This window comes from Capra hircus, chromosome 6, assembly GCF_001704415.2.
Source record: "Capra hircus breed San Clemente chromosome 6, ASM170441v1, whole genome shotgun sequence".
NCBI lineage: Eukaryota > Metazoa > Chordata > Mammalia > Artiodactyla > Bovidae > Capra > Capra hircus.
Window position 1 is genome coordinate 114739602 of NC_030813.1, and position 69671 is coordinate 114809272.

The following is a 69671-nucleotide window of genomic DNA, read 5'->3' on the forward strand; positions in this document are numbered from 1 at the left end:
TCACAGCCAAGCCTCAGTTGTTTATTGATAAATTCCCAGGAGCCCATCGTGAGCAGCATTTTACCTACACAAGAATCGGTCCCTGTCCACCCATCTGTCCAGGAGTCCCCGTTCCTGCACAGGCGCCCAGCACAGGGGGAGAACACAGAGGGTGCCCCCGGATGAAGTGGGTGTTCCACTTGGCTGGAAAGCGGCGTGGGCAGAGGCCTGGAGGTTTGCCCTGCGGCCGAAATCTCCCCAGGTGCTTTGGAGGGAATAGAAGTGGGCGGGCAGGCTGACTTTCGCCATGGCACGAGGCCCCTCATTGCCAGTAAAGGAGGTGTGGGCTTTTTCTTTCTAACTGTAGTGAAATAGATACAGCATAAAACCTGCCTTTCAGATCACTTTTAGGTGCAGTTCAGAGGCATTGAAGACATTCACAACGCACACCGCCAGCAGCGTCCACCTCCAGACAGAAGTGTCACTGCAGGGAGCCTGGCCATGCTGGGAGGTAGGAAACGGGGCTGGAGAGGCCCAGGAAGTGAGAGGAGGACCCTGAGCTGCACCCCGGGTCGGCCCAGGGCCCCACCCCGCGCTCCAGAGCATCAGGCCCAGAGTAGGGAGGGAGAAGTGGTGTGGGGAGGGGGCATGCCTTGGGGCTGAGGTCACTCGGGCCGGCTGGGCCGGCGAAGCGGGAGCCCACGTGCTGCGTCTGCACAAACTCAGGGCGGGCTGGGGGTGGCCAGAGCCGGCCGAGGGCGGGGTGGGCACCGAGGCCTCTTGGGGGCAGGGAACCGCGGGCCTCGGGGCTGAAGCTCCCGACCTATCCGCAAGGAAATTATAGGGAAGAGCCTGGCGGAGTTTGCGAGGAACACATCCACTCTGGGGCTTGGGTTAAAGAGGCATCATACTGGCAGCTCAAAGCACCACAGAAGTGCAAAGCCCAGTGCTGAGCACCCTGGGCCAGCCCAGGGGGGAACCATGCTCTCTCAGCTACTTCGCCCCTCCCCTCCACAAAACGGCCCTTGCCACCCTCAAGGACACATCAGCCCACCCTCCCGCCCCCTGGCATCCCAGCTTGGAATCTTTGCGCGAGCCCTCCTCTCCATCTCCGCCTTCCCCTGCACGTCCCCTGCCCACACTCTGGCCACAGAAAGCCAACTTCAGGCTCCCTGGGAGACTGACTTCAGAGAGGGGTAAGGTCCTGGTGGTCTCCAGGGGGTCAGGCACTCAGAACTGTTGCAGAGGCCATGTAAGCAAGCCACAGGGATGGGCAAAGGGCGCTGAGACCTTGGCCTCCCATAGCAGATGACTGAAGCTGGGCCCCTGCTGCTTGCCAAACACAGAAATTAACTCAGAATGGATCGCAGACCCAAACAGAAGAGCTAAGTCTACAGAACTCCTAGAAGAAAATACAGGAATAAGTGTTCGTGACCTTGGGTTAGACAAAGGCACCTTGGACAGGTCACCCAGAACACAAGAAACCAAAGGGAAACAGACAAACTGGACCCCGTCCAAGCTGAACCTCCGGGGTTCCCTGGGGGCCTGGTGGTCAGGACTTTGTGCTCTTACTGACAAGGGCCTGGATTAGCCCCTCGTTCGGGAACTAAGATTCCCCAAGCTGTACAGCTTAAAAAAAAATATTTGAAACTTTCGTGCTTCAATTCAAGTGTTAGGCGTCCAGTTGTGTCCAGCCCTTTGCAGTTCCCAGGGACTGTAGCCGGGCTCCTCTGTCCATGGAGTTCTCCCGGCAAGAATACTGCAGTGGGTAGCCGTGCCCTTCTCCAGGGAAGATATTCCCAACCCAGGGGCTGAACCCAGGTCTCTCATGTTGCAGGCAGATTCTTTACCACCTGAGCCACCAGGGAAGCCTTCAAAAGCTACCAGTAAAAAGACAGCCTATGTAATGGGAAAAATATTTACAAATCATATATTTGATAAAAGGGATTTTATCCAGAATGTATAAAGAACTCTTACAACTCAGCAAAAAAAAAAAAAGTAACCCAATTTAAAGATGGACAAAGGATCCGAATAGACATTTCTCCAAGGGAAATATTCAAAACGCCAGTAAACATGAAAAGATGCTCAACATTAGGGGAGTGCAAATCCAAACCACAGTGGAATACCACCTCATACAGAGTAGGATAACTACACGAACTTTTTAAAAGACAGAAAATAACAAGGATGGGCAAGAATGTGGAGACATCAGAGCCTCACTGCTGGCGGGGACATAAAATGGTACAGTCTCTTGGGAAAGCAGGCTGGCGGTCCCTCAAATGGTTAAGCAGAGTTAGCATCCTTCCCTGGTGGCTCAGCTGGTAAAGACTCTGCCTGCAATGTGGGAGACCTGGGTTCTGCCTCTGGGTCAGGAAGATCCCCTGGAGAAGGAAATGGCAACCCACTCCAGTATTCTTGCCTGGAGGATTCCATGGACAGAGAAGCCTGGCAGGCTACAGTCCATGGGGTCGCAAAGAGTCGGACACGACCTGAGCAACTAACACTTTCTTTACCGTATGACCCAGCAATTCCACTCCCAGGTACGTATCCAAGAGAATTGTAAAGTTATCTCCACATAAACATATATGAATGTTCATAGTATTTTTCCATAAGAACCAAAAATCTGAGCACATCCCAAACACCCACTAGTGGATAACAATGGATTATAAATGGACATACAGTAGGTGGCATATCCATGAATGGAATAGTACCTAGCCATGGAAAGAAGTGAAACACTGTTACATAATGACAACGTGATGAACCCTGAAAACCTTACGCCAAGTGGAAGAAGCCACTCACAACAGGACCATGTGTTGTGTGATTCCATTTGTGAAATGTCCAGACCAGGCAAATCCAGAGACAGAAGCTAGATCAGCGGTCGTCAGGGGCCCTGGTGAGGGGAAAATGGGGAGTGACAGCTGCCAGGTGCAGGGTCTATTTTTCGGGTGGGAAATGTTCTAAAGTTAATCGTAGTGACAGTTGTTTCTGTTGTTCAGTCGCTCAGTCGAGTCTGACTCTTTTTTGTGACCCCATGGACTACGGTACGCTTCCCTGTCCTTCACCATCTCCCGGACTTTGCTCAAACTCCTGTCCATTGAGTCGGTGATGCCATCCAACCATCTCATCCTCTGTCGTCCCCTTCTCCTCCCACCTTCAGTCTTTCCCACCATCAGGGTCTTTTCCAATGAATTGGCTCTTCGCATTAGGTAGCCAAAGTATTGGAGCTTCAGCTTCAGCATCAGTCCTTCCAATGAATATTCAGGACTGATTTCCTTTAGGATGGACTGGTTGGATCTCCTTGCAGTCCAAGGGACTCTCAAGAGTCTTCTCTAATAACACAGTTTAAAAGCATCAATTCTTCAGAGCTCAGCTGTCTTTATGATGAGCTCAGCTCTCACATACATACACAACTACTGAAGAAACCATAGCTTTGACTAGACGGACCTTTGTTGGCAAAGTGATGTCTCTGCTTTTCAATATGCTGTCTAGTGATGGCTGTACATAGTGAATATGCTAAAAAAAAAAAAACCCACTGAACTGTACTTCATAAAAGGGTGAACTGTATGGCATATGAATCACATCCCAACAAAGTTGTTATATATTTTTTCAAACTAAGGTTAGGGGAAATTCCCTGTCAGTCCAGTGGTTAAGTCTCTGAGCTTCCCCTGCAGGGGGGCATGGATTCAATCTCTGATCGGGGAACTAAGATCCCACAGCTAAAAAATAAATAAATAAAACCAAGGGGGATGGTTAGAAACTGAGATTTCAGAGGTGAGCAGTTTCTGGTGATATGAGATCCAGGATGTGGCGTGGGGGCCGAGGAAGGGCGGAAGAGGAAGTCCCTGCGGTGAGGGGTCCTGGGAAGGGGCCACAGGATGAGCGTCCACTCAGTCACTGGGTGGGATGGGGACTGACATTCGGGTTTGGGGAGGGAGGGGTGAGCTAAGGACGTGGCAGAACCTACAACTTGAGCTAGGAGCCGCCTGCACCCTGGAGCCCGCTCTGGCCAACACTGTGCTCCCTCCCACCCCCTTCAGGGATGCCCCCAGCCAGCCAACATTCCTGGTCCAAGGAGTGCCGGCGTACTTGCCAGGCTGGCTGGCAGGATGGGGGTCCACCTGGGAGAGCCTCCCCAGATGTCCAGCGTGGCCAGGCTCTGGGCTCCAGCTCACAGGCGGTGCCCTGGGAGGGACTGCCCAGGGGCAGAGAACCCACAGGGGCTGCGGAGTTGGACAGACCCAAGTTCAAATCCTAGCCTTGGGTAAGGGTCGGTGATTTATCAGCCTCAGATCCTCGCCCACGCAAAGGGAACCTCGTCGTGGGGACGTAAAATAGACAGCTTCCGGCACGTGGCAGGCAGTCCGTTCAGTGGCGTAACCCCCAAGTGGCTGAGTTCTTATGAATCTATGTTTATCGTCAGGGTTGGCTGGGCACAGCCCCTGAACAGCAAGCTGAGCTGTAGGTAACACAGGAAGCTCAATCAAGCTGACTTCAGCGTTACTTGGCTCAATCATCTGACAGCTGAGAATCAACAGCTTCAGGCGTGGCACGATCCAGGCTCAAGACCAGCTTGCTTTCTCTCCTCTGCTCAATCCAGGCTGAAGACCAGCTTGCTTTCTTTCCTCTGCTCATTTCCACTCCTCAAGCGGCTCCATTCCAAGGCAGACTTTTCCCTCAAGACCATCAGATGGCGATTGGTCACTCTTCACGGCTCCCACACGGAGGAAAAGAGTCTGTGTAGAAAGAAATGTTTCTTCCTGACAGTGCCAGTGGATGATTGATCCGTCGTGCTGATTGGCTCTCATTGGCTAAAGGACTCGCCCCTGAACCAATCACCATGGAAGGGGGGCAGGATATGCTGATAAGCTCAGCCAATCAGGGCTCACCCCTGAAGGCACTGGGGTTCAGACCCACGTGAGGTTCAGGATGGTCAGGAAACCAGGCTCCACCTGATGGATTAATGATAGGCAGTTCCAGAAAGGCACCAGGGTCTGCCTCCAGAGCTTGTACTGTCACCAGGTGGGCTGAGAGGCAGAGGGGAGCCCAGCCTGGCTCAAGAGAGGTGGGTGTGAGGGTCTCCCGGGCCCAGGAACAAAGCAGGGCAGGCTGCCCTGGCAGGTGTGCAGGAGGGGTTCCCATCCCTGCCGGGGGTGCAGGTCATCAGGAGGTTGCCCGCAGGCCCGGACCACCTCACCTTGGCTACTGTGTGACCTCAGTCTCCAACTGGCCACCCCACAAACCAGGGCCCAGCCGTGAAACCCGTGGGCCAGCACCCTGTCTTCCGTGCCCTGGCTGTGTGGCCCTGCAGGAGTCACTTACCCTTCTCTGAGCCTGTAACACGGGGATGGCAGGAGCCTCTCTGCAGGGCCCCTGTGAGGGGTAAACCTGGGCGTGGAGCATGGTGGGGAAGGGCGAGAATATGGACCGTTGAGGGGGCGGGGGCCTGGGCAGCACCTGGACCCCATTTAGCAGCTTGAAAGCTTGGAGGGGAGCCCCCGGAGGGCCAGAGGCGGCCTCCTCACCCTCAGCTCTGCAGCCCTTCCTCTCTGGCTCGTCCTCGGTGCAGCAGGCCGCCAGGAATGTGTGGAAACAGCTCAGGGGTCCCGAAGGGCAGCGTGGCCCAGGGGCTGGGGGAAAGCGGCTCGAGATCCCCACCCAGCCAGCCGGCCTGACATCCTAGGGGGCCAGTGTGAGTCTCTGGGCATCTGCTCGGCCACAGCTCTGGGGAGGATGGAGGAGGGTCTCAGGCTCCTCAGAGAGTGGCCAGAGGCCAAGCAGCCTCCAGGACAGCTGCACCGTCAGCTGGGGTGGGAGGGGGGTGAGCCGGCAGTCCAGGGAGGGGCTGCCTTGCTGGACAGGATGGACAATATGTACCTTCCCAGGCGTGGGGAGGCAGTCTCGTCTAGGGGAAGTTTCACGTCCAACTCCTATCAGCTTTGGGGTGGGGCGGACAGGGTCATTTCCAAGAAAGTCTTGGGCTGCAGACAGTCAAAGCTGAAAGCTGTTGTCTTAAAAGAAGGGAAAAGGACAAAGCCCTGCTGGCCGGGTGGCCCTGATTTCATCATTTCATTCAGCTGGGGCCCCTTACAGACGTCTGTCCGCTCCTTCCTACCAGCTCTGCTTACCCAGTCCTCAGTGTCCACTGGTTCTGAACCAGCTCTTGTGGGAGAGGCACGTTGCCTGGGTTCCCATCGCGACCTATAGCTCCCTCGCTTGCTCTGTGACCTCGGACAATTACTGACCCTCTCGGTTCCCTCTTCATCTGTGAAATGAGCACATCAGCCGGAGCACGTGGTCAGGGTCAGATACAGGTGTTTGGGCTTCTGCGTAGTACAAGCTCAGTCCGTGTGACCTTCTGTTATCAATTAGCCTGGTGTCTCTGCAACTCACCTCCCCTTCCTGAGCCTTGGTTTTCCCTTCTGTAAAATGGACGTGGAACAGAAAAGTGGGGTAAGAGCATGAGCTTTGGGGTCAGACCCACCTGTGTTCTAACCCTGGGTCCATCATCACCTAATGCCTTTGGGGCCTTGGAAAACCACAAGCCCTCCCGGCTTGGTTTTCTCCTCCCATTTGGTGGGTATAAATAGTGCCCACCTTGTTGTATCCTCCCTGGAGCTTAAAAAAAAAAAAGCTCACAAGAAAGGGCCGACCTGGCCCAGCCTGCAGGGCTCTGGAGTGGCTGTCTCCCGGGGCTGGGGCCTGGCCCCGGGGTGCAGGGGGGTGCCTCCCCTCCTCCAGGCCGTTGTCCCCCAGCCCCCCAGCTGCTCCCCTGACTCGCTCCCTCTGCTCCTCTGAGTCAGCCACCCACTTACTCAGTCCTCACTGCCTATATTTGTTTTCTATGCTCACCACAAACCTAGTGGCTGGAAACCATACATGTTTATTTTCTCCTGGTCTCTGCGGGTCAAGACCCTGGCACGTTTCAGCCGGTCCTCACTCAGCGGCCCACACCCCCGGCTGCAGGCTCAGCAGGGGGAACATCTTCAGGCCCTTCAGGTTGCTGGTAGAATTCCTTTCCTTGTGGGTAGGGCTGAGATTCCCACTATCTTGCAGGCTATTGGCTGGGGACCACGTAGCTCCTTGAGGTCACCCCAGATCCTTGCCTTGTGACCCCCTCCACGGGTCCCTCACACTTCCAATCCTTCTACACTTGTGTGTCTGACTTCAGAAAGTGCCCAGGGCCTTTTAAGATTAGGCCAGGCCCACCCATATTCAAAGAGAGTGGGAAGGGTGTGTACGCCGGGGGCAGGAGTGTTGGGGAGCATCTTACAGCTCTACCTCCTGCCTCTGATGGTCCTTAGGAACCCCAGGAAGGTTTCCTTTTCATTCTCCAGATAGATAGAAAACTGAGGCCCAGGGTCACACGGGAACTAAAAAGAGGAGAAAGAACATGAGGTCCAGCCTCTGATGTTTGCAGTCTTCTTCTGGAGATGAGGAATCAGCATTTTCTCCCCAGCCTCCTGGGGTCCAGCAAAGCCCACAGGTGGGAGTTGCAGGAGCAGCACTTAGCTCAATCAGAGAAAGAGCATTCTAACAACAGAAAAGACTGCCTTGATGGGTAGTGAGCTCCCCATCACCAGGGGTGTGCAAGCAGAGTGTACAAGCCTGTGAAGGGTCAGTCACAGGGCAGCTTCTTTCAGCTCAGTCTCTGAGGCATACTTTCCTGCCATCTGGGACAGTCATCTGGTTGGGAAATGCTGAGCCCAGCAGGAGGTGATCAGAGCTGGACTGCCAGTAGCCCCCAACTCTGCTGCCTTCATGACTGAGTCGGGGATGGAGGTGAGAACCACTGTAAGACACACTGAGATTTTTGCTAGGACTGTGAGGGAAAAGGACCCTCAGAGTATGTGGGTCTGGTTCTGCTGACAGCTGTCCTGCAACCCCCCAGGCCAGTGCTGCGGGGAGCACAGCCTAGATGGGCCACAGGACACTAGAAGCTCCTGGATCAAGCCACACCTGATGCCAACCTGTGGGGAAGGTGCACAATATGCCCTCTTCAGCTGAAGCCAGTTGTAGTCAGGCTTTCTTTCATTTTTTTTGCATACAACTTGGGGCCAAAGCATCAGCTTGCCCCCGGGACCCTGACACACCCTGCTCTGGCCCACCCAGGCCCTCAGGTAACCCCACGCCACGCTGCTGCTTCCCCTCCTCCGGGGGTCCTTGCTGCCCTAGAGAGAAGGTCTGTCTTCCTGAGCCCCGCTGCCCCCCTTCGCAGCTCTGAACCTCTCCTGGGGCCCCCTGTCTTCTTGCTTTGCCTGGCAAGCCCCTCCTGTCTTCAGAGCCTGCTTTGAAGAGGGAAGGCCCTCTTTCTCCGGGGGCCCCAGAGTGGCCCCTGTCCAGTCCCTGGGCTTCTCTCTGCCCCAGCATCTCCTGGATGTGCAGTCACAGTGTGGTCACCCCGAGACAGCGCAGGGGACTGGCCGTGGGCATGAACTCTGGAGCCAGACAGCCTGAGTCCACAGCTGGCTTTGTCTGGGGCAGGCTGTGTGCCTTTGGGCACGTTACTCCACCTTTCTGGGCCTTAGCTGCCTCACTTGCAGGGATATTTCTTTTTTTTTTGAAAGTCACTCAGTCCTGTCTGACTCTTTGCAACCGAATGGCCTATACAGTCCGTGGAATTCTCCAGGCCAGAATACTGGAGTGGGTAGCCTTTCCCTTCTCTAGGGGATCTTCCCAACCCAGGGATCGAACCCAGGTCTCCTGCATTGCAGGCGGATTCCTTACCAGCTGAGCCACCAGGGAAGCTCAAGAACACTGGAGTGGGTAGCTTATCCCTTCTCCAGGGGATCTTCCCAACCCAGGAATCAAACCGGGGTCTCCTGTATTGCAGGCGGATTCTTTACCAACTGAGCTATCAGGGATCCCAGGAAGCAGGGATCATACTATCCCCTATTTCCCTGAGCAGTCCTGAGTGCTGGCTGGTGCCTGTCCGTGTTCCTCCCCTGAGGCCAGGGGCCAGGGTGGGCACAGGGCTGGGGAGAGAAGTCTCTCTCTCTGAAGGACTCACTTCCTCTAAGTGTGGGGAGGGCCCAGGGGGTGGGGGCTGAAGACAGAGCGGGTCCCACCCACCCCGACCCTCCTCCCCACCCCAACCCTGTGCAGGGGCCCACCCTCTGAGTCACTCACTAATGAGTCTTACTGCAGGCCGAGGTGTGGCTGGGATGGCCTTCAGGTCCCCAAAGTTACATGAGTCATGACCTCATCCAGAGTGAAGCCGTAGACAAAGCTGAGGTCAAAGGGCAGAGGCTGCCCAGAGCCTGGGGACCCAGGCCCCGCTGGCTGTCCAGCTCTGTGCAGAGATGGAGGCATGGGATGGGGGTGCCCCAGGGGGCCCGCATACCCTGGCCCAGCTCAGGTTCCCCCCTGGAGGGAGCCGACCCCATTCCCATCAGTGGGAGTAACGTTGGCCGACGCCCAGCCTGGCCAGCGCTGGGGAGGTGAGACACTGTCCCCATCGTCCGCAAGGGGCTGATGTCTAGATGGGAGCCAGACCTAGAGGGTGACCGTATTGTGATGGAGAGCTGAAGCAAGATCACTTTCTGTAGCAGGAAGCCCTACCGGCAGGTGCAAGACCTTGAGCCCCACAGAAAGCATCCCCTTGGCCCAAGAATTTGTGGGTGTTTCCTGGGGGGGCGCTTCTCCCCCAGCTCACAGAGGTGGCAGAGTCTTCAGGGAGCAGGACTGTCCTTTGCCTGCCGCTGCTCTGCTGGTGGTCAGGAACGTGCTGGGCAACCCTTGGGACCCTTGGGCCCCCAGGCTATGTTTTGTTAGAGGGCCCCGAAGCAGAGTGTCGGGGCCCTCGCTGACTTGTTTCTGGTGGCCTTCAGTCCTCTTGGGCCTCCCACCTCTTCTGGAACCTTCTTGCCCTACTGGGTTGTGGGCCACTAGCTGGATGGGCCGACCCAGCCCGTGCACTGAACAAAGGTTCCTGGAGCTCTTTCCCTGCGGTTTAATGTGTCATGGGGGCAAGGACGTGTGCAGGGAAGACATGCTTATGAATCCGTGAGGCCGGTTCTCATCACTTTCAGTATCACACGCTCTCACTCCTGAATGAGTTTCCAGGATGTTCTGCCAGGCCTAGGCACCACTGCAGAGCTCCCCTGCCTGCCCGGGGCGTCTGAATCCCACCTGCTAACGAATGGCATTTCTTGAAGCACGCCTAGGCTCCTTGCCCCTCGTTCCCACTGAGAGCTGTTTTCTGGGGAGCCACGCGGGACCCGCTGTGGGGGTGCCTGGACATACCACAGCACCCTTTCTGAGGCTCCCCTGGGGACGCTCTCTCCTCTCCGTAGTGAGAAGTCAGGCTGCTCTGGAGTGACGGCTTGTTTCTGCAACACGGGCATCTCATCTCCATCCTTGCCCGGGCTGCTAGGAAGCTGGGAGCCAAACTTACAGCCATGCACTAAAACAGGGGTCCTCAGCGCCCAGGATCCGATGCCTGATGTTCTGAGATGGAGCTAATGTAATAGAAATAAAGTGCACAAAAAATGTAACGCACTTGACTCATCCCAAAACCATCCCCTCCATCCCAGGTCGGTGGAAAATTTGTCTTCAAGGAAACTGGTCCCTGGTGCCAAATAGGTTGGGGACCACCGCACCAAAAAACAGCATCTCAGGGCAACAACTTGTGGACCAGCCCTACCTCTGGCTTCCTGGTTTTTTGTTTTTCTATCACTGTTTTTGGCTTTACTTGGTTTCTCTTCTTTCATTTTTATCTTGATCTTGTTTGTAAAGGGGCTTTAGTACTGAGAGCAGCGGTGGGGGTTGGGGGATTAAATGTAAATGAATAATAAACAGGAGGAACCTCCAGCATCCTTGAAGCTCCACCCAGGGGCATCCTAGAGCTTTGAGGATGCCCACCCTCAGCAGCCGTGAAATTAAAAGACACTTGCTCCCTGGAAGAAAAGCTATGACCAACCTAGACAGCATATTAAAAAGCAGAGGCATTACTTTGCCAGCAAAGATTTGTCTAGTCAAAGCTATGGTGTTTCCAGTAGTCATGTATGGATGTGAGAGTTGGACCATAAAGAAAGCTGAGCACCGAAGAATTGATGCTTTTGAACTGAGGTGCTAGAGAAGACTCTTGAGAGTCCCTTGGACTGCAAGGACAACCAGTCCATCCTAAAGGAGATCAGTCCTGAGTGTTCATTGGAAGGACTGATGCTGAAGGTGAAGAAGCTTCAATACTTTGGCCTCTAAGAGCTGACTCGTTAGAAAAGACCCTGATGCTGGGAAAGATTAAAGGCGGGAGGAGAAGGGGACGACAGAAGACGAGATGGTTGGATGGCATCACCGACTCAATGGACATGAGTTTGATTAAATTCCGGGAGTTGGTGATGGACAGGGAAGCCTGGTGTGCTGCAGTCCGTGGGGTCACAAAGAGTCGGACACGACTGAGCGACTGCTGAACGGAACTGACCCTCAGGAGGGGCAGGGCTCTGGGGGAGACTGAGATGCGGGGAGCAGGGGTGGTGGTGAAGGATTCCTGCCACCTAAACGGAAGCCCTGAAGGTGTCCTGGTTTGCACCCGGAGGCAGGACAGAGTCTGACCAGCAGGGGGCACTGCTCCCTCCGTCTCCTGGGCACTGCCAGGACACCTGGAAACCAATTCCCTTTGCCAACACAAGCACTTGGGGCCTCCAGACAGCCCTGCTCACGGCAGCTTCTGCGACTGGGGGGCCTGCCCTTTCCAGGCAAAAACTAAGGCGACCCCAGGGGCCTGCACCCCAGTTTCAGATGGGAGAAGGAAAGCGAGGGATGGGTCCTTTCACTTAAGGCTTCAGTTTCCCCACTGTTGTTTAGTCGCTCAGTTGTGTCCGACTCTTTGTGACCTCATGGCCTGTAGCACACCAGGCTCCTCTGCCCACGGGATTCTCCAGGCAAGAATACTGGAGCGAGCTGCCATTTCCTCCTCCAGGAGGTCTCCCCGATGCCGGGATCGAACCCGCATCTCTTGAGTCTGCTGCGTTGGCAGGTGGGTTCTTTACCACATACTTTAACAACTGTGTTCATAACAGCATGGCTCCCTCCTCCCCCCCCCCCCCCAGTAATGCTGTGCAGCTTGTTGGATGCATGGAAAGCCATCATTCTGAGCAGGGCTCTCTAGACCTCAGCAGGCGGCCGCAGGGCCTTGCAAAGAAGGTGCGGACCCCCAGCTCCAGGGTCTTCAGCCGAAGGCTTTCTCCGCCTGACAGGTCGCCCCTCTGACCTGGCTTTGCTTCTAAGCCTCCACCCAGGGGGGAACTAGCTCCCTGCTTGACGCCAGCAGCCCACAGGCCCACTACAGCATCCAGACCCTACACCCTCTTGAAGCTCACCTCCAAAGAGGGTTCTGTCCTCTCTCTTCTTGGACCGCACCCGCCCACAGCCCTCGTCACACTGCAGGCAGCCCGGTCACCAGGCTCTGGGCCCTCGGGGCAGGGCCCCCGGCCTGGAGCGTCTTTTCTGAGAACGTGTGCAGAATAATCTGCCCCCTGTGGGCTGACTGCATGCCAAGCCCCAACGCAGGGGATGCCCCCTATACGGCACAGCCCTACGCCTTCCCCTTTCCCAGGGGGGACACTGAGGCACAGGGCTGTCAGGTGACCCCGCCAGGGTTCCAGGGCACTGAGAGCTCGGGGCGGAACCAGACAGACCTTGTGCGGAGCCCGGGGAAGCAACTCCTCCGAGCTCTAAGGGCCGGGGACGGTGGGGTGGAGGCGCTTCCTGGAGGTCTGTCCCCAGCATCTCCCCAGGGCCGGCGATGTCCACCTCCACCGCCGGTGGGCCAGGGGCCAGGCCTGTGAGTCCTGAGGGCACCCAGGCCCAGGAGGCCCGCGCTGGGGGTGGGGGCGCTGGGCCGCAGGGCAGGGAGAGGAGACGGGCTGGGGAGGAGGGGCCGGGACTAACGGTCTGGCCTTGCCCATTCTTTGAAGGGGGGGACCCGGAGGAGTAGCTGAGGTCACTGGAACTGGGACACGAACCGGGCCGGGTCAGAGATTCCCGGGATGGTGCCCGCGGCCTGCACGCGGGTGGCTCCTCCCCTACAAGGCCCCTGACACGCCGCCGCTGCATAACCATCACCCGGTTCCCCAGACCAGGCAGGCCCAGCTTTTGGCCGCGGGTGGGTCCAGGCCCCGGAAGGCCGGCGCGGGGGTGGAGGGGGGCGGCGGTTGGGCCGGGGCGGAGCTGGCGAGGGGCCGGGCCACCCCCTTTCTGCGAGGGCGGGCGGCCGGCGCCTTAAAACGCGGCAGGGCCGGCCGCCCCGCAGACCGTCGGCCCGGCCGGCACGGGGCGCCTCTCCAGTCCCTCGCCGCCGCGTTCCCCGCGCCCCGGGCATGTCCCTGCGGTCCCGGCGCCCGCCCGCCTGAGCCCGAGCCGCCGGCGCAGGTGGCCGCTTTCCCTCCGTCGGCGCCCGGAGCCGCGGCCTCGGTGCGCGCCCCCTCCCCGGGCCGGTCTCCCGCGCCGCCGCCCGCCGCCGGCCGGTCCGCCATGCAGGCGCGGGCGCTGCTCCTGGCCGCGCTGGCCGCCCTGGCGTTGGCCCGGGAGCCCCCAGCCGCGTCGTGCCCCGCGCGCTGCGACGTGTCGCGGTGCCCGAGCCCCCGCTGCCCCGGCGGCTACGTGCCGGACCTCTGCAACTGCTGCCTGGTGTGCGCCGCCACCGAGGGCGAGCCGTGCGGCCGCGCCGTCCACTCGCCGTGCGGGGAGAGCTTGGAGTGCGTGCGCGGGCTGTGTCGCTGCCGCTGGGCGCACGCTGTGTGTGGCACCGACGGGCACACCTACGCCAACGTGTGCGCGCTGCAGGCGGCCAGCCGCCGCGCGCTGCAGCTCTCTGGGACGCCCGTGCGCCAGCTGCAGAAGGGCGCCTGCCCATCGGGTAAGCGCTCGGCCGGGGAGGGAGCGCCAGCATCGCTGGCGGGGTTGGGGGGGGTGGGGATGAAGAAGCGTCTCCTGGGAAACGGGGCTCAGAGCCAGGGCGGAGCGCTCCCCAGGGAACAAGTGACGATTTCTTTTAGAGATCTCTAACCAGGCTTCCGGTTTTCAGGTCGGGGAACCAAGACGGGGAAAGGTAAAGTGCTGTCCCCAAGGTCGCAGAAGTAGCCCACCGGTGGTGAGACCAAGGGCTCTGAACACCCCAGTGGGCCTGGTCCCCCCAGCATTTCTCCAGCCTCATTAAAATGTACCCTCCTTGTGTCTCGTTTCCCCTGGTCCCCACATCCCTGCCCTGCCTGGGAGTTGGATGCAAAGCACTCTTTCCTGGCCTCCGATGTCTGGGTATCCGATGTCTGGGTATCCGTAAGACAGCAGTTGAGCCACATAGGGTGTTTTCTTTTCTTTTCTTTTCTTTTCTCGTACTGCATTTAAAATACGTCTCTGGAAGGTCGTTTAGGAATGGTGAGCCAGTGTGTGGCGTCTCTGGACTGTGTGAGGGGGCTCTGTGTGGACAGGCTGTGGGGTAAGAAATCTCTCAGTCCCATCAAAGCTTGGAGCATGCGTGCGTGCGTGCGTGCTAAGTTGCTCAGTCGTGCCTTTGTGACCCCATGGACTGTAGCCCACCAGGCTCCTCTGTCCATGGGATTCTCCAGGCAAGAATTCTGGAGTGGGTTGCCATGCCCTCCTCTAGGGGGTCTTCCCCACCCAGGGATGGAAGCCACATCTCTCGTCTCTTGCCTTGGCAGACCAGCTCTTTACCGTTGAGCCACGGGAGAAGCCCAACCTTAGAGTAGACCCCCTAACCTGGGGTTGGCTCCAGGTGGCTTCTTGCCACACAGGCTGACCCTGTGAAAGAAAATGCTAGAAAACCCTGCTGTGCCCATGTTCGTCTGGGGCATCTCTTGGGAAGGCAGGCTCCCGCGTTGGTTCCTAGGCACTCTGAGCACAGCACCCTGCGCTGAGTTCACAGCAACCGAGAGGAATCAGGCTCCGTGTGTGCCCTCAGCCCACAGCTGGGGAGATGCTGACCCCCAGGACGGGCTCCACCGTGGGGCACAAGGCTACCTAGGAGCCAGGGAGCCTGGAAGGGCTGAAGGGCTAGCTCTTCTGGGAAGAGAAGGCAGTGTGAATCGCCACATGGAGACCTTACCGTGTGTGGTGAGCCAGGTCAGGGAGAACACACAGCCCAGAGCAGCTGGTGTGCAGGGGTGTGTGTGTGCGCACGTGTGCGAATGTGTGCACGCATGTGCATGTGCGTGCATGTGCGTGTATGCGCATGCATGTATGTGTGCACGTGTATGCGTGTGTGCATGTGTGTGACACCCAAGGCTGGACAGCTTGTCAGGGACAGGACCATGCGTGTCCCATAAACACTGTACCTTAGATTTCACCCTGTAGGCCAGGCTTCCCAAATCAGGTCTGGGATTCTGAAAACAACTGTCCTGGGGCCCAAACGTTCTAGAAAGTAAACTCCAGCTCTGCAGTGGGGAGTCACATTCAGCTTGAGTCATTCAGAGCTCCCTGCAACAAGGTAAAAAAAAAAAAAAACCAAAATGATAAAAACCCAGGGTTTCCCAAGAGAACTTCAGCAAAGAGCTCCTTCCTGGGAGAACGCACGGGATCTCCCCCTGGCACGCCAGGGTTCCAGGGAGCCTGGTTTGGGAAGCATTATGTGGGATTAGCCATGATTATATGGGACAGCCTTTGAAGGGTTTTAAGAGAAGTGAGTGTGATGTGGTCAGGCTTGTGCTTGGATTGTGCCTGGGAGACTGAGGGCATGGGGCCACTCGATGTCATGGGGGTGGAAAACTTATCATTTACTGCGTGCCCACTTCACCCTCTGCCTTGGGGCTCAGAGCCAGCGGGCCCATCTCAGGCCATGCTGGCAGGTCAGACAGGCAGAGGGCTCAGGGTGGGCTCCCCAAAGCCAACTCTCCCAAGTAGTGGATGCTCTTAGAGCCAGGCTCCAGGGCACCAGGGGCTAGAGTGGGTTGGAGGTGGTCTAGGCATTTCGAAGCCTTTATTTTCTTTAATAACTATTAAATGTTGTATTCTTTTTTAAAATGTTCATTTACCTGACTGCGCCGGGGCTTAGTTGAGGCCCAGGGGATCTTTAGTTGTGGTTGGTGAACTCTTAGTTATAGCAAGTGGGACCTAGCTCCCTGGCCAGGGGTTGAACCTCGGGCCCCCCGCATTGGGAGCACAGAGTCTTAGTCCCTGGACCACCAGGGGCGTCATGAAACCTTTTTTCTTGGCCGATGGAGTCCCAGCTTGCGAAGCCCCTGCTCTGTGTGTCCTGCTCGCCGTGGGCCGGCAACAAGGCCCCTGCGATGAGGCAGAGCCCGGCTGGGCCCTGGAGAAACAGATGGAGGGAGACACTGGAGGCTCAGCAGAGAACGGAAGCGTGGCGGCCACAGGCAGCCACAGAGGGCTCAGGGGCGGAGTGGGAGGCCCGCAGCTGGGGCTGGCCCTGCCCCTCCTCTGAACGCGGTGCTGCCCACGAGGCCCTGCTCCTGTTTCCTCATCTGTCAAGTGGGACAAATGCTCAGTTTCGGTGAATTGGTGCAGAGAGTAATGAGCTACGGCACGCAGACACGTGCCTCCAACCAGCGGTCGCCAGACGGCCGGTTACTTTGTGTGTCATGATCGCGCTTCTGACGCCTCCCACCACCCTTTCCATCACCTGGCGAGGCCTGGGAGGCTCCCCAGAGGCGGAGCTCCAGTGCTGAGCGGCGGGAGGTGACCCGGGCTCTCTGGACAGGTGATGAGGAGGACGCAGGGAGCTGGGAGCCGGGCAGAGGCAGAGGGACCGGCCGCACCGGGTGGGCGCGCAGACTGCAAGCCCTGTCTTCAGAGCCCCCGGGGCAGGGGCGCCCAGAGGGTCTGCGGCCACGGCGGCCTCGGTGGGCGGGGCCAGATGGGCCCAGCCTCCCACGGGTACCTTGCACACCACAGTTCGCGGCCCGCCCCTGCTCCCGGTGCCCGGGCACAGGGACCTCAGACACCCAGCTTCCCGCAAGGCAGCAGGGGCAGAGTCCAGCCCCTGTGAACTGGCGCCGTCTCACTTGGCGAATCCGTTCCTTACTCATGCACCCGAGATGTGCTCACGGAGGCAGGGAAGGGCCAAGTGATGGGGCTGAGGTCACTCAGCTGGGAAATGACAGAGGCAGGCCTGGCCCGGGTCCGGCTGGCACTCTTCTTCAGGCAGCGCGGTGGGCCCCCAAGGTCTGGGGGTCAGGATCAGGCCTGGGTCTCCAGCGCCAATAGGCTCAACCTCTATAGAGCATCCCTGGTGGCGATACTCGCTCCCTGACCCCGGACCTTCCCAGGGCCTGGCCAGAAATCACTGGGTAATGTCCACATGTAGCGGCAGGTAAGGGACTACTATCTTCAACATATCCCCCTGGATGTGAGTCCTGCCGGCTCCACCCTTACTTGCCTTCGGATGCACCCAGGGTCCTGTCTCCAGCCCCCTCCTTCCCTGAGCCGAAGTCCTGTGTCCTGGTCCGACAGGACCACCCCTGGGGAGTTTAGGTCAGAAGGCTCCGTCGTGCTTTGACCCCTTACTTCCCCTCGTTCCTCACTCCCTGTCTGCAGGAGGGTCCTCAGCTCGACCTTGAGATGTTCCCCCCAGGGTCCCTCCAGCCACGCTGGCCTCCGCGGACCTTTTCCGCCTCCTTCATCCTCCCTTCAGTCACTTCTTCACACGGCGGCCAGGGTGACCGTGATAAATCCGTGCTGCCCATCACGGGTGGGACCCCTGCAGCCGTTCCCCAACACCTACCCTGAGCCCCAACCCCCTGTGCCGTCTGGCCCTGCCCACCCCTCCAACACCCTCTCCTCCCCTGCTGCAGCCGCGCTGGTCTCCTTTCCGCCTCGGGGTCTTTGCAAGTGCAGTGTCTGCTGCACCCAATTCCCGTCCCTTCACCTTCGTAGGACCGAGTCCTCAACTTGCCTTAGCCTAGATGAGCTGCCCTCCCTGACTGCCTGGGTGGTCCCTTGCATCAGCCTCATGGGCGCACCATGGGGACTCCTCTGAACCACCTCTCATTTCTTCTCTGACTCAATGTATATTTTCAGCTTCACCAGGCTCTGAGCCTCACAGGGCGGACGTCTCGTCTGCTGGTTCTCTGCAGGCCTGGTCCAGCAGCTGAGCTCAGTTGGTGCCGTTGGAATGAAAGGCCGGCCCACACGGTGGGTGTCTCTCCTTGCATACCCCCAGTGATGGTGGGCTCACTACCTACCCAGGGAGCTTTTGCGCCTTCCAATGTCTGTGCAAGGCAGATGCTACGTGTTGGGGATGAGTATCCATCAAGGGGAAAGTAAAGGCCAGAAAGCTGCGTCTGCATGGAGCAGAGGGGTCTCTTTCCACAGCCTCTGCCCACAGCTGCAGACCAGGAGGCCTGCGCGTCTGCAATTCAGAATTTCGAGCCCCAGGGCAGTTCATTCATTCTCAGTCGCTGAGAGGTCAGTCGTCCGACCCTGTCCCTGGGATTTTCCCAGCAAGAATCCTGGAGGGCAATTCACAACGTGGCATTTAATCATCAGTTTTTATTGTTCAGCCCCAGAGCAGGTGCCAGTGGAGACTCTGGGCTCTGTTTATTTAAGAGCTTTGTTGACTTTCGGTGTTTAATCCTCTTAGCAGCTTCCCGGGCCTTGCACTCAGAACTCACCAGGGCCCCCACCTCTCCGCTCCCCCCGCCCGGACCAGGGGCTGAGTTGCAGCCTCTGGTGGCTCCTGAGGACCCGTGAGGAGCCAGGGATCCGGCCAAGAGGAGCTTAGGGCCTGGACTGCTGTGCCGCCATCCTTTCCCAGCCAGGGCTTGGCCTGGACGGCACCCTCATCCCACCACCTCGCACCCCCTAAAGCTGAGCTGGAGGTGCGCTGGGATCCCACAGCACCCCATCCGGTCCTGCCTTCCCCCGGCCTGTCCCCTTCCAGTGCACCTCCACGTGGGACCCCCACTTGCCTTTGGGGACCAAGCAGGACTTCCCATACAGCCCACCGGCTCAGTATATCCTGGGCTCTGCTTCCTGTCCACCGCCACCGCCACCAGCCGAGTCCCTGTGAAATCCCTGATCATCTGTGCCGTGAAGGGGAGGGAGAACACATCTCTGGGATGAGGAGAGGGAGCAATCAGGGAGAGCTTCCTGGAGGAGGTGGCATCTAAACAGCCGTGGAGATGGCCGATGCAGGCAGGGCCTGTGCAGAGGAGAATAGCAGGAAATGCTAAGCATAGGCGGGAGGAGCAGTGAGGGTGAGCCATCTTCAGGAAGTGAGAGACCCCTGAAGCTTCTGGGTAACAGGTGTGCAGAGTGGGGCGTGGGGCCCAGCTCATGGGAGTCTGGTGCCTGAGTGGGTCTGAGCTCGGCTGGCAGCCGAGGGGGACAGGCCCCAGAGGCTCTGGGGTCTCATGACTGAGGGGGCAGGGTGCAGGGCGGGCAGGTGGCTGGGCCTGTCCTGAAAGAGGAGGTTTGGAGAGCTCTGCTTAGGTTCTGGCGTGGGTTCTGGCGTGGAGGGTGTCCAGTGGGAGACGGGCTTCCGCGGCAGGAGCCTGGCTGGCGAGCGGCCCTGTCCCTGGGTTGGTGCACCTGTGTTGCTGTGTTTGCATCATTGAGAGGGGGCGGCCGAGGTTTGGGGCAGGGCCGCAGGCTCATCGCCCCTCTTGACTGTGGGAGCCCCGTCCATGACCTGCGGGGCCCGTGGAGCCCCACCCCCACCCCATCCAAATCCAGGTCTGAGCTTGTCTTCAAGTCCACATCCCAAGGGGACCCGATGGAGACCACCCAGCCACTTGGGGGATGAACTGTCCCGAGTCCGTCATGCCGTGAGCCGGAGCCCAAGTGAGCCAGGCTCAACCCACTGACGGCGTCCACCTGGCCCAACACGTGCCCCTTGGCTGCCGAAAGCCTGGGAGAAATGAGGACAAGCAGAGTCACGTGGCCTCCTTGCAGGCCCGGGGTTCATACAAACCGGGTGTGGAGTAGTGGGCCACTGGCTGAGCCCCGCCGGAGGCACTGAAAGCCACCTCCTCCTGGGCTGCTCTGATGGAGAGAAGCCAGCAGGCTTTACCAGGGTCAAAGGTGAGGCCTTGTGCTGCAGGCTAAACGCCCGTCGTGTCTGGGTGTGTTTGTCATGGCCCTTATAAGAAAAGACCCCAGCAAGGTGCAGTGGCCTGCCCGAGGTCAGCAGGTGGGAAGAGACAGCTCTGCCCTGAGACTGGTCTTGGCCACCGGGCAGGCCTCCAGCCCCTGAGGAAGTGGCCTCCCAGCTTTGATAAAGGTATTGAATAGTTGGAGAAAGACAGAAAGCACAGACTCCTTGTCCTAGAGTAGCACAGACATGGCCAGGACATGTGGGTGTGTGTCTCCCAAACAGAACACCAGGTCTGCTGCAGAGGGGAGCAGGGGGCCCCTGGAGTTGTGCCGCACACAACCTGCCCGACTGTATGTTTTAGCCCTCTAGCAGAGCCAGGACTGAGACCCAGTTCTGTTCAAGTTCCACCACTTCCTGAGGTGAGCCTGCAAGTCTAGGCTCTCCACACCTCAGCTTCCCCATCTGTGAAGGGGGGCCAACAGACCCTCCTCCCTGGATCGCTGACAGTCGATGAGATAATTTATCCCCATGTAAGGGTTAACAGGCCTTGGTGGGAAGAAACCTAAACATTGCCAAGTGGACGTTTCTGATGTGCATGGAGTTTATGAGAGGGAGGCAGGGCCATTGAGGATGGGAAGGAGACAGAAGGCAGCGCTGGCAGAAAGGCTGCCATGTGCCAGGCCTCGCCCACAGGGGTTCCATTGGCCTCGTTTAGCCCCCATGTCACAGCTGAGTCAACTGATGGGCCAGAGGAGTCAACTGATGGGCCAGTAGGGCAGGGAGGGCTTCCTGTAAGAGGAAGACCAGGGGGTTGACCCCACCTTAGCTTCCGGGTGGCCTGGAGTCCTGCTTGGCCTGTGGGGCCCCTTCATAAAGCGCAAACAGGCTGGTGGAAGAGCCCTCTGCTCCGTGGTGTTGGCTGCAGCCGCAGTGGGATTCACAGCCGGAAGAGCTGGGCTGGCCCCAAGCTGAGGACCGGCCATGCCGGGCTCTCCTGGGAGCGGGACAGCCCGCCACCCTGGACAAGGACCAACGAGGAGAAAGAGACGTGTCAGGGGTCGGGGGACCTGGCTGCCAGCCTTGCTGGGTGCCCTGACCTCTCTGAGCCTTTTTCCTAGCCTGTATAATCATGATGACCCCTGCCCTGCAGAACAGCTGTGAAAATTCCCTGAAGCCTAAGTGCCCAGAGCCTGGGCTGGTATGGCCTGTGGAGTGGAGGTCTGGCTGCAGCCCTCAGCCCTGTGTTCCAGGGATGGGATCCTGGGGGTCGCAGACAGCAGGGGTCCCCCCTCCCTCCTACCCCACCCCTGGAGCCGCAGCGGGATCTGAAGTCACCGTCTTTGGCTGCAGGGAGACAGTTCACTCCAGGACAGGCATGTTTTCAAGAAAAAGGAAAACACAGGCAGAGAGCCATCCTGGGAACTAATTAGATCCGGAAGGCAGCCCCTGGGGCTGCAGAGCGGCCCCTTGTGGGTGGTGGGTGGGGCCTGGGGGTGTGGACGAGAGGCCACGGAGGAGCCCCTGGGATGGTGCACCCACTCTCAGGCCCCCCGTTCTCTGAGGCTCTCTGCTCACTGCTGTGGGTCGGGGTGCCCAGGCCATGGGGAGTTTCTCGAAGGACAGGTCTGGGAGGGCATCACACAGGGCCTTGGGCCCCAGATGAGACAGCTTGGTCCCTGAGCCCACTGAGTCTGGCAGGGCGGCCTCCCCAGGGGCAGTGTGTGGGCCCGGGCCTGGGGTTCTGCAGGAGGACTGACTACAAAGGCTGGGGGGGCCACTTCAGAATGTGCATGCTTGGGGAACCACAGCCGAGGCCACCGGGAGGTGGGTACGGCACTAGCAAGGCTGCGGGACTAAAGGGGAAGCCCTGGCCCCCGAGCCCGGGCGAGAGGTTGTCCTCCGGCCTGCAGGCTGTCAGCATTGTGGATGGATGGGCCCAGCCTGTGACCTTGTGGGCACTTGCTGATGGTCCCTCCATCCTCAGTTCTTAGCTGACTGCTGGGTGAGGACGGGGGCAGTCTTCTGATTGCAGGAGCCAATAGAAGAATGGGCAGTGACCTCCGAGTTAGAGGGAAAAAACCTGAGTCTCAGTCCTGGCTCTGCCCGCTGTGTGCTAGACAGGTGAGGTGTACAGTTGGGCAGGTTGCGCACTGCACAGTTCCAAGGGCAGCTGCCATGCTGTGATCTCTGTTAACAACGGCCCCAGGGTTGTATAGTTCACAACCTGTGCGGCAATACGAGTGGCCCTGGGTGGGGTGCCTGGGCCAGTCCCTCTGCCTTCCTGGGCCGGGACTTCCCCACCCGTTCCCCGGGCCGTCGTGAGCACCCAGAGTCAGCACACACAGTAGAGCCTCTTTCAGGGTCCGCCACTGTCAGCCCTCCCGGAAGCGCTGCCGCACAGAAACGCAGGAGGTGGGCGCTGGGCACACTCGGCTCTTTTCCCATCCCCGGGAGGTGCCACTGGACACCTGGCCTTGACTGCTTTGCGCTGTTTTCAAGGTCTTCCTGACTAGGACTTCCAAGGCCCGCGGGCTAGGGCTAACACACACACGCACAAAGTGCTAACAGCTGAATCTGGTCAAGATTCACTGTTGACTTCAGAACTCTGGCTCCAGGACAGGGTGAGGCCGGGGTGGGGGTTGTCAAAAACCCCCCAAATAAACAGAGTCCGCCTCCCAGCCGTGGGGCCCGCGGTTTTCATGTGGAGCGCGGTGGTGGGAACCGCGTCTCTCCTTTCCCACTGATTCATGGGATGACTCATCTGTGTGTGGGGAGGCGGCCCAGGCAGCCCGCCCTGCCCAGCCTCCCCCCCATCCCCACCACCCACCTCGCCCTCTTAAAGGGACAGGACGTGGTTCCGGGGGGGTGGGGGGTTGCTGTGAACCAGCTGGCTGACCCAGGAGCTCTGCAGGGGCCCAGGGTCAGGGAGGACAGAGGTTCTGGAGGCACCAGGACTGTGTCCACCCTCAACCGTCTTTACCTCCAGCCTGTTTCCTGGCACACGGCTCCCACGGCGAGACCTGCTTAGCAGGCTGAACAACCTTTGTGGTGGTGTTTGCAGACCTACTGTGTGCTGCTGGGTCAGTTGGGGTCTGGCAGAGCATCCCTGCTCTCCATCTTTCCCACCCTCCCCCTCAGGGGCTGCCTTGGGGGTCACCTCTGCTGGTGACAGCTGGGCTGTGGGGCATCCCGACATCTGCTGTGTCCCAAAGGAGCTGGTGCATGGGTGGGAGGTAAGTCCTGCCCACCGTCTCCCTGGGGTTTCTGCAGCCACCAGGGCCCTGCCGCCTGCGGCACTGGAAACTCTTGCTCTCACACCCCCCTAGCCCAGCGCACACACGTGCGCGCACACACATGCAAACACATGCACGCGCGCACACACATGCATGCACGCATGTGCACACATGCGCGCACACACTTGTGCACACATGCACACACCGCACGCACACACACTTGTGCACACATGCACACACGTGTGCACGCACACATGCGTGCACACATACGCACACACTTGTGCACACATGCACACGCGCACGCGCACATGTACACGCGCGCGTGAGCACACACGCACGCATGCACACACAGCCCGGACCAGGCCTCCCTCTCTCCAGTCTCTGTTTTATCTGTGTCTAACTTGCCTAGAGGAGAACCTTCAGGAAATCCACAAACCAAAGCACAGTCGCCCGTCGCCCTGCCTCTGCCCCGGTGGCTGCCATGAAATCTTGTGATGTGTTTTCCCACCAGCCTGTAACCTGTGAATGTTTTACAGGGGGTTTTTGTTTTCAAATCGTTACATGAAATCGAGTGTGGCCTATTTTAACTCGTCTCTGAAGAGGCTGCATTGGAAAGAAGAGCATCTGGGGGACGGTCCATGTGCGGTCCAGATCTGCGGGCGGCCGGGTCAGCGCCTCAGCGGCTTGGGCAGCTCGGGGCATGCTCTGCCAGCTGGCAGGACCTGCTGGGCAGGGTCAGCCAGTGGGGATCAGACGTGCCTAAAGCTCTGGAGTCCCTGAGATCGGGGATGGAGTCAGAGTCCCAGAGGTCGGGGATGAAGTCCCAGAGGTCGGGGATGAAGTCCCTGAGGTCAGGGATGGGGTCCCTGAGGTCGGGGACAGGGCCCCTGAGGTTGGGGATGGGGTCCCTGAGATAGGGAACGGGGTCCATGAGGTCAGGGATGGAGTGAGAGTCCCTGAGGTCGGGGATGGGGCCCCTGAGGTAGGGGATGAAGTCTCTGAGGTCGGGGATGGAGTCAGAGTCCCAGAGGTCGGGGGTGAAGTCCCTGAGGTCAGGGACAGGGTCCCTGAGGTAGGGGACAGGGCCCCTGAGGTTGGGGATGGGGTCCCTGAGATGGGGAACGGGGCCCCTGAGGTCAGGGATGAAGTCCCTGAGGTCGGGGATGGAGTCAGAGTCCCTGAGGTCGGGGATGGGGTCCCTGAGGTCGGGGACGTGGTCCCTGAGATGAGAGACAGGGTCCCTGAGGTCAGGGATGGGGTCTCTGAGGTCGGGGATGGAGTCAGAGTCCCTGAGATTGGGGATAGAGTCAGTCCCTGAGGTCGGGGACGGGGTCTCTGAGGTCGGGGACGGGGCCCCTGAGGTCGGGGATGGAGTCAGTGTCCCTGAGGTTGGGGACGGGGTCCCCGAGGCCGGGGACGGGGTTGTGTGGTGGCACGGCCTCTTCTGGCCGGATGCTCTCACCCTTCTCTGCCTTGTTCACACTGGGCCGTTTGTGCTCAGCCAGATCCACCCGGAGCGGCCCTCATGCTGTGTCTTTGCACCTCTGCTCCCCCAACTCAGTGCGCCCTTCCAGGCACTGGACTCCACAGCACACCCCAGGCCTGCCTCGGTCCCATCGCTGGTCGCACGGTGCTGGGACTGGCCGGTCACTGGCCTGTTCCCAGCACGGGCTGTGTGCCCAGAAGGTGCTCGGCACCCCATGAGAGCGAGGGCAGCAGACCGGTCTTATGCCGGGAGCCCCAGGGAGGATCTGGGGGAACCTGCCGGCGGGGGTGGGGGAGCTGCCTGGAGGAGGAGGGGCTTGAGCTACACCTGGGACGGGGCCGGAGCATCGTGGTGGGGAGGGCTCGGGAGAGATGCGGGCAGGAGGAGGCACAGACAGCCGGTGACGGAGCAGGGCCTGGGGGTGAGCAGCCCCACCGGGAGGAGCGACACCTGGCCTTGCCCGCCCCAGTGCAGAGTGGGGGTGGGCACGAGCCCAGACTAAAGAATATCCAGGCCTAGTGCCAAGCCCTCCCCTGCCTGGGTTGTCCGGGAACCTTGGGGACAGGGGGGTTGCCTGGTAGGGGAGAAATTTGTGAGACCGCAGAACCTGAAGTGGCCCCTCCGCCCTGAAGGCAGACATGAATGCAGGTTCCCAGCGCCCTTGGGCAGGGCCGCAGAGCTAGGCTCAGCCTCTATGGGCTAGCTGGCCGGTAGCTTCTCCTCCAGAATTTCGGGGACCACTAGCAATCCCCATGGAAATAAGCGTGCTGGGCACCTGCGTGTGCTGGGAGCCACAGAGCCCTGGCCTGGGGTGGGCCCCAGGTCTCTGACCACGACCTCTGAACCTGAAATGCCGCCCCTCCACTGGGCTCCGCCTCTGCAGGGGGTCCCTGGCGGCCCGCCGTTTGATCGTCAAGGAGCCAAGAGTGGGGCACATCCCAGCTAGGCTCCGGCCACCCTGGACAGGCGGCCTTTGATTCAGGCTGACCGCGGGAGGCTGGGCCCTGAACGGTCAGTGACCATGGGCTGATTGAGAGGCAGACATCCCAGGATCAGTAGGGTGGGCCCTCCTCGCCTCCCCTGACCACAGAGCCCAAGGCAAGCTCTCTTCTGGGCCCTGAGTCCCAGTCAGGCTTTAATGCATAGTCAGGGCCTTGAGTGGGGGATCCGGCAGGGAGGGGGTCCGTAAGGTGGGTGGCCTAAGGGTCACCTAAGGAAGATCTGTGGCCCCGTCCCGAGCCTGGCTCTCCTCCAACGGAGTTTCTGGTTTTCTACCTTCGGGATGGAACTGCTGACCCCTGCCCTGGCTGCCCCCTGGACAGCTGGGGAGGTGAGTCCGGCTGTGGGTGGGGACCTCACTTGTCCACAGAGGCTTCCGAGGCCCCGACCGTGGGCCTGCGCTCCTTCCCGTCCCTTTGGACAGTCGGGAAAAACCAGATTTTCTCTAGATCCTGCTGTCCAGTCACTTCCCAGAGACCCTCAGCTGCGGGGCTGGGCTTTACGGGCTGAGCCCTCTTTACTCAGCAACTTCGGGGAGCCTTAAGGTTTGCAAGTCACGGCCTGTTCCCTCAGCTCTCTGGAGCGGGCAGGGGTGGAGAGGCCCAGAGACTGTAAGCGATTTGCCTGAAGCCACACAGCTGGAGCCCAGCCCGTTGCTCCTTTCGGGCCCTGGGAGCCTCTTAGAAGCAGTGCTGAGCAGCACGGGCTACAGATGACCCTGCTGTCTAGTGGAGGACCTGGGAGACCCCAGCACATGTGCCCACAGGGAGACCAAGGGGAGTGGGTCTCGTGGCACCCACATACCTCAGGCCTGTGGTCCTGGCAGGCGGCTGCTGATGGCAGCAGAAATCTGAGCCGGTGAAAGCTCCAGGGAAGGTCGCGAGCTGCCTGGCAGGCCGTCCTGGGGCCGGGCCAAGCTTGACACACACATGGAGGGCCCCTGGCAACTCAGACGGCGGCAGCCCGACATGGCCCAGGAAGGGGCCACCCCATGGCTGGGGGCTTCGGCCGTGACCTTGTCCAACCACTGCACGGGCCCAGGGCCTGCAGAGCTGCAAGCTAGGGTGGGGGACGGTTTCCTCACACCAGCCCACTGCTGTCTAGGAGAGAAAGGGCAAGGGCCCTTGGCAGCTGGCCCAGATAGGTCCAGCCCGAACTTTCTGTGAGTGCTACGTGTCCTACCGTAAGTGTCCTGACCTCTCGGAGCCTCCCGGCGGCCCTGGCGATATAAGGTGGGGAAGCCCAGCGTCCGCCACCCTTGGGAGAAGCAAGCCCTGTGCCTGGAGGTCTGCGCCTCACTAATGCACCTGGTTCTTCCTGCCAGTACAGGTCTCCACCAGCTGACCAGCCCGCGGTACAAGTTCAACTTCATTGCCGATGTGGTGGAGAAGATCGCGCCGGCTGTGGTCCACATAGAGCTCTTCCTGAGGTGCGTGGAGCCCCTCCTACCCCCCACCCCACCATCTGCTGGGCCCAGACTAGACTCGATCCCAGCACTGGGGGGAAGGGGGCCAGTAGAGACGAGAGTGGCTGTGGAGTCCAGCGGACCCTGCTCAGACTTCCTGGTCGCTGTTGCCCTGGGGAGGACGCCCCTCCCCACCCTGACCAAGTGGCCTAAGGAGGCAGAAAGCAGCTCGCACTTGACCCAGCTGTAGCGGCTGCTGCAGGGTCACGGGGGCTGTCTGAGCTGATACCGCCCTGCAAACCCCCGGCTCCCACAGAATCCTGGGGTCTCCTCCCAGACCAACTTCGACACTGCAGCTCTGTCTTAACCTCACGGCCGCTGTGTGTGGAGGGGGCTGACAGGGGCCCAGACGGGACGCATAGGGTCAGACACCCTCCTTCCATCCTGTTGGCGTCGGAGGGAGCCAGCCTCTTGCATGCCATGCTGCCCGAGGGAACCATCGCCAAGGCCTCGGCCACAACCCCGGGGCCTTGCTTGGCGACTTCACAGCTCTCCCCGAGCAGTGGGGGCAGCCAGTGTCTTCAAGCCCCCCAAAGCACAGGGGACGAGGCAACCCGCCCCCAACCCCACCCCGAGCAGGGGGCCAGGAGTGGGCAGAATCGCTCCCACGCTGACTCCTGACCCCGGCACGGGACCCCGCCCCTGCCCGCTGGCCGTGGAGCTCGATCAGTGGGAGCACCTGCATCCCGCCCCCAACCTCTGGAGGCCTAGGGGCTGAGCAGATGCCTGGCGCGAGCTCAGCACGGTCCTCGGAACCTGCTCTGTGCCCGTCGCCGCACGGGCTGCCCTTCCTGCCCTCCTGAGCTTCTCCCATCGCCCCGGCCTGGCGCTGCCTCCCGGAGGAGATAGCCAGGCCCAGCAGCCCACACCTCAGCGCTGACCGACAGCAGGTGCACCGTACTCCGAGGCCCTCCCACGGGTCAGGAAGGCAGGGTCCCATGTTCCCATTTCTGGATGTGGAAACAGTGGCCCAGGCAGCTGCCCCAGGCTCAGGGCTGCCCCCCAGGTCTCTGGCATCTCAGAGCCAAGCCCATCCCCCTGCAACACACTGACCCCTCACTGCCTTTTCCATGGGCCCCAGACCCTGAAATGTGTCTTTAAGGAAACGACAGCCCAACGTGTGAATGGCCCATCCTTGGCCTTGCAGGTGGTTGTTGGGGGGCAGTGTCCTTCCAGACACCAGCCCTTGAACCAGATAGTTGCTGACTACAGTGGGAGGCCGCAATGGTGGGTCCAGCCTTCCTTGGAGGCTAAAGTCTTGGGGTGGGGGCAGGGTGAGGCCGAGGTGGGCACCATCCCAGACATGGGCAGCGTGGTCCTCCAGCACAGGCACCTCCGGCTGTGACCTCCGAGTGCACAGGGAGGGGCCCTGGACTGCCTGGGGCTCTTCCTCAGACCTGAGGCGAGTCCTGCACCCGGCAGGCCCCGCAATCGGGTGCAGCCACTGCTCAGGGAACCGCACGGAACCGGGTGGAGGCAGGAGCTGGTCTCAGGCCTGAGCGGACAGATGCTCTGGTCACCACTGGAGGGGCTGAGTGGCCAGGCTGCCCAGGTCAAAGCCTGGCTCTGCCCTTACCCTGCCTGACCCGGGCGGCTGGTTCGTGTCCCTGGGCCGGGGTCCCCACCTGTGAACTGACTGTGGGCAGGAGGCTGACCTCTCTGAGCCTCAGTCTCCTCATCCAGGAAATGGGCTGACACCACCTCCCCTGACCCGGGAGGCTGGTTCATGTCACCGGGCCTGGGTCACCACCTGTGAACTGACTGTGGGCAGGAGGCTGACCGCTCTGAGCCTCAGTCTCCTCATCCAGGAAAGGGGCTGACACCACCTCCACTGACCTGGGCGGCTGCAGGCCTTGTTTCCCCACCTGTGAACTGGGGGGCCTCTCTCTCTTGTAGGGCAGCCGTGAGCACAGTGGGACTCGGTCCTTGGCTCCGTGGGCACTCTTGGTGACCGTGGTAGTCCCTGACCTGCTGGGGAGGTGGCGTTTCTGCGCTTCCCAGAGATCCTCTCTGCTCTTCCTCCCCGCCCTTCCCCATCCCCGCCCCCTCACACACACACACACACACACACACACACACACACACACAGTTAGACTCTTTATGGCTGGTGTCTGTCCAACAGCCTCAGGCATGCTTGACCTGCCCCGTCCAGACCCTGCACTGTGGCCCCAGAGACGGTGGCGACCCTCCCCTGGGAAGGCCCTGAGCCTCCCAGGGCTTCAGGGCAGGCAGCCAAGGCCGCCGGAGGGAGGTGGGAGCATGGGCCCCTGTGTTTACGACCCTCTCTCTGTGCAGCTGGAGATCAGGATGCTGACATTCCCCGGGGGCCTGCTGAGTCCCGTGGAGCTGTGTGCACATCCTCTTGTCTTCCCTATGGCTTGTTGACCGACTGCCTGCACCTGCTTGGTGGAGCAGGTGGTATCGGCCCATTTCCCAGATGGGGAGACTGCCCAGAGGGGTCCGCCTCCTGGCTGTCCACAGTCAGGCAGGTGTAAGTGGGGATTGGACTCAAGGTTACAATCCTGGTCTGTCTGGCTCCAGGGCAGGAAGTGCCTGCTGCGTCGTCATGGCGCTGACATTCACAGGCCTCACATCTCATCCTCGCAAATGGCAAGTCACAGGCCATTGTCGCCCTCTCTGTGGCTGTGAAATGGGTCCAGACTTAACGACTGGCCAAGGCCACAGCCAATAGGTGGCAGAGCCAGGATTCAATCCTAAGGCCTGGTGGATGCTCGTTTCCCCCAGACCCTGGCTGTGGCTGCCCCCACCCAAGTCCTGACCCAGCCCACCCACCTGCCTTCCCCACAGACACCCTCTGTTTGGCCGCAACGTGCCCCTGTCCAGTGGCTCAGGCTTCATCATGTCGGAAGCGGGCTTGATCGTCACCAACGCTCACGTGGTGTCCAGCACCAACACCGTCTCAGGCCGGCAGCAGCTCAAGGTGCAGCTGCAGAATGGTGACACCTACGAGGCCACCATCAAGGACATCGACAAGAAGTCGGACATCGCCACCATCAAGATCCACCCCAAGGTGAGTGGCGGGGGAGCCCCTCCCGGACCCTGGGGCTCAGGGACCTCTCAGCCCCTTTCCCGTCAGACACTCCGAGGAACCGAGGCCCCTGGGGACTGGCAACATGTCCTAGAATTGGGTCTAGTCAGACTACAACCCCGATATCTGGACACCGCCCTGCAGGGCCCTAAGTGGCCCATGCAGGGCAGAGCAGGCTGCCGTCCAGGAAATATGCCGCTCCCACACGGAGGGTGGAGGGTCTCCAAGGCTGGGGACACTTCCATTGTCCCTCCTGGGCCTATTCCTGGAGATGCCACTGTCCCCCTGGGGGTCACAGAAGGGGTGACTCCCTCCTGCATGCTTCTTGCTGCTCAGCTTCATGGTCCCAGCTCCATGGGGCACTGTGGGCTCACCTGGGTTGACCTGTGCCCAGCCCACGCCATGAAGTCCATGGAGGCGGCGGCGGTGGGGGGTGGGCCCATGTGGGCTGGTGAGTCCAGCTTGGTTGAGCTTGCACCCAGCTTCTGCTCTTTCTGAATAAAAGTTGCCAGGACTTGAGATGATCAATGTCTTGCAAGGAGGCCTGGTCACGCGAGAGGGAATTCAGTGACTCCACGAAATTATCCTAAGGGAGACCCTTGCCCACTTTCAGAGCCCTGTGACAGTTGTTCCTGAGCCTGGGGCACCACCTCTATGTTGGAGACGGGGAAGCTGGGGGTGACAGGAGGGCCGTACTCAAGGTCAGAGGTTGGCAGACGTTTTCCGTGAAGCGTGGACAGTGAACGATGTAGACTTTGCAGGCCCCGTGGTCTCTGTCGCAACCTCTCCACTCGGAACCGTCCTGGGAAGGGAGCCACAGGCCAGACAGATGGCTGGGCTGCAGTCCAGGGAAAGATGTGTTTACAGAAGAGGCTGCTGGATCTGGCTGGATTTGGCCGAAGGCCATAGTATGCGCCCCCTGCCCGAGGACCCCCTGTGGGGAGAGGCAGAGCCATTCAGAGCCCTGGGTGGGCAGCCGCTGGGTCTCTCCCCTTTCAGGCACTGGTATCTCCCCCTGGGGAGTGGAGGGGTGCATCCTAGCAGGCCAGCAGCCAAAGATGCTGGCAGGGTCAGTAAGACCAGGTACCCTGGTGCCCAGATGGGGTTCTTCTGACCGCAGTCTGACTTCCAGCCCCCAGCCCTGCATTAAACTGGGCTTTGGGGAAAGCTGCTGACCTGCTTTGTCCCCTCTGGGTCCTCGTCCCAGATGCCACTTCCTGGGTCCTCACCTGGGACCTCGTGTGCCTCTTGCAGAGGCTTCACTGCCCAGCAGCACAGAACGTGGTGCGTTGAGGCTCCATGCCTCCCACGTGGGCACAGCTGCTCAACACCTCCTTAACCGTCACTTCTGTGTACAGCATTTTTCCTGCTTTATCAAGAGCTGCTGTGAAAAACAGAAAACTTCTTACTTGACTTGGAGGCAGACAGTACACGGGATGCTCCTGACATGGGAGGAGAGGTCAGATGGATGGAGCCCGCGGTCCTGAGGGTCTGTGGCTCAGGGTCCTGCCTTCTGACCTCCAGAGTCAGCAGAGGCCCCTGGGATCTGGGCCTGGCTGTGCCTCCTGGTTGTGCCCAGCCAGACCTTTCTGTGTCCTCCCTGACGTGGACCTGTGGCCTGCCTTGGGGAGACCTGTGGTCGCTGGTGGGCTGAGCCCCTGCTCTGCGAATGCCAGCCCTGGGTCTGGTGGCCCCAAGGGTCAGCCAGCCTTGCTTTGGCCTGCACCCTGATGGCTCTGCTGCTCCAAGGACCACCCTGCTGGGGGCGTGGCCATAATTTGGCTCTGGTCCCACCAAAGACCCACCACTGAGCTTCCCTTCCCGTGTCCTCCCCGCCTCCCTCCACCCCCAGAAAAAGCTCCCGGCGCTGCTCCTGGGCCACTCGGCAGACCTGCGGCCCGGCGAGTTCGTGGTGGCCATCGGCAGCCCCTTCGCCCTGCAGAACACGGTGACCACTGGCATCGTCAGCACAGCCCAGCGGGACGGCCGGGAGCTGGGCCTCCGGGACTCGGACATGGACTACATCCAGACGGACGCCATCATCAACGTGAGTCCGCACAGCGGCCTCAAGGCCGGTCCCCGGAGCCCCGCCCCGGAGCCCCGCCCACAGGGCCCCGCCCCCAGAGCCCTGCCCACAGGGCCCCGCCCCCAGAGCCCCGCCCACAGGGCCCCGCCCCCAGAGCTCCGCCCCCAAGAGCCCCTCTATCTCTCCAATGTCCACTGGCTGGAAGTTCTTTACATTAAGTGGAGCTCTGACTCCCGGGAGTTCTGCCCGTGGGCACCAGGCCGGCCCTCGCAGCCTTAGAGGCCGCAGCCCTGATCTAGGTCAGCCCTTCAGAGTCATAGAAATGCAGCCAAGACCTCAGAAATATCTTTGCCTAAATCACTCACCCCATCAACATCATTACCGCTATTATTGCTGCTACTGTTAGTATTTTATTGGATGCCACTTCTTGCATTCACGAAGCCCTTTGCCCAGACACCCAGCACCCGCCACCTCTCTGCTTTACCATGGTTTAGACCCTCTTCTGGGAAGTGTTGGTCTTTGAAAGACTTCTCGATGCCAGTGGGATGAGAAGCGGTGCCCTGTCCTGCATCCACTGGGGAGGGGAGAGACACGGATGAGAGGCTGGAGGGAGCCCGTGAGGTCTGGTTGGACAGCACCGGCCAGCTCAGACCCCGACGATCAGAGACGGCTGTGCACTCGGCCACTGTGGGCCTCAGCCTTCTTGTCTGTGGAATGGGCACTGAGGCCTTTGAAGCCTGTTGTGCTAAGTCACTTCAGTCGTGTCTGACTCTGCGACCCCACGGACTGTAGCCTGCCAGGCTCTTCTATCCGTGGAATTTTCCAGGCAAGAATAATGGAGTGGGTTACCATTTCCTTCTCCATTCAACCCTATTGGGGGAGGAAATTCAATTACGTGTTTCTGGGCTGGTTGGATGGTAGTTTCTAAAGAAAAAGCTTCAGAAGGCCTCCAGGAGGGGAGGTGTGGGCCCTGCTGACGTGCATTTCCTCCCTGCAGTACGGGAACTCCGGGGGACCGCTGGTGAACCTGGTGAGTGTCCCCTGGGGCGGGAGCCTTGGGTTTCCTGGGGCCCTGTTCACACTGGGATGGGCGGCACAGCCTCGAGGGGGACTTGGGACCCAGAACACGGCCCTTGCGCCTTCACACCCAACGGTCTGCGGGCCCTGGAGGAGAATGCGACCCCAAGCATGTGCTGCCCTCAGGGGAGCTGGTGCTGTCAGCGGAGCAAGGGAGTCCTCAGAGCAGCAGGACCCGGTGCCTGTGGTGGGCCTGGGGCAGGGGACACGGGTCAGGGGCCGGTCCCCTCGACGTCATGCTGGCGGGAGAGGAGCTGGGCTTGCCACGCACCTCGGCCCCCAGGCTCCCTGGGGCTGGTGTCTGGGCCATGTAAGGATAGACACAGGCGGGGTCCCGCAGGAGCTCTGGGGCAGGGGTGTCTGCTGGGCACCCCTGGGAGGAGCTGCGTCCAGGAGTGGGGTCTCAGGTGGCAGATCAGGCCAAGCTGCACCTGCCTCCTCATGTGGGGGGCGGACAGGACACGGAGGGAGCCCAGGTCGAAAGGGACAGACAGTGGAGGATGCTGGGAGCTGCCCTGGCCCCACGTCCCCCCACCCTGCTTCTTGAAAGAGAGGATAGCGGGTCCCTCAGTCCTCACCACATCCCTCTTGGTTCCAGCCCCTCAGAAGGCTGGCTGGGGGCTTCCTTGGTCAGTAGGCACAGCTTCTAGGGGGCAGACTGTAGCTTCCCAGGCCAACACTCTGCAGTGATGCAGCTAGGGGATCAGGTGTGGAGGCAAATGGCAGGAGAGGTGGGGGTCCCTGACTCAGACTTGGACCCTGGAGCACCTTTAGGGAACTTCTCAGGGAGGGCCCCCCATCTGGGAGCCAAGTCCCACAGACACGCTGCTCTGCCGCTGAGGGTAGCGGCCACTTGGGCTCTCGGAGTGACTGCCCGCTCTGATCTCCTCCCCAGGATGGTGAGGTTATTGGCATCAACACGCTCAAGGTCGCGGCTGGCATCTCCTTTGCCATCCCCTCGGACCGCATCACGCGCTTCCTCTCAGAGTTCCAGGACAAGACCAGCAAAGGTACGGAGCCCCCACGTGGGGTCAGGGACGCTGTCCCAGGGCTGAGCTCACAGCCTCCAGCAGGGCCAGGGGATCCCACAGTGCTCTGTGACGGCACCCACCCCCCAGCCCACCCTGATGTCCTGAGACCCCCACCCGGAATACCTCAGCCTCTCTCCCATCCTCTCCTCACCTCATGACGATGACCACCCCCACCCCTCTAGACAGTCCCCTCTGGCTGGGGATCATCCATCTCACCTCCCGCCCCTAGGTTTCACTTGCCTGAGCCACTCCATAGTTGCCAGACCCAAATAGAACTTCCTTCTATCCTATTAACCCATCTGCCCTCCCACCCACCACCCCATCCACCTACTCACCAACCCACCCATCCATCCTTCCACCCACCATCCCACCCACGCACCAGCTCACCCATCCATCCTTCCACCCACCATCCCACCACGCACCAGCTCACCCATCCATCCACTCATCCCTTCATCCACCTGTCTCTCCTTTCTCCCTTCTTTTTCTTGCTTTCCTTCCTTCCATCCTTCCTTCTGCTCATTCATGCATCCACCCCTCCTGCCTCTTTTTATCTATCTAGTTTTTGAGATGATGGTTTTTCTTCTTCATCTTTTGATATGGTAAATTTCTTTGGTTGGTTTTATAATATTAAACTATCCTTGCATTCCTGGAATAGACCTCACTTAGTCGTGATGTATTATCCTGCTTTATGTATTGCTAGGCTTGATTTGCTGAAAGCATTTCAAGACTTTCCACATCTATCTTCCTGAGGAATGTGGGTCTAGTTCTCTTTCTGGTTCTGGTGTTGGGATAATGAGCTGAGAAGTGGCTTAGGAAAAACAGTCCCCCTGTCCGTCTCTTCTACTGTCCATTTTCCACTGCAGGGCTATTTTACTTCTGACACATCCGGTCAGCAATGAGTGGGGTTTCTCCCTGCCAAGCTGGGTGTCTTACAATTTAACTCAGTTCTGACACTGTCTGCCTGGAGATAGCATCAGACCCCACAAGTTAAGGGCTTGGTCCTATGACTGCCCCCAGCCCCGCCTTCAGATGACCATTGCACACTGTGACTATAAACCAGAATTGCCCATGACCCCTTTCTTGGGTTCGATCATTTGCTAGAGCAGGAAAACTGTTTTCTCAACAGATAACCAGTTTATTGTAAAGGATATGTCTCAGGAACAGCCTGATGAAAGAGATGCATAGGGCAAGGTGTGTGGGAAGGATGCGGAGCCCATGGTCTCTGGGTGCACCTCCACACGATCACCAACCCAGAAGCTCTTCAAACCCATCGTTCTGGGTTTCTGTGGCGGCCGCATGACGTGGGCATGGTTGGCTAAGCTACTGTGTAGGCGTTAGTTGCTCAGTCATGTTCGACTCTGTGCGACCCCACGGCCTGTTGCCCGTCTACTGTCAACCGTAGCTTCTCTGTCCACGAGGTTCTCCAGGCAAGAATACCAGAGTGGATTGCCATGCCCTCCTCCAGGGGATCTCCCCGACCTAGGGGTTGAAGCTGGGTCTCCTGCATTGCAGACGGACACTAGCATCTGAGCCACAAGGGAAGCCTCTGAATAAGTTATTAGCCACTGGCAATTGATCCAACCTCTAGTTCATCTCCTCTCCCCGAAGCAAGGCAGAGAAGGCTGAGGAGAAACGTTCCAATCCTCCAGTTACGTGGTCGGTTCCCCTTGCAACCAACAGACACCCTTAGGGACTTTCCAAAGGTCACCTCATTGATTAAAGTCAAATGTGATTGAAAGGGACTTGTGTATAATGAAAAACCATGTGAGAGTTAGACCGTAAGGAAGGCTGAGCGCCAAAAAAAAAAAAAAAGAAGAAGAAGAAGGCTGAGCACCAAAGAATTGATGCTTTCAAAACGCGGTGCTGGAGAAGACCCTTGAGAGTCCATGGACAGCAAAGAGATCCAACCAGGCAATCCTAAAGGAAATCAACAATGGAATTTTCATTGAAAGGACTGATGCTGAAGCTGAAACTCTAGGATTTTGGCCACCTGATGGGAAGAGCTGTCACGTTGGAAAAGACCCTGATGTTAGGAAAGATTGAGGATAGGAGGAGAAGGGGACAACAGAGGATGCAATGGTTGGATGGCATCATTGACTCAATGGACATGAGTTTGAGCAAGCTCCAGGAGATGGTGATGGACAGGGAGGCCTGGCGTGCCGCAGTCCATGGGGCTGCAGAGAGTCGGCACGACTTAGTGACTGACCAACAATAACAACTTCACCTTTAGAGGTCTGGGAACTATTTCAGGAGCTGTGAGAAGAAAATGTCCTTAGAAATCTGATCACTTTAGGAAAGTACAAAAGTTTTAGGAGCTATGTGTTAGGAACCCTGGATGAAGACCAAAATATGTATACATTTCTTATTATTAGTCAAAGAATCACCGAACTAGTCACTCATTTTCAGTTTTGCAGAACCGTTTGTGTAGAACTGATATATATCTTCCTTAGGCATCGGTTAGAATTCTCCTGTAAGACCATCTGGGCTTGAAGTTACTTTGTGGCGAGATTTTTAACTACTTCAGTTTCCTTCCTAGGTACCGGGCTATAAAAAGTGTCAGTCTCTCAGTCTTGTCTGACTCTTTGCAGTCCTGTGGACTGTAGCCCACCAGGCTCCTCTGTCCATGGCATTCTCCAGGCAAGAATACTGGAGTGGGTTGCCGTTCCCTTCTTCAAGGGATCTTCCTGACCTGGGGATGGAATCCAGGCCTCCTGCATCACAGACAGATTCTTTACCGTCTGAGTCACTAGGGAAGCCCATATAGGGCTACGGAGGCTGTCTGTTGCCTCTTGAGGGAACTCTCGTAGTCTGAAATTTTCAAGAAATTTGTTCTGCTTACCTCTGTTGTCCAGTTTACTGAGATCTAGTTGTTCATCTTAGTCCCTTATCTTCTTAATACCTATAGAATCTGTAGTGATGTCACCTCTCCCATTCCCGATATTGATCATTGTGTCTTTTTCCCTCCCTAATTAGTCTGGCTAAAAGCGTATCTGATTACAAAACATCAACTTTTGGTTTTCATTTATTTTCTCCGCTTTTTCCATTTTCTGCTTCTTTGATTTCTGTTCTTTATTATTTCTTTTCTTCTGCTTGCATTAGATTTCATTTGATCTTCTTTTTCTAGTTTTAAGGAGAAGGCTGAAGTCACTGATTTGATATCTTTCTTTTTTCCTGATATTAGTACTTCAGTGCTATTAATTTCCCTCTAAGTACCACTTGACCTCCATCCCACGACGTTCGGTACGTTGTATTTGTTTTTTCAATTTAAAATGCTTTCTAATTTCTCTTTTGCTCTATTCCTTAAAGTTGGGTTATTTAGAAGTATGTATATTTACTTTCCCAGTTATTGTGAACCTTGTAGATACCTTGTGGGTTAGTTCTTCTGTGGCCAGGGAGCACGTTTTTGTGATATGACATTTTTAAAACATGCTGAGACTTGTTTAGCGCTTGCTGTTGCTGTTCAGCTGCTGAGTCGTGTCCTACTCTTTGTGGCCCCTTGGATTGCAGTGTGCCAGGCTTCCCCGTCCTTCATCAGATTTAGGATTAGACTGTGTGAGATTGTTTTGGAGTCTAAGGCATCTGCTAAGTCACAGACTGGAGAGGCTGGGGGCACAGAGCTACCACCTCAGCCTTCTGTGTTTATATTGCTCCAGCCAGGGGGTCTGCCACGCCGTTAGAGCTCACTGGGTGTTATCAATTAATATCTGGTTTTGGGAGAAGGCAGGAGAAGGTGACCAGTTCAGATCAGAGCAAGGCGACTTGGGGAGCCTGTGGGATGGGGGCTGGAGCTCTGCTTTCCACTGGGGTCGGGTGGAGGGGACCAGCAAGAGAGCAGATGTCAGAGCTGATGTGGGTGAATGGTGCCTGATGATGAGGGTGGGCCTGAAGCCCCCAGATCGGAACCAGGACCTCTCCCAGGCCCTCAGGAGTAGCCACGTGGGGAGAGGTGCCTCTGGGCACCTGGTGATGTAGGAGCCGGGCTGGGCCCAGGAGGGTGGCCCCTGCTGCCCTCTGCTCCCTGGCCAGGCCCCTCGGGGAGCACTGAGGCTCCCACGGCGGCTCTAACCGAGCCCCAACGCTCTGTCTCCAGACTGGAAGAAGCGCTTCATCGGCATCCGGATGCGGACCATCACGCCAAGGTAAGTGTCCGAAGGACGCTGGTGCCCGCTGCCCCTCACCCCCGCCTTCCTCCCGGGCCCTGGCCCCAGCGGGCCTGGCCACCAGCAGGTGCTCCCATGGGCCACGCACCAGGCTTCTGAGCCTTTGTTCAGGTCAGTCCCTCAGCCTGGAATGCCTTTCCCCCTCAGCCTGATCCAAAGGACTCCTTTCAGGTGCTCCTCCTCCAGGAAGCATCCCAGATTAGTTTTCCTAGGGCTACCACAACAAATAACCCCCAAGTTAGTGGTTTAAAACAACAGAAATGTTTTTCTGTCAACAGTTCTGGAAGCCCTCAGTCCAAACTCAAGGGGTCACCAGGGCTGCGCTCCCTGGATGCTTCGAGGAAGGGTCCTTCCTTGCATCTCCCAGCTTCTGGTGGTTCTGGGTGTTTCTTCGGCTGCATTTGCATCGCTACAAGCTCTGCCTTTCTCGTTGCATGGTGGGCACAAAGCCCCCAGATTAGAGCCAGGATATCTCCCAGACTCTCAAGAGCAGCCACGTGGGGAGAGGTGACTCTGAGGGCCTGATCACACAGGAGCTGGGCTGGTCCAAGGAGGGTGGCCCCTGCTGCCTTCTCCCTCTTCTTTCTCTGATAAAAACACCAGCCTTTGGATTTCGGGACCACCCTAAGTCAGGCTAATCTCATCTCGAGATTCTTAACCAGCCGCATCAGCCAAGTCCCTATGTCCAAACAAGGTCACATTCTGAGGCCTGAGCAGACTTGAATTCTGGGAATGGGACACCATTCTCCCTCCCCGGAGGCCACTTCGAGGGGAGGAGATGTCTCCTCTCTTGCACAGCTGCGCTTCCCTCCCCAGCTTGCACTGGGTCCCCCGGTGGCAGACCTGCCCACCCCCAACCGTGGCCATGAGCTTTTTGTGAGCAAGGGCTGGGTCCTGCTCACCCCCAGGGCCAGGACTATAACTCAGCAGGTGTCTGCAATTCTGAGTGAGTGAAATAGGGGAGGGGCTGGGGAAGAGGAGGGACAGGGAGGAGGGAAGGGAGGCAGAAGGGAAGAAGATGCAAAGTCCAGGGGTTTGGAGAAGGAAGAGGTCACTGCGCTGGGGAGACCTGGGGAGAACCCAGCTCACCTGAGTGACCCTCCCGCCCACGCGGTCCCTAAGATGACATTCGTGCCTGTGTCGGCAACCGTTCCTCTAGGGAGTAAATCTGAAAGCGACTTGGAATCGAGACCGATAAGTCACCGTCTAAAGGTGCTATTTTTCTCTTCCGTCCCGCCATCGTCCACCCGGCCTCCCGTCCAGCCTCCTGTCTCTCTGCGCCCACCCATTGTCTGTTCGCCCTCCTGCCGTCTGCCCGTCTGTCCATCGCTCTTTCCTTCCCTCCGTCCCGCCATCTGATCACACATCCCTCTTCCTCTCCTTCCCTCCTCACCCCTCCTCCCGCTCGTCCTCCCATCTGCCTGTCACTCTCCCCTCTCCACGCTTCCAATCATTCACCCTCACAGAGTTCTTTCGAGGAGCCCGAGCTGAGTGGGGGTCACAGGCAAGAAGCAGTGACAACCCAGAGTGGCCAGTGGCAGGACCCGGCAGCGCGGGGTCAGAGGAGACTCCTCGTCTCGGGTGGAGGAGGGCACGAGGGGCAGCTTTGTACTGGAGAGTCAGCTCAGAGGCCCAGAAGCGCCTTAACGGTGGAACTCTCTTTTCAGTTTGGTGGAGGAGCTAAAGGCCAGTAACCCGGACTTCCCGGCAGTCAGCAGTGGGATTTATGTGCAAGAGGTTGTTCCGAATTCACCTTCTCAGAGGTAGGCTCCACCAGAGGAAGCAAGGAGGCTGGGCGGGCGGGCTTGGGGCCTGGGCCGGACTTCACTGACCTTGCATGACCTTGAGCTTCCTGGCAACGTGGTGTAACGTGAAAGTGGCAGGCGGGATCCTGGCCAGTCCTCTAAGCTGGGCTCAGGCTGGAGGGTGAAGGCCGTCCCCTCCTTGGCCCAGAATGTCCTTCCCTTTGGGTCTGGAGAGACAGTGTAGTGGAGGTCCACACCCCCCAAGTTGAGGCCTGCATGCCAGCCTGACTCTCACCAGCCTTGCGGGTCAGCCTGGGTCTTTCCTGGCCAGTTTCCTCATCAGCAAAATGGGTATGACTCTGCCTACTCTTCCTGCCCCACGGGACACTGTCAAGATCAGTTAGGGAACAAAGCCTTGCCTTCTCGGAAACTGAGCGTGACAGAAAGGTCGAATGTTGCAGCCCGGTGGCCTGAAGCAGGCTTGGGGGGTGATGGCACTCGTGAGCCCGTGCCCTGGACCGGCTCTGGACGAGCGCCCGCCCCTCCTCCTCCCTGGCGTCCGTCTGTGCAGTGGGTGGGCTCCTTTGCATCCTGCTTCTAAACTGTAGCTTCAGGAGCAAGAAGTGGCCCATGTAGGGTCTGGGGCCCCTCGGGGGGGAGAGTGGAGCCAGGCAGGAGGGTCCCCCAGCCCCTTCAACCCAACAGGACTCGTTTTCTCTGTTTTGTGTGCTGGGCTGGAAGACGCAGATCCCTGGAGTTTTCCTGCCCTGAACATGGCACGCGTGGTCAGCCCGAAGCCGCCCTGCAGTAAAAATTGTCAAGATACAGATCTGTGATGCCAAAGAATAATCACCCCCAACTCAGGCTCTCTATGGGGGTTCTGGGCAGCAGGCAGCGTCAGGGAGAGTGGCCACATGCAGGGTGCCCCAGACAGGGGAGCTTGGTGGCGATGGTGGCTGCGGCTGACCCAGGCTGGGTCGTGAGCTGGGCGTTGCAGGTGTGTCCCCTCAGGGGCTCCTCACTGCAGCCTGTGAGGTGTGGGCTCTCGTCCCATTGCTCAGACGGGAAGACTGAGCCTTGACGCAGTCAGTCCTCCGAGGTCATGCAGCTGGTCCTCCGAGGTCATGCAGCTAGCCCGTGTGGATCTGGGTCCTGTCACCCGTGAACCTGACCTTGGTGCCACCCTGCCTGCCCTCTGGATGGAGGGGAAGGTCACGGCAAGTCAGGTGCAGAAGGGGGCTGGCCTCACTCGCTCCAGCCCTAACAGGAAAGTCTTAGTAACTGCAGCGTGGTGGAATCGATACCCCAGACCTCGCTGTAATTTGCCAAGAGTATCCCCATCCAGGGCTGCAGTGGTGGGAGCCGAGGCTCACGGGGCTGCGTCCCTGGCCCAGGTGGGGAGGCCACAGCCAGAACGTGACCCCAGTCCCTCTGCTGTGCAGAAAAGTCAACCGACAAAGCACTAGCCGGTGGTGGGACAGTGGCCTCTGCCCGGGGTGAGAGCCTGGCGGTCACGGCCCTGTCCTCGCCTGTTGCAATGACTTTCCTTAAACCTGCGGCTGTTAGAGGCACCCAGGCCCCAGCCTCTCAGGGACAAGCTGTGACCACCTCTCTCTCCCGTTGGCAGGGGCGGCATCCAGGATGGAGACATCATTGTCAAGGTCAACGGGCGGCCCCTGGCCGACTCGAGCGAGCTGCAGGAGGCTGTGCTGACCGAGTCGGCCCTGCTGCTGGAGGTGCGGCGTGGCAACGACGACCTGCTCTTCAGCATCGCACCCGAGGTGGTCCTGTGAAGGCAGGGCCGTCTCCCCCACCCCGCCCACCGCCAAGGACCGGGGGCCCCTTGGGCTGTCTCCCTCCAGAGCTGCTGCCCCTCACGGGATCAGGACAAAGGACCCGGGTCGGTCCTCAGCACAGCCAGCAGACTCTTCCCGGCGTCCAGGACCGGAGCCACAGGCTGGCTGGGCTTGGCCAGGGGCCCGCATCTCAGCCGCATCACGGTGTCCCCCACCCCACCCCCAAATGCTCCGGGGGGCCCCCCCACATTCCCAGATCTAGAAGACTCTCGCATTCCCCCCAAAGCCCCTCCTCTCTCCCGCCTTCCTGCCTTTGCACCCGTCCATAGGGTACTTCTCTGTAAACGCCTGCCGTTCCTTCCCCATCCGCACCTCCCCAGCTCTCACTGATCAGGTCTCAGGCCCCCAGCCTCCTCCTCTCCCTGGGGTGCCCCTCTGTCCCCCCCCCAACCCAGCACAGCGCCTATCACCTTAAATGACCAGGGCTGTCTGCCTGGCTCACCTGCTCCCACTGAGGAGTCCGGTGTGGCGGGTCTGGCCGGCAGCTGGCACTGTGAAGGGTCCCCTGATGACCTAGCCGAGCCCTAGGGCTTGGCGACCAGCCCTGGCCTCCCAGGTGGGAGAGAAGCAAGCAGAGAGGGAGCAGAGAGTAACTCCCACCCCCACCTCCCAGGAGGCTGGCCTGTCCTCCTGGAGAAGACCCTGGGGTGGGGTGGGGGCTGCGGAGGAAGCTGGGACCTGCGGGCAAGGGGAGGCGAGGACTGAGCCGCTGGCCTCCCCAGCTGTTCTGTGGGCAGCGGGGACTCATGGCGCCCCCTCTCGGCGGGGAGCCTGTTTCCGGGCGGCTCCGTGAGCTCCCCAGTGCAGCCCGGTCCCCGGCTGCTTGTACTGTGTGTCTCTCTACTGTATGGAGATTAAAGTTTACAAGCACGTGGTTCTGAGCCAGCAAGGGCGTGTCTGGGGCCCCCTGCCCGCTGCTGCACAGTTTCTCCTGACCCAGAGCCAACCCATCCGTCAGCAGGCACAGAGAGGGCGGGGGGTCCACCGCCAGGAGCAGCGCCCGAGCATCACCATGCCCCAGCCGGCCTGCCCTCAGCCCCAGGCTCCCCACTTTGACTCCTGGCCCCCGGTCCCCAGCAAGATGCCTCCCCTCCCCATTGCAGGAGCCTCTCCCCTGGCACAGGAGGGTCCTGAGACCACCCGCCTCCTGGCAGTGGCCTCCTGGCCACTTGGAGAGGGGTCTGGCTGGCAGCAGCGAGCCCACGGAGTGTGCAGTGCATGCCCGGTCAGGCCGTGGGGTGAAGTCTCCCTGGGTCATCCCCACTGCAGACCGCCCAGCAAGGGGGCTTGAGGCAGTACCGGGGAGGGCGGAGCAAAGCCAGCTGCCCGGGATCCCAGCAGGGGCTGCCGGCAGGGACCGAGAGCTGTGAAGTCACCCAGAGCCCGCCCCCAGGGTCGCATGAGCAGGAGGGTAAGGGGCGCTGATCCAGGCTGAGAAGGAGAGCCCAGCCCAGAGTTCTGGACCACCATCCTGGAAAGATGGAGACCCCTTTGGTCCAGACCTCTCAGAGCAGCAGCGCCTGCCCCCAGCTGGCCTCTGTGTGACCACAGCCAGCTTGTCCCTCGGGGGTGGGGGAACTACAGATGTCACGCTTTCCCAACTCCTAAAGCCTGAGATTCGACAGGTCCAAACTTAAATGACCCGCCAAGGGGGCTAATTTTAGGAGCTAGCCTCGGATGGCCACGGTGGTAGCTGGAATCCCGCTCAGTACCTAGAGGGACTCGTGCGAGATGGGCCCAGAGTGTGGGGGGCTGGAGGGGCTGAGGGGGGCTGACTGTGTGGCCACAGGCCGGCTGGACAAATGGGGTGGGGGTGGATAGGGAATCAGACTGAAGAGCTCTCAGCACCGACAGCCGTAAAAGAACCCGAGCACGTCTGATGATGCCATGATCCCATTCACCAGCCTAGTCTTGCAATCCCAGGGTTCAGACGATCACAGAACTGAGCACACTCCCCAGCCGCCAGGCCACGTCCAGGGCCTGCTGAGGAAGGAGGGGGCTGGGCCCAGAGGCCACCCTGCAAGGCACCTCCCAGCCCCACCACGCAGTGGTCCCTGCCACCCACCAGCCAGCCCACCCCCACACCCCGTCCACCCTGAGCGGGCTCCTACCACAGCCCACCCCGCAGCCAGCGTCCTCCGGAACTGTCCGGGCACCTCCCCGGAGCCTGGCCCAGCCCGCACTGTGGGACCACCCACCTTGCAGCCAGCCCCCATGCCACTCGCCCACCCAGGGTGGACCAGCCCATCCCCACAGAGCAGGCCTGTGCCATCTCACCCCCCGCCCCTTCCCCCCATCCACTGCCCAATCCGGAGCAGTCCTGATGCCCAGGGTCAGTCCACTTGCTGAGGTCCCTGCTCTCACCGGCCCTGAGCGGGCCCCTGCTTTGCACATCCACAACGGCGCACAGAGCTTGGTCCTTGTTCTCCATCTCTGGCCCCCTGACAGTGTGCCCAGCGGCCACGTGGTCCTCCCTGGGGGTAGGGAGCCCGGGGGAGCTGGGCCATCTGCCCAGATCAAGGCCGCTGGCCTGGGGGCCTGGGCTTGGCCCGACGATGAGCGGGAAGTAGGGCACTCAGAGCGGAGGCTTGGACTTGAATGGGGCCAGGTGTCTGAGAGGGCTCTGGGGCCCGCAATCAAGGGGGTCAGTTCGATTCCTGGTGAGAGCTGCTTCCTGGCCTGGCAGAGGTTGCTGATGGCTCTATGCCCAGGAGGCAGGGGTAGGGGTGGGAATGGGGAGGGGGCAGGAGAGGACTGGAGTCCCTTCCTACAGGGGTGGTAATCCCACCGTGAAGCTCCCCGCCTCGTCTAACCCTGCTCGCTCCCCCAAGGCCTCGCCTCCACTTCCCACGACGCTGAGGATAGGGAGGGCTTCCGCTTGTGAAACTGGGGGACACAGTCCAGTCCTTGGCACAGCGGCGCCGGTCAGGAGGAACGGAGCGGGGAAGCAAGGGAAACACGCAGGCCTGTGGGTGTTGTGCTGGAGGGATCAGGGGGTGACAAGCTGGCTGAGCCTCTGTGAAGAGCTGTGCAGGTGGAGAGCTGTTGGCAGTGCTGGTCCCCCCTGCCCTCCTTCCAGAGGGCGGAGTTAGTGTCCTCTGGGCCCAGAGGGGGCCCCCAGGCCCCAGAGGGAGCCCTGAGCCCAGAACTGTCCCTTGCAGCTGCAGGTGTCCTCAGAAGTGCAGGTGTAGGGGGATCATGGCCGGCCGTTCCCGCCTGAGACTTGGAGAGACAGACAGCAGGGTGCCCATCACCTGCCCAGAGGTCCAGAGGCATCACATACTTGCAAGTGGCCAGGATGGTCACCACCGCCCTCCGGGCATTTTCCAGAACCATCTTCCGCTGAGGTCTGGCGCTGGGGTGCACCAGGCTCCCTGACATGGTCTCTGCGGGTGTTAATGATGACCAGCCCATCGCCCCCCACTTCCACCACCACCCAGAAACCCTCGTGTTTGGAGGGCAGTCGTGACTGTGGCCCCAAAGGGGCAGGGCTGAGGCCCGTCTGGCCCCAAAGCTGCTTTGCTGCAGCAAGTGTCAAATTAAATGTCGCACAGGGGGGCTTCCCTGGCGGTCCAGTGGTTAGGAACTGGCACTTTCACTTAGGGGGCAAGAGTCCCGTCCCCGGTCAGGGAACTAAGGTCCTGCAAGCCCTGTGTGTAATCAGAAAAAAAAAAAGAAGTCACAAAGGAGGTTCCTGACTCACAGTCTGGCCCCAGAGTGCCCAAAATATCACTTCATATCCGGTCACTTCCTGCACCAGGCCCTGGGGAACAGGGCTACCCGGCCCTCCGCGACCTCAGGCCATCTGTGTGTGAAATGGGAGGTGGGATGCGAGGGTCTCAGCTCAGGCCTGGGCTGGGGTCTCAGCTCAGCCCTTCGCTGCCTGTCTGTGGGCGCCCTTGACTTTGTGCTTCAGCCTTCAGGGAGGCCCACGGATACCACTACTGGGGCGGAGGGACCCCTTGCCTGAGGCTGGAGGAGACCCACTCACCTGCCCCTGGGCTGGCTCTGCAGCAGCGGGCTCTGTGAGGGTCGAGGCCTCTGATCCCTGTCTGCCACTCAGCCCTGACGACCACCAGCCAGGCAGACCTGGCCTTTCCGCAGCTGTTTCAGCGGATCCTGGTGAAAAACAACTTTTTCAGAGCCCGCCAGCTGCCGCCCGAGCCATTGTGCAACCCTCAGGCTCCTGACGCAAGCCCTCCACCCCCCTGCTCCCCTGCTCTGTGTCCTGGGAGCTGAAAACAGGGTTCTGAGAAGGTCAGAAGCACCAGCCCCCACTTCTGGCTTTGGGATTTCCACCCCCGTCCAAAACACCTGGATCTCTAGATGGACCGGACTGGAAGGGGGCATCACAGCTTCCCTGGTTCAAACAACCCATTGCACAGAGGCTGAAACTGAGGCCCAAAGGGGAGAAGGACATGGGGTCACATGTGAGCCAGGGACTGGCTCCTGCAGGGCACAGGGCTGAGCGGGAGCAGACAGCTGTGGCCGCAGCTGCAGACGGACAAGCATCCATCTGTCCGAGTGTGTGGGGCCCGGGCTGGGAGCTCCAGGAGCCAGCGTTCTGGGGGTGGATGGCTGTTGTTCCTGTGAGCTACGGACCTGCAGGCCATCCTCCTCCCCTTCCCCTCCGGGATTAGTGAATCCAGAACACAGTGACCAAAGATGGAAGTTCTGGAATGGGTGAGATGCGAGGGAAACAGCAGGGGGCCTGGCACAGCTGCCCCAGCCTCGAGCAGCGGCGCCTTGGGGGACGGCTGGGGCCCGCCTGCCAACACCGCCCAGCTCCGAGTCTGTGTCAGGCAGCCTCCCGCCTCCTGTTCACACCTCCCCTCCGCCCGCAGGCTCGGATGCTCATCTCCATTCTCGCTGCCCCGTGGCTGCCCTGACCTCGGTCCACGGTTCTGCGGTCTTTCGGGGTCTGGCTCTGGTCTCATCCCCCGCGCTTTCCCCGCCTCTGTGGAAGCTGCCCTTCTCCCGGGATCTGCTCCAGGCTGCTCTGTGTCTGCTTCTTTCTACTGACCATCTTCTTCATGATGGGCTGAGAAGTGGTCTCCAAAGCGTCCACATCATAGCGCCGGAGAACCTGTCATGTCAGCTCACCTGGCCCAAAGGAGCTTGCAGGTGTGATCCGATGTAAGATCCTGGATTCTCTGGGGCCCAGGCACGTGACCACAGGGTCCTTAGAGAAAGAGGCAGGAGGGTCAGACAAGACACGAGGTCGGGGTGACGTGAGAAAGGGGTTGAAGACTGTGGGTGCCTCTGGAAGCTGAAAATGAGGTCTCCCCTGGAGACCCCCAGCGGAACCCGCCCTGCCCACACCTGGACTTCAGCAGTGACCCTGACCCTGAGCACCGTGACAGTCAGGGGCTTTGTTCAGTCAGCCTACTTGTGATCCCTGAGGGCAGGAACCCCAGACCATCTCGGAAGGCCATCCACCTCTTCCGCATCCCGCCTGTCCCATTGATCAGCTCCACGCTGACCGCTTCCTACCCCGGAAGGCCAGCTCCAGGATCAGGCGAACCGTGAACGTGTCTGAGGTCCCAGCCGTGTCCCCAGAGCCAGTTCAGTGCCCGCAGCAGAGCAGATGCTTGGGGAAAACCCTCCTGGGCCCACGCTTGCCGCATCACTGCAGACCAGACCCCCAGTTCCACATCAAGGAAGACCAGGTGCCAGGGGCAGGACCCGGGGAGGGGAGGGTACCACCTTCATCATTGCCACGCGTTTCTCTGAACCCCAGGAGCAAGTGCCGCCCCCACCCGCAAGCGTCATTGCAGATGGGGCGGCCATGTGCTGCTCCTTTATCACCAAGCCCTGCCCGAGACCCGCGGCAGCCTCCAGGGACACCCCCAGGCAGGGGAGCCTCCGGGGGGAACGGACCCTCCTCCTCACACCCGCCAGCCCCAGCCTCTGCCCCGTTCCCTCCCCCCACTTCAAAGGAGACCCCCACTCTGGGCCCCCCAGGGCTCCGAGGAGGAGCCCCTCACCTTACCCCTCACCCACTGATTGCCCAAGTCCTCTCTGACGTCCTGACCCCCCGGTACCCCCGGGCTCTCCAAGCCAGGGCAAACACAACCAGGATGCACAGGGTGTGCCCACTGCACACGTGGCTGTGCACACGGCACACAGGTGATTGCACACACGTGTGTGCACATAGCACACCTGACTATGCACACGTGAATACACACACAGGCTCGTGTGCGTGCACACACCCTGTGCCCGCCCTGCTCCCCTTCGCCCCGTCCGTCGGCGCGCCGTGTTGTACACGGCTCCTTTCACACCACATATCATGTTACGCCCACCTTTCTTGGACTCAATGTCGACTTCCTTTATCGTTTCTTTTTCATTTTCTTTGAAATGTTTCCTCAAGCAAATGTTTTCTAAAGGAAGCCCAAGGTGTGACAGGCGAGCTGACGTGCTTGACATGGTTTAATTTTTTCAAAATTTTTCCCCTGTGAAGCGTGACACAGACAGGAAGGGACCCCGCCCGCGGTGGAGTGTACCATCCGGAGACGAAGCTGCACAAGCCTCCCACCGCCGAGTCCCGAGCAGAGCCCCGCCGGCCCCAGAGCACCTGCAGCCCTCCCCTGATGCCCCCTCCTCCCCTTGCACTGCGGTCGCTGCTTCCTCCCCTTGCTTTGAGGTGTTCCCTCCTCCGTCTGCGTCACTCAACGCGAGGCGAGTTTTCCCTGCACCTTTCACTATTCAGACGGGATCCCGCCTCGCGTCCTCACTGGAGTCTTCCTCGGAATATCGTGTTGTGAGTTTCCTCCACAGTAGCTACCGATGCTCATCATTGTAGCGTGTCCGGTCCACGAGTTCCGGCCTCCTGGTGATGGACACCCGGGCTATTTGCAGCTCAGGGCCGTGCCCACCCCCTGGCCCCAGGCCACGCAGCCCTGAGCATCCGTGTGAGTGTGTGTCTCTGATGACTGGGCATTCATTTCTGCTGGGTGCATTTCTAGGAGTAAAAACTTCAAGGTCACCGGGTGCATGGATGTCCCCTCTGGGTAGAAATACAAGCTTTACAAAGTGGTTTCACTAACTTGCGCTCCCCCACCGTGTGTACGAGGGTTCCTGCTGCTTCACACCCTCAGCAGCACTTGCTGTGGTCTGCTTTGCATGGGAGGCATCCCGTGGCCACGGAGCCGGAGCCGTGGGTTTCGGCTTGTGACTCCGAGACTCCTGGGAGGCAGGGAAGCTCTGCCAACATTGCTGGTCGATTAGATTCCTCTCTGGTGCAGGGCCTTTCGCTTCTTGCCTGTTAGTCTCTAGAATGGCCTTTTCCTCATTGCTTGGTGGTTCTTTTACGCCCTGTAGAAATGAGCTCGTTTGTCTTTTTTGTGCTGAAAATACCTTCCCTTTCTCTGTAGTTTGCATCTCCACTCTTGAATTGGTGTGCTTTGATGGGGTTGTTTAATAGCCCAGTTTACCCTTCTTTTCCTTCTTGGCTACTGGTATTTATTGTCTATGTGCTTATTTATTTATTGGCTTCACTAGGTCTTTGGAAGAAAGGTTATGACCAACCTAGATAGCATATTAAAAAGCAGAGACGTTATTTTGCCAACAAAGTTCCGTCTAGTCAAGGCTATGGTTTTTCCAGTAGTCATGTATGGATGTGAGAGTTGGACAATAAAGAAAGCTGAGCACAGAAGAATTGATGCTTTTGAACTGTGGTGTTGGAGAAGACTCTTGAGAGTCCCTTGAACTGCTAGGAGATCCAACCAGTCCATCATAAAGGAAATCAGTCCTGGGTGTTCACTGGAAGGACTGATGTTGAAGCTGAAACTCCAATAATTTGGCCACCTGATGTGAAGAGCTGACTCATTTGAATAGACCCTGATGCTGGGAAAGATTGAAGGCGGGAGGAGAAGAGGACGACCGAGGATGAGATGGTTGGATGGCATCACTGACTCAGTGGACATGAGTTTGAGTAAACTCCGGGAGTTGGTGATGGACAGGGAAGCTTGGCTTGCCGTGGTTCACGGGGTCGCAAAGAGTCAGACACGACTGAGCGACTGAACTGAACTGAGGTCTGCTTGGCTACATGCAGGTTTTCCCCAGCTGCAGCGAGCGGGGGCTGCTCTTTGCTGCCGTCCACGACTTCCCACGGCGCTGACTTCTGCTGTTGCAGGGCCCAGGCTCCGGGCACACGCGCTCAGCAGGGTTAGTTGATCCAACGCGTGTGGGATCTTCCCCTAGCCACACTTTCTAATGCCTGATTTAGAAAGACTCTTCCCACCTTGGAGTCGCTACCTTCCTGAAGCTTTATTATCTTACATTTAGATACATAAACCAGCTGGAACTGCCTTTCGTGTGTGAGGCAAAGGCGGGGTCAAGCTGACTTCTTCCACCTGGACATGTGGAGATATCACCGTCCCATAAAAGGCAATTCTTTCCCCCTTTGTCAGAGCCCAAGCTCCCATATGTGCATGCTATAGGGTCAAGCACACCCATGCAGAAGCATTTACACACATGGTGTCGGAGACTGGGTCCCCCAGGGCTGACGCAGAGCCACGGATTCAGGTGCAGGTGGCCCCCAAAAGCACTGCAGGGAGTGCAGAGTTGAGACAGGTCGGGACGAGAAAAAGCCAAGAAGCTGGTGATTTTGGGGGCAGCTGGGGCGCAATCCTACGGGGAGGAGAGGAAGGGGAAGGAGGGGGGGAGGCTCCTGTCTGAGCCTCCGTTTTCTCATCTGTGAAATGGGATAGTTATGTCTGTCTCATGGAGTGGTTACGTGGCTTGAGAGAGGCTGCAGGTGGAGAATCAGCCGGCTCATAGTAAGATGGGGTAACCAGGGGCCGTCATGATTGTGTGTTCCTAAAATGGTCCAAATTCCCTGTTTCCACCTCCAGTGGCTTTCTAACTCTGGGAAGCCATGATAACGGTAAACGACCCTGAGCACACTCCCTTTAGTGAGGAGGACCCGCTCTCTCTCCGAGGTCTGCCTGTTCCCACATGCCTGGCCCCAAGATCGGTCTCAGGAAGACGTTGCCTTTCTGTGAGGTTAACCATAGCATGTTTCTATGAGCATTTTTATACTGTATTTGGGTAGGAAGCATCGATGCGTCCGGGTCATCCAAGGGCTGGGCCACGGTCTGGCTGCGTTGCTGCGGCAAAGCCTCCGCCAACAGCTCAGCTTATCCGCAGATAGAGCCATTTTCTATTTTGGTGTCACAGAGAAGGCTCTGTGGACGGGGTCCAACTTGGCCACTATCTTGACAATGTGTTTGCATTTAGAGCTGGGTTGGATCTAAAAATAGGTCTGGGAGGGATGGCTGCTGAGGCCGGTATTCTGCACGGCCTGAGACAGGCCTGGGGTCTCTGGAAGGAGAATGTGAGGGGAGCGCTTACAAGACCCTGCCTGCTGGTCTCCCCTGGCCACCATCTGAGCATACCTGTCCATCTTCCCAGGGCCGAGAGCCACCTCCTCCAGGAAGCTTTCCTGGCCTGTCCGCTGGGGTGGCCTCCGTTTCTCATCCTCTGTGATTGGCTTACTGTCTTCCCCATGAGAATGTGAGCTGCACAGGGGCAGGGCCGAGTCTGTCTGCTTCTTCTTTCCCTTCCTAGCTCCTAGGTGTTTAGTGGAAGCTTCGGGCCGAGCCCACAAGAGTGTTCATCTTGTTTCTGCGTCTCCAGCTCTGCGACCTCAGGCCCAGGCTTTCCTATTCTGGGTCTCACTGTCTGCACCTGGGAGGCAGAGAACATTTCCTCCTCAAAGGGCTTGTTGTGAGGTTCAGACTATCCAGGCGCCCCCTTCCACGCTGCCCTTGGACTTTTTCAGGCCTACATGAGCCACTCTTTTACTTGGAGCAATGAGGACAGAGGACCCATGATGGGACTATAATAATGTACGTTTAGGGAGGGTTCCTGAGATAAATGAGATAAATCAAGGAAAATTAAAGCCCTGCCTAAGACCGAGTAGGTGTCCCCAGATGTTCGGAGCCATCATCACCGTAACCACCACCACCATCCCCATCAATATCACCATCTTCATCAACACCACCATCCCCATCAACACCACCATCCCCATTAACACCGCCATCACCATAACCATCACCACCATTACCATCAACACTGCCATCAACACCACCATCCCCATCAACACCACCATCACCATGATCAACACCACCATCAACACCGCCATTCCCATCAACACCACCATCACCATAACCATCACCATCATCACCGCCATCACCATAACCATCACCGCCATTCCCATCAACACCACCATCACCATTAACACCGCCATCACCATCAACACCACCATCACCATAACCATCACCACCATCCCCATCAACACCACCATCCCCATCACCATGGCCTGGTGGGGGTGTGCTCCACAGTCTCCCAGGGACCCCACTGGGACTGAGCCCCTGAGCCCGCAGCCACGATGCTTGGTGTACCCTCCTTCTCCCACTCCGTGCCAAGGCTTGGTCCCTCTCACCAGGCTCCTCCACAAGGAGAAAGGCTTCAGTGACCCAAGACACGTTGGTCACATGCATTAGGACTCCAGGCAAAGGAGCAAGCTCTGCGGAGCCGGGAAAACAGAGCGGGCTTCCTGGAGGAGGTGGCACCGGAGAAAGGCCTTAAAGCCTGAGCAGAGACAGAGAAGCAAGCCCCTAACAGACCTTGGGCCTCTTTGGGGCCTCTCCACTGCGGGCTCTGAGACGGGAGACTTGATCGTGAGGAACTGCAGTTGGCCTTTTCAACAGTATCTGCCCCATCATTTATTTTAAAAGAAAGGACCCCAGCTGGAGAAGTAATCCCCTCTTGGCCCATCCAGACCATCGAAAATGGATACCTCCCAGGTGTTCCATCTCTGCAGATGTAAAATGCAGGGAGGCCCAGACCCCAGGCCGGCCTGTGGGATCGTCTCCCCACCAAAGCCCTTGGACGGGGCGGGATGGGGGCGGGGCCCCAGGCACTGGAAGAAGACACAGGACAGCTGCCCCGGGACGCTCCTGGGTGCCGTCCAGCCTGCTCCAAAAGGCTCTGCTGCCTAACTCATCTGCCTGGCCCCTCTCTGCCTGCCCTTCTTTCTGTGTTTATTTCTTTGAAAAAATATATAGCTTCAGTAAGTCAGAAGGGGGAAAACAAATATCTTATATTAACTCATAGACACGGGATCTAGAAAACTGGTCCTGACGAAGCTGTTTGCAGGCCAGGGCGAGAGAGGCGGAGACCAGGCCTGAGGCACAGAGGACGAAGGAGAGCGCGGGACAGACTGAGAGCGAAGCGCCGGAGCGCAAACGCTCCCGCGTGTGAAACGGAGCGCTAGCGGGGAGCTGCCGCGTGCCACGGGGAGCCCGGCCCGCTGCTCTGCGGCGACCCAGAGCGGTGGGGGCGGGCGGCGGGCGGGAGGCTGCCGCACACCGTTGCCCGGTAGAAGTCAGCACAGTTTAAAGCAATTGTCCTCCAATTAAATACGTTTATATACACATATACAGAACTCCAGTGCTCTTTCCTCATGTTAGGAATAGTAGACGCTCACTGTAGAAAACCCAGAAAAACACGGGAAAAAGAAACTAAAGTCACTCATACAATTATGACCGCTCCGCATTGCTCCACGGCAGAAGCCAACACAACACTCTAAAAGTTAAAACACAGAAACTCTTTTAAAAACCACTTTTAATGTCAGGATGCAGCGGCAGTACCTGCCGGCGTCTGTGAGTCTTTCCAAGTCTTTGATTAACGTCCACACACACACTAGAAAACAGGTTGAGATTCTGGTTAGGCTGCCTTGAATCTATAGATCAAGTTGGGGAACTGACATCTGGCCATTCTCGAGGCTTCTCTTCCGTGAACATGGAATCTCTCTCTTTCTTCTCTGATGTTCAACTTTTTTCTAAACCTTGTTGCACTGAGATCATACTGCAGGTAAAGGCCAGCCCTGCTCTCCCACTTCACATTATTTAATGTTGAGCCTTTTCCAAGCACAGATGCTAATTCTCGCCTTATTTTCTGACATGAGGAGACACAGTAGTGCCCCCGTCATCCCCTATGATTGTGCCTCTTAGGCTAAAAACTACAGCTCTAGCTTATTTCCAGGCTTGTTTTGAGCTAAAAAACGGTAATGAAGCTGGAATCAAGATCACCGGAAGAAATATCAACAACCTCAGACATGCAGACGACACCACTCTAACAGCTGAAAGTGAAGAGGGATAAAGAGCCTCTTGATGAAGGTGAAAGAGGAGAGTGAAAAAGCTGGCTTAAAACTCAACATTCAAAAAAATGAAGATCATGGCATCCAGTCCCACCATTTCATGGCAAAGAGTTGGGGAAACAGTGGAGACATGGACAGACTTTATTTTCTTGGGCTCCAAAATCACTGTGGATAGTGACTGCAGCCGTGAAATTAAAAGACGCTTGCTCCTTGGAAGAAAAGTTATGACAAACCTAGACAGCGTATTAAAAGGCACAGATATCACTTTGTCGACAAAGGTCTTTATAGTCAAAACTATGGTTTTTCTAGTAGCCATGCACAGATGTGGGGGCTGGTCCATAAAGAAGACTAAGCACCAAGGAAATGATGCTTTCGAGCTGTGGTGCCGGAGAAGACTCTTGAGAGTCCCTGGGAGAGCAAGGGGATCCCACCAGTCCATCCTAAAGGAAATCAGTCCTGAATATTTGTTGGAACGACTGATGCTGAAGCTCCAATACTTTGGCCATCTTATGGGAAGAGCTGACTCACCGGAAAAGACCCTGACGCTGGGAAGGATCAAAGGCACAAGCAGAAGGGGACGACAGAAGAGAAGATGGTTGGATGGCATCACCCACTCGATGGGCATGAATTTGAGCAAACTGTGGGAGATAGTGAAGGACAGGGAAGCCTGGTGGGCTGCAGTCCATGGGGTCGCAAGAGCTGGACACGACTGAGCGACTGAACAGCAGCAGTGATGAAGAAATGCCTCTGCTCACTAACACTTGGAAGCAGTTCAGTAAAAAGCTCAGGAAACAGCTCACGCGTGCTCAGTCAGCTGTCCTCTCGCTCTGCGAGCGGCACCCCCCACCCCCATGTCCATGCTGAGACCTGGTGTGCGCAGGCCCAGGGCCCTCAGAGAAGCAGGAATGTCCTAAGAGCGCACGGTCAGGACGGGAGCCCCATCCGCCAGCCTGCGGCCGGGACTCGCCTCCTCCTGGGCCTAGCCCCTTCTGCTTCCTAAGTGCCCCAGACTGGGTCCCTGGGAGCTCTTGGAGACACTACACACCGTGGACACCCTTGGAGCTCGCTGTCAATGAAGTGATGAAGACCCAGGACCCTTACCCCACGTCCTCCACCCTATTTTCCGTGCTTGCTTTGTTAATGAACCTTTTCCTGGATGTCACGTATGTGCAAAGCAGCTCTCATCCCAAGGGCACAGCTGGCGGCTTTCCACAGGCTGACCATGCCGTGCACTCAGACCAGCTCAGAGAGAGGGGGGACAGTACCAGGAATGCCCGCGGGCACCTCAGGTCCAGAGGCTCGCGCCTGGGACAGTGCTGCCCCCAGGGCACGTCCTGGTGGTGAGTGCAGACACTTGACTGTCACCCCTGAGAGGGTGCTGTTGGCATCGAGTGGGCAGGGACGCAGTTCAACACCCTGCTCTGTACAAGTTGGCCCCTAAATGGAGGGCTACCCAGCCCCCAGTGACCGCAGTGCCGGGGCAGGAAAACCCCACTCTGGTCTATCCTAATTTCTAACTGCATGGACTGGTTCTGGCTGATGTTGGTCACTAAGTTGTGTCTGACTCTTGCGACCCCATGGGCTGTCGCCCGCCAAGCTCCTCCATCCATGGGATTCTCCAGGCAAGAACACTGGAGCAGGTTGCTGTTCCCTTCTCTAGGGGATCTTCCCGACCCAGGGATCAATTTAATGATCCAACAACCAACCCTGGCTCAACTGGGTCTTCCTGGAGTCGGGTCACCATTCCCTCAGGTCCCTTCTGTCTTCCCCAGTCACTGAGCCCAGACTCTGATCACACCCTGCCTGGGAGGGGGTTCTGCCCTCTCCGAGCCCCATGGGCCCTGGCGTACCCAGCGGTTGAACTGGCATCAAACTCACCTGTGATGCCCAAATCAGGTCCCTGGGCTTGCACGCCCCACCCTCCCGGAGCAGGCACCTGGGTAACCTGTGCCCTGGGCATCCACCCTAGACCAGCTCCATGTGAGCCTCTGGACACAGGGACCCATAGGTAGGCATGTGGGGCGCCCTGGGCAGGGCCTCACCCGTCACCCTCCTCCCGAGCACCAGGCCCAGCAGGACGGGGCCCTGCACGGAGCTGGCACGTGAGGAAGTCAGGTGGGGGGACACCTGGGAGCTTCCGGGGCGTCGGGTGTCTCCCCGACACCAGAGGGAGCGGACAGGCTGCAACTGAGGGTGGGAGCAGGGTGGTGGGGGGAAAGGGTGGTCCCAGGCCCCGTGCCTGTCAGCCAGGAAGGCCGAATGGAATGGCAGCTGTTTCTCACAGCCTGAAGGCAGCAAGTTTGAAGAGACTACGTTTGTCTTCAAACCAGGAAGAAATAAATTGCATTCAACCGAAAACTAAAATATGAGAATGTTTTTAGCAGTGCAACCCTCCAGGGAGAATCGCTCCCAGAACCAGAGATCAGACTCTCTAGAGTGAGACTGGACCATCTCTGCAACACTGACTCCAGGATTCGGACGCCTTGTCCTGCCCTTGAATTCTGTTTCTTCTTATTATTATTTTGGCCGCGCCATGCAGCATGTGGGATCGAAGCTGAGCCCCCCACAGTGGGAGCATGGAGCCCTGACCCCCGGACCTCCAGAGAAGCTCCCCGGCCTCACGTTCTAGGCAGGTCCTTGTTGCCCAAACCACGCCTCCAGCCCCGCCTCCACCCCCTGCCTGGCAGGGTCCAGACAAGGAAATCGAGGTGCCCGGAGGAGCGCTGGAAGAGGTGTCGCTCTCAGGCTGACACCTGAGAGAGAGCGGGGCTCCCTCAGATGCCGCCCCTGCTCCCTGTCCCTCCTTGCCCCGGCCCCACCCTGCTGCAGGCCTCGACCTTGGACTTCTAGACCGCAGAAGACAGCGACCTGTCCCCTCTTGATGGCAGGAAGGGCTCTGGCAGGCTCCACACTCAGCCTGAGGCTCGCGGGTGGTGTTTCAGGAGGCGGTTGGGCCTCCTGTCATTGGCAGGCAGAGAGGGGTGCAGCCTGACTCCTCCACCCACAGCCCTGAGACCCTGAACAAGTCACTTTGCTTCTCTGACCTCCGTTTTCTCATCTGTTAGATGGGTACAGTCTCCACCCCACGGGGTCACTGTGGAGAGTGTCTGAGAGCGCCCTCGGGCAAGCGGTCCAGGGCTGCACACACCTCCTGCCCCTCTGTCCTCGGGCTGTGAGCAGCAGGATGAGTCTGAGACATGAAGGGAACACCCCCGGATCCCACAGGCAGCTCCAAGCAGACGCAGGATCTTCTGTCCCCTCTCAGCGGCTGGCTGTGGCCACGGTCCCGCAGCTGGCAGCTCCGGACGGGTGAGATAGTGTCTGTGTCGGCCCGGCTCCTGTGGGCATGGTGTGGGCACAGGAGGGGCCTGGGTGATGCAGAAAGCAGGACTTTGGGGGAAACGAAGGTGCAGTGAGCCCCCAGCCCCTTCCCCACTTGGACCCCAGCCTCCACCTGGGCGGCAGGAGAGAGAACAGAGCAGGCCTCCTGCCCAGGGGACGGGGGGACAAGGGCAGGAAGATGAGGTCATGGGGAAAGAGAACGTCACTTGTTTATAGTCAGACACCCACAGCCAGAGACACTGGGGAGCCGCACGCGCAGGCCTGCGACGGGCAGCCCTGGGCAGAGAGGACGGGGCAGGCGGGGCCTCAGTGGTCAGCCCGCGGCTCCTCTGGACAGCAAGGAGGTGACAGGCGCCACCTGTGAGCAGCGGGCCGTCAGGGCGTCGGCCGCTCGGCCCAGGGGACCCTGACGTTCTCAGAGGGACCATAGGCCTCAGTCTCCCTGGGCAACCAGGACACCAGACCACAGGGGCGTCAGCCCCGCGGGGCTTGTTTCGTTTTGATTTGTTTTGTTTCTTTGGCTATGCCACATGGCTGGCAGGATCTTAGTGCTCCAGCCAGGGAATGAACCCAGGCCCTGGGCAGCGAAGGTGCAGAGTCCTAACCACCGGGCCGTCGGGGAATTCCCCACCCCTCCTGTTTACAGGCAGGAGCCACTGAAGTATGTTAGGTGGGAGTGGGGGTGACCAGGACGCCTGGTCTGGGGGCTGGGGGCTGGGGGCTGGTGGGCCTGAGTCCCCTGGCAGCCCGGGGAGAGGGTTGGGCTGGTGAGTCTGGGGTCTGCAGGGGTGGGCAGCAAGGAGGTTGCCAGCCAGGAGGGGACACTCCCCCTCTACTGAACTTCACATCTGTACTCAACAGACTCACAAGTTCTCAACCACTGAACTCATGTTCACACACACATGTGCACACGCACCAGCACACATATACGCACACACAAACACATGTGGGCACACATGCACATGTTCACACATGCACACACAGGCATGAACACACACACACGAACATGCGCATTCACACACAGGCACACATGCCCACATATGCACGTCCATGCACACACGCACACACATGTGCATACGTGTGTGTGCACATGCATACCCATGCGGTCCAAGCCCCAGGAAGGCGTGGGCAGTCCCCCCATCTCAGGTCACCAGGGAGCCTCCTCTGCCCTCCAGCTGGCACCGAGTCCCACCTGCAGCCTCTGAGCCTCGCCGTCCAGAGGAAGGGAGGGAGCACACCATGCCCACTTCAGCCGGGCCTTCGGACCTGTCCTCACCACTGCGGACACGCACAGCCACCTCCCGCCCGGAAGCTGTCAGAACCAAGGGGGCTGCCCTCAGCTGATCCCTTGCCTCTGGCTGTCGGGAGGCAGTGAGGGCAAAGGGAGTGAGCGGCGCGCCCGTGGAAACAGCTGCTTGCCCTCGGGCCACCCTCTCCAGCCACACTCAGCTGCCCACAACAGGAGCTTCAGACGTGGTCCTCAGTCACGTGTGGAAGGCCCACAGGCTTGGCACGCAGCCCAGCCCAGCCCTGTTCACAGACCCTGAGTCCCCAGCAGGCCACCTCCTCTCTGGAAGTCGCAGGTCCCCTGACTTGACCCTGCAGAGCTACCAGGATTTGGGCTCTGATGGTCCAAGGGGGGCTCTGAGCAGACTACAGCTTGGCAGGGAGGGCCGGGGAGGTGACAGGTCCTGATGGGAACAGAGGGAGCTGGCGCCTGGCCCTTCTTGGCGGGAGTCCCCCACATCCCAAAATGGTACGTACAGCTCTGGGCTGGGGACATGGGGGCTGTGGTCTGCATCAGATGCCCTCTCCTTGAGGACCAGCCTGGATCCTGTCTGGGTGAAGCCCCGAGGCGGTCTGTGTGCTCAGCAGTGTTGGGCCCAGCAACCCACATTTCCTGGGCAGACAGTCCAACCCCGAGTGCGAGAACCTGCTGGGTGCCGCTTGGTGCTCGTCAAACCTCACCTCGTTACCGCTTCAATTTTCAAAATACTCTCTTCTCCCCAACTTGTAGGTGTGGAAACCATGGCCCAAGGGATCAAGCCCCTAATGTTGGTTTACTTGATATGATGTCAGCCCTGTGATTTTATTTTTTATCTAAAATATATTCATTTTAAATATTTATTAGGCAATTTGGGGTCTTAATTGTATCGTGCACAGACTCTCCAGCTGTGGCGTGGAGATAGAGTTGCTTTGTGGCTTGTGGGATCTTAGCTCCCTGACCAGGGATTGAACCCACATGCCCTGCATTGTAAGGCAGATTCTTAGCCACTGGACCACCAGGAAGTTCCAGCCCTGTGATTTAACCTTCTAATCCATGCTCATTGTTGTTCAGTCACTTGGTCACGTCCAACTCTTTGCGACCCCATGGACTGCAGCACGCCAGGCTTCCCTGTCCTTCACCATCTCCTGAAGCTTGCTCAAACTCATGTCCAGTGAGTTGGTGACACCATCCAGCCATCTCATCCTCTCCCTCTTCTCCTCCTGCCTTCAATCCTTCCCAGCATCAGGGTCTTTTCCAATGAGTCAGCTCTTCAAATCATGTGGCCAAAGTGTTGGAGCTTCAGCTTCAGCTTCAGTCCTTCCAATGAATATTCAGGGTTGATTTCCTTTAGGATTGACTGGTTTGATCTCCTTGCTGTCCAAGGGACTCTCAAGCCAGAGCGATTCCACTCAAACTCAAGGTCGACAGAAGGAGGGGACAGTCTGCCTGCCTCAGAGTGTCACCTGCAGCACTGGGGGTCTCACATGCCCCCAATTCCACCCTGAGTTGGGAGAGATGCCCACAGTCAGCTCCCTGAAGGGCCACAGGGATGCAGGTGGGGGCTGGTGCAGAGATGGGTGTTCCTGCAGGGGGGTGGGAGAAGGTGCCCTGGTGCAGGGGATGGCCTGATGTCGGATGCTCCCCTGATGAGGGCCCACTGCATGTCAGGCCTTCCACAGGGCGTCCACGGCCAGTTCCACAGCACACAGACCCAGGAATAAGACTTGTGACAATAAGGTTGACCCCCTCACATCACAGTGCCCAGTGGCTCCACACTAGATGGGAAACAAAGCCAAGACTTACTCCTAAGATTTCTCTGGAGCACGAAATCGACTCCTATGACCATATTGGAAACCAAGACTTGCTTCTGCCTATTTGAAAGACGCAGGCATGAGGGCCAATGAGACTGTTCAAAATTACTTTATTTTCTAAAAACAACTTTATTTTCATTTCTGAATAGATAATACAAGAGGGACTCTTGTAATACATCACCTACTCAATGGACATGAGTTTGCGTCAACTCCAGGAGTTGGTGATGGACAGGGAGGCCTGGCGTGCTGCAGTCCATGGGGTCGCAAAGAGTCGGACACGACTGAGCTACCAAACTGAGCAGAACTGAATACAGAAGGAAAGGTCACACGTAAAGATTTCAGAATCAGGGTGGCTCTGGACTTGACAATAGCTATGCTGGCAACCAGAAGATGACAGCGAAATCCTTGCCAAATGGGCCTCTGTCCAGCCACCCTTTCCTGTAGGAAAATGCTTTCCAAACTAGAATTTTATACCCAGTGTGATAGACTGGATGCTGTTTGGGAGTGTCCCCTACCCCCAAATTCACACATTGGAATCCTAACCTCCCGTGTGCTGGTGTTGAGAAGCAGGGTCTCTGTGTGACTGGGTCATGAGGGTGGAGCCCCTGTGAGCAGGACTGGAGGTCTTATACAAAGAGATCCAGAGAGCTCGCTCACCCCCGCTCCATGTGAGGACACGGCAAGATGGTGGCATCTGTGAAGCGGGAAGCTGGTCTTCCTCGCCAGATGCTGAGTCTGCTGGGGCCTTGATCTTGGACTTCCAGCCTCCAAAACCATCAGAGGTAGGTGCCCATTGTTTCCAAGCCACCGGTGGCATTCTGCTGCAGCAGCACCAATCTCCTGGTCAAGTGTAGGATAGGATGAGGCTTTTCAGACAGTTGAACTCTCCCCAGCTCTCTTGTTGGAAAGCCTGCAGAGTACAAGCTCCTCCGAGAAGGGAATAAATCCAGACCAAGGAAGATACGCCCCATGTGTCTGAGGTCTGGAGATTTAGACAAGAGGCAGAGGATTTGAAGCTGGATTAACAATAAGCGCATAACGGGGAGGGTGGGAAGAACAGAACAACGTAGCCATGGATAACTGTGGGGGGAGAAAGATAAGGCAGGAAGAGTAATCAGAGTACATTACCTGGCTCTGCTCTGAGTTCCACTTACACGGTCATGTAGATCTAACTCAACCACATTCTTTGCATTGCAGGGCTGGCGATGGGAAGGAGGTGGCGAGGAAGGGGGCAGTGGATAAGAGAAAATATGCCTCTTCCTCATAAGGCGTGTCAGTAGATACCACATAAGCCGATAAAAACGAGATTGAGAAACAGGAGAATGTTATTTAGGAACACAAACATAAACACCAAAAGAAATGCTTCTTTTTTTTTTTGAGAAAGGGGAAGTGGCCGCCTCTGGGGAAGAATAACTGTGGAGGGGGGCAGGGGATGGCTGTTTTTATAAAAGCCCTGGGAATTACTTAGCTCATCAGATTATGCACACATACAACTTAGATTTTAAAGGCCGTAAAGACGAGGTTTTCCTGTGAACGGCAGAAGGGGTGCTCACTGAGGCTAGAGAGCAGTTGGCCCCCGGAGGTGGGTGCAGACCCCGCCTCACCTGAGCGGCAGGTGGGAGGGAGGTTCCCTGGTGGAGATGGAGGTCCCAGAGACTACCAGGCAGTGTGGGGGCACCTGCTCCGGGGGGGTGCCCCCCTCCCATCGCAGCTCGGGAGAAGACCTTCAGCTGAGGGGCCCAGAGGCCTTCAAGGAGTCACAGCAAGACCGTGTGGGAGGGGACCTAGGTCTTCCCCCTTTGGTCCCGCCTGCCCTTCCGTCCTAACTGGAGACCCTTGGGGTCAGGCTCGGGGGTGACATGGGCCTGGGCAATTGCTGGCGCCTGCCGCTGAGCTGACTTGACCACCTCCAGGGCCATGGGAACTCTGCCCTCCTGCTTCCATCAGATGCAAAGTGGAGGACGCGGGAATCAGAGCCGAGGTTCCTTTGTATTCTGAGAAAAATACAATATCTCGTCCCTCTACCCCGAGCGTGGGAACAAACAACCCTCGAAGTTTGTGTGTGTGTGTGTGTGTGTGTGTGTGTGTGTCTGTGTGTGTGCACACACAGAATCACACTCTAGGCCCCATCTGTCCTTCAGGCTTCGGGCTAGCTTCTGGCAAATCCTCCAGCTGTGGCAACAGCTGTGAACACTCTGCTCGTGCCCCGTGAACCCCGGGGCCTCACAAAAGGCTCTGTCCTGCCCCCAGCCCCGTGCCATGTGCCAGGCAGGGCCGCGGAGTGTAAGAGGTGTGGCTCAGGGGCTCCAAGTGCGGGACCCTCTGCCGGGACCCCCAGGCCTGCCGCTCAGAGTGTGACCCGGGTCCAGGGTCACAGGCTCCGGGCCGGGTAGGGACAGGGGGGCTGTGCAGCAGCCCAGCGGGGCCACAGCGGCAGAGCTCGGAGCCCTCCCGGAAGCAGTGCCTGGGGCCCGGGCGGAGGACCAGCCTTCACGGGAACAGCCCCAAACAGACCCGCGGGCCAGACGCTCTCGGGGCAGCGGCTGCGCCCAGACCTGCCCAGCAGCAAGTGTCCCCTCCGCCATCGGGAAGCAGATTCAGGCCCTGCCACTTGTCCCAAGTCACAGGGTCAGAGGGCTGGGTTCAGGCCCGTCAGAATCCGCCTCCCCCCCACCTTCAAAGGCAATCTACCCCCTCGGGCTTGGCGTTCTGGAGACTGGCCATCACCCCTCTTTCTCCCACCATCTCAAGCATCTGACCAACAAGCCCCAAAGGCTCCACCTCCAGCAGACCTAGAACCTGCCCACCTCCCTGGCGGCTTGGAGCCGCCGTCAGCTGGGTCTCCCTGCCCCTGCCCTCACAGCCCACGGCCCGGCCCATCCTGCCTTTATTCTCCCTGGAGCACGCGGCCCGACGGTCTGTGCTTCCTGTCTGTGCCCCTGCTTTAGTTGACCTCTCCCCACGGGACGTCAGCCCCCCAGGGGCAGTGCTCTCTGTTTCCTCCCTACACATGCACGCCTTTTCCAGAAAGACATCAGAGGGCAGCCATGGGCAGGGAGGCCCACCCAGAGCGCAGTGTTCTGATGGAGAAAGGAAGGGCGCTGACTCAGCGGCCCAGGAGGGCTTCCTGGAGGAAGTGGTGCTCAGTTACATGGTCGCCCACACTCAGTGGCTTATATCGGCAAGGGCTCTCAGGAAGGCGCCTCAGCTCTGCTATTTGGACGCAGCTTTGAAGGAGCATCGGATGAGGCCCTGCCATGCGGCTTTGGGCCTCGGGAGCTACAGGCATCCATGCAGTGAGGCATCCATCCAGCAAGTATTGACTGGACCTTGTTGTATAGGTGTGAGGCTCGAGGGGCCTGGAGGGGGAGACCACAGAGCCCGCTTCTCCAAGAGAGAACGTCCGTGGAACACAGGCAGGCCACCTGGGGTGCAGAGATGCGCTAAAGGTAGGTCTGGGGAAGAGAAGCTGCTGGGAGGACAATGAGGGGAACAGCGTTGGAGGCAGAGGGAACAGCCTGTGCAAAGGCTCTGAGCAGAAGGCCCGGCTGCCCCTCTGTCCTCGAGGGACGTGGTGGGATGGTGGAGTGGACAGCAGTTCCAGCCAGAGGGCAGGAGTTGGTGCAGGGCCCTTTCAGGCGGACTTTCTCCAACACAGCTGTTGGTGTCGCAAACGTGGCCGCCAGTGGCCTGGCAAACGCGCCGCTGAGACCCTGCTTCATTGTTCGGGTTTGGGCTTGTGTTTTCTTTTTAAGGAGAAACATCTGGGAGGCCAGAAGAGCATGGACATTTGGAGAGACTCCTGAGGTCACAGCCCGGCCAGCGTGGGTTCCCCCACTGACTCCCACGGGCCTGGGCACAGGGCTACCTGGGAGGGCTGGCCCGCCGCCCCGCCAGGCCAGGTGACAGCCCTGCCCCCGCAGGCCTCAGACTCAGGCCGGCACAACACTGGCCTCAAAGCGAGGGTCTCCCTCCAGGCACAGCCCCTCAGTGTGTCTCTCACACCCTTGGGAACCCAGCTCAACCCGGCCAGGCTGAGCCCAGGTCCGAGTCCTCAGCTGCCCAACCCGGGGCTCCACCTTGAACATCTGCGGGGCCTGGGACCACCCTCCATGCCCCCAGAGCCCCCGACAGCACCGTGTACCCCACTGTGACCCTGCACAGCGGTGGCCGGTCACCACCTCCTGGACATGTCCTAGGAGCCAGGCCCACTCTCTCCCCTAGTCCTCAGAGAAGCCCTGCCGGGTAGGCGGTGCCGCCCATTTTACAGGTGTGGCAACTGAGGCACCAGCAGTTTGTGTTGCTTGCCGGCACCCCGGAGAGGGGGTCGGCACCTCTGACGCCGCTGCACAAGTTCTGTCCCCTCCGGGGTGCGGGTCCAGCCTAGACAAGGGGTGAGAAGCAGCAGGGTTCGGGGAACAGTGCGAGCCTGGGAATGGAGGCTGGCATTGCCGGCCAGGTTCCCGCATCAGTGCCACCCAGAGAGGTTTAGGGTGGGGCCCTCACTTCCCTCCACCCTCCGCTCGCTGCCCTCCCATGCCCAGGGCAGGAAGGAGGGTCCCCACGTGCCTCAGAGGTGAAGCAGAGCCTCTATGGGTGGGAGAGGCAGGCGGTGCTCCAGAGAGGGTCCACGTGGAGCTGGCCAAAGGGGTGGTGAATGTCCTGGGATGGCTGGTGCTGGGCAGGGGCAAGGCGGGGACAAGGTGAAGGGTGGGGGGTCCACAGACTGCCACGAAGGGCCCTGCACGCCAGTCCAAGGACCCTCCACCTGACCTGGAGGGGTGGGGAGCAGAATGCGGCCCCTGCCTCAGGCTCAGGTGATGAGTGCTGTTGGGGAGGGGTGAGGGTGGGCATGGAGAAGGGCCTTCCAAGGGCCTCGTCAGAACCAGGCCCTAGGGGCCGACAGTGACCCCTGGGGTGTCTGGCTGGGGGTTCCCCCACGGCCGCGCCCTTCCCTGGAGGGAGACCTGGGGAACAGACGGGTAAACTGACCACAGTCGTTGGGGTGGTGAGATGGGGACCCAGGCTGCCGGCCTTCCCTGAGCTCTCTGTGTCCAGCCTACCTCCCCTGAGTCCTGGCCGTGCCATGGGAACGAGGGTCAGTCACTAGAGAGTGCAGAATAAAACCTGCTTTCAGTGCGGGTCCTCTGAGTCGCCAAGAAACGGAGCAAGTTAGAGCCATGGCGGGGGTTGCGGGGGGTTGTCTCTTCCCACCTATTAGAGTTAAATGCCCTGAAGCAGCATCACCCATGCCGGGGAGTGAGCTGGCAGCCGCATCCCCAAGCCTCACTGTTGACTTTATGGACTGGGGGTAACGGGTGTGAAAAGCAAAGTCATACGAGCCATTAAAACATCAACCATGTGCGTCAACCTCAACCCAGACCTCCCGCTCTGGGAGGGCACCCTAAAGAAATAATCCCAAACACAGAGGGGAGGACACGCAGACAACCTTGTCCACCCCTGTCTGGGCTGGCAGCTGCAGCAGGAACCAGGAAACAGCCTCCTGTCCAACCGCAGGGAAACGGCAATGGCGAGCACGGCCCCCCTAGCTGGACGGAATACCACGCAGCTCTTTAAAAAGACAGATGTGGGTGCTGCATGGAGCCACAGGGAATACTGAGTGTTGAATATTTACAGAGGAAATGAGGGAAAAATCAGATGATCCTAGGAGCATAACTATGTTCATAAAATTTACTGCAGGTAAAGGTGTGGAGTGGAACATCCCATGATGAAGGATTTGCTGTTTGGAGGTGAGTGACTGGGGCTCCAGGTGACTGACTCTTCCTTAAGCTGAAAATTTTATGCAATGTGTTTATATTGTTTTTCTGATTTTAAAATCCCTAAGTGGAGAGAGATGATGTCAGCTGGAAGGCTCAAGTCGGAGCTTTGAGTTCACACGCACTTCCCAGGTACAGCTAGCCAATGCAGGAGACACAGGAGACTCGGGTTCGATCCCTGGGGCAGGAAGATCCCCTGAAGGAGGGCAGGGCACCCCACTGCAGTACTCTTGCCTGGAGAATCCCATGGACAGAGGAGCCTGGTGGGCTGCAGTCCATGGGGTCGCTAAGAGTTGGACACGACTGAGTGACTGAATACACACATATGCTCCCTGGGGAAGTTGGTGTGCAGAAGGCGAGGTGAGGTCTGCCAAGCCCAGGTGACCCCTGCTGGACCAGGAGCTGTGAGGGCTCCAGGGAATCTGACTCTGAGGCAGGGACAGGGTAGTGGGGGCGGACTAGGAGACAGCCCCCCAGGGTAGAGATGAGCGCTCCTGGGAACCTGCTCTCCAAACCTGGAACTCTGCACTTCCCCAACACTGATGAAGCTAGAGACCTCCTCCTCCCCCAGCCCATCTCCACAAGCTGGGCTCCCCAGGGACTAAAGTCTACACCCTGAAATCCTTAAGGAAAGCGGGTCGAGTACCCCAGTGCAGACACTGTCAGCCCGCATGGGAAGAGCACAACGGGCCGTGGGACAGAACCGCTGCAGAGACCAGGACGCAGACAAGCACTCCACACGAGGAGATGTCCCAACGTCCGCATGGAGACGCACTACCTGCCCCTCCCCGGGGCCACCAGGGAATACAGACTGGATCCCCAGCCAGCCGCTCCTCTGGACCGCCAGGGGTACAGAGTCCAAGGATGGGGCTGCGTGTGGATGAGGCTGTGGGAGCAGAAATCAGTCCAGCCGCTCTGGAGACTGTCCAGCAGGGTCACCTGCAGACGCTGGTCCCCTCGGTGAACACGTGGCAGACACACGACACATTCAGAGCAGCTCTGTTCACAATGACCCCAGAGGCCAGATGCCCATCATCGGGAGCATGGACCAACCATGTGGTAACCATGTGATGGAAAACAGCACGGCAAGAGGATGAGCTATCCACAACCAGGCATGTCAGCAGGTGATGCTCTCAAATGCAGCACCGGGTGAAGAGGGCCGGACACCAGGTACACTCCATGTTTCCATTCGCGTCAAGAGGAAACAGGCAAGCTCCATCTGTGCTGAGAGGTCCTGGGGGCCCCGGAGCAAAGGACCAGGCTGCAGTTCATCTCCTCACAGTCCTGGAGACTGCAGGTCTAGGATGCGGGCAGGGCTGTTCCTTCCGAGGCCTCTCTCCGAGGCCTGAAGGCGGCCGCCTGGCTCACGGCTCATCTTGCAGTCCATGCCTGCGTGCTCATCTCTTTTTGAAATGACACCAGTCATACTGGAAGAAGGCTCATGCTCAGAACCTTGTTTTACCTTAATCACCTCTTTAGGGGCCCTAACTCCAAATGCCAAGCACACTCTGAGGTACTGGGGTTAGGGGCTGAATTTGGGAACACCATCCAGCTCGTAACACACAGCCACCCCTAGCTGCAAGGGAGGCTGGGAAAGCAGGCTGGTCAGGCCCAGCCGCACAGAGGAGGAAACGGCTGCAGGCCACACACACGCAGGCCTGCCGCCTGCCCCGAGGCTGGTGAAGGGCACATGGGAAGCAGGAAGGGCACAGAGCCCCCAGCCTCTGCATGGCCATGAGACCTTCCACTCTCAAGGCTGACTGCTGACTTGTTTGGGCTCAGTCTCCTGCTGCTGTTTCAGCTGGACAATATACATGTGCTCTGCCACGAAGGAACGTTTGCACAAAGGTAGCAAGTTGGTAAAGTCCGTCGGCTTTCTCCACAGCCAGGGCTTCTGAAGCTCTGCTGGCACCAGCAGCGCCCCTAGCGTGTGCCTGGCATGGCAGCAGAGCTGGGAGCACAGAGGAGGGTCCCTCAGAGTGACTTTTCTGCGGGGCCACCGTCCAGACGGCAGAGGGAAAGGTGTCCCAGGCAGAGGGAAGAGACCGTTTGAAGCTCCAGCCACCTGCAGAGGGGCTGCAGGTGGCAGCAGACGGGGCTGGAAGCTCAGGTGTGGGCCAGTGGGCAGGGGGAGCCCTGGGGAGGCAGGAGTGGGTGGAGGGAGGGATGAGGTCTGAACGGAGGGGCTGTGGGGAGTGAAGGCCTGAGGCTGAGACCAGGGATACTGGGCAAGACCCGTGAGCGGCTGGAGTGAGAAAAGGGGCAGGGACAACACACCCAGAGGACACGCCACTTACCTGAGAGGCGTCAGTGGGCACACGGTCATTGTTGCTTATAGTTTTAAAAATTGCTGTAAGAGCCCCCAGTTTGCCAGCCCAGCAGGGCAATGGAGCTCCAACACCACCCCACCCCCGCCTCACCCCCACAGTCCCCGTCCTGCCTGGGGCCCTCTGCCTGCTTCTGCAGGCTTTGAGGGTGGGGGGCACACCTGCCCACTCACCATGGTCGTCCATCCTTCTCGTGCTGGGAGGGAGGGAAACCCGAGTTGCCTGGCTCTGCATGCCACCCTCCTCCACCCCATCCCAATCCTGGCTCTGGACTGAGCGCCCACGGGTCTGCCCAGGCCAGTGAAGGGGGCCCGAGAGAGTGGGTCTGACGGGACCCACTGCCTTGTCACGTGACCTGGGGTGAGGCTCATGACCTTGCTGAGCCCACCTTTCGAAATCTGGGGAAACGGGAGATTCAGCAGGTCACTTAGCTGAGGGGCCTGGCCCAGCCTCAGGGTGCAGTATACAGTTGGTGCTCACCGAGAGGCAGGCTGACTCCTGCAGCTCACCTGTGGACACCGAGCTTGGGGGAACCTGAGTGGCTAACGTGCTGCCTGGTGAGAGGTAGGGAGTTTGCCAGAGGAGTGCTGTCAGAGTTCACCAGGGGCTTTTGTCCCAAGACACTCTCCCGCGGGCTGGGCCATCTCAGAAGCCCGCCTGCCTCCCAGGCCTGGGCCTGACTCACAAGCAGGCTGATTAACTGGGCAGTCATGGCCTCACAGGGCGGCTCCGCACAACGCCCAGGCTCAGTGATAAGGGATGGCCAGGGCCCTGTGTCTGGGATGGATCAGCCCCCATGGAGAGTCGGCCTTGCTTGCGGGGACAGCCGTGAGTGCCAGGACCACCAAGAGCGGGGCCTCGGAGATGAGC

General features: G+C 58.9%; 1 protein-coding gene across 1 annotated transcript; it reads left to right on the top strand.

The window, feature by feature from the left end:
* On the top strand, positions 13255-42985 carry HTRA3 (HtrA serine peptidase 3). The gene is made up of 9 exons (XM_018049793.1): positions 13255-13831; positions 27032-27131; positions 29976-30198; positions 32069-32263; positions 33240-33272; positions 34215-34329; positions 38441-38489; positions 40178-40273; positions 41883-42985. Exons 1-9 carry the CDS (start codon positions 13447-13449, stop codon positions 42046-42048), a joined length of 1362 nt encoding a protein of 453 aa, XP_017905282.1. The 5' UTR covers positions 13255-13446; the 3' UTR covers positions 42049-42985.

Coding starts and splice junctions, on each gene's coding strand:
- HTRA3 (XM_018049793.1), top strand. CDS start 13,447: ATGCAGGCGCGGGCGCTGCTCCTGGCCGCGCTGGCCGCCCTGGCGTTG. Junction 27,132..29,975: donor CACATAGAGCTCTTCCTGAG/GTGCGTGGAGCC, acceptor CCTTCCCCACAG/ACACCCTCTGTTTGGCCGCA. Junction 32,264..33,239: donor AGACGGACGCCATCATCAAC/GTGAGTCCGCAC, acceptor TCCTCCCTGCAG/TACGGGAACTCCGGGGGACC.